The 72,089-nt window shown below is 37.6% G+C and overlaps 1 protein-coding gene and 1 pseudogene across 1 annotated transcript; one reads left to right on the top strand and one right to left on the bottom strand.

Annotated features, from left to right (window-relative positions):
* Nucleotides 1-24,321: 24,321 nt before the first annotated feature.
* Nucleotides 24,322-32,723, top strand: LOC132628520 (uncharacterized). Its single transcript, XM_060344300.1, has 6 exons — nucleotides 24,322-24,348; nucleotides 30,343-30,416; nucleotides 30,627-30,726; nucleotides 31,575-31,669; nucleotides 32,257-32,580; nucleotides 32,687-32,723. The coding sequence occupies exons 1-6, from the start codon at nucleotides 24,322-24,324 to the stop codon at nucleotides 32,721-32,723; spliced, it is 657 nt and encodes a 218-aa protein (XP_060200283.1).
* A 15,296-nt stretch (nucleotides 32,724-48,019) lies between these two features.
* LOC132628521 (uncharacterized) lies at nucleotides 48,020-48,832 on the bottom strand (annotated as a pseudogene).
* Between the last annotated feature and the right edge of the window lie 23,257 nt (nucleotides 48,833-72,089).

The following is a 72,089-nucleotide window of genomic DNA, read 5'->3' on the forward strand; positions in this document are numbered from 1 at the left end:
TTATAGCTAGCCGAGTGTATAGAGATTGTCTAGTCGTGATTTGTGACCGCCGTACTATAGCTGACTTGCATGAACTAAAGATGGTAGATTTTGATGTCATTATGGGCATGGATTGATTGTCTTCTTGCTACGCCAATGTCGATTGTAGAATGAAAATGGTTCGCTTCCAGTTTCCGGGAGAACCAGTTTTATAATGGAAAGGAAATACGTGTCACCAAAAGGTAGGTTTATTTCCTATCTGAAGGAAAGGAAGATGATCACGAAAGGGCGTATCTATCACTTAGTGCGAGTTCAAGATGTTGAAGCTGAGTCGCCGACTCTTTAGTCAGTTCCAGTAGCGAATGAATTTCCGGATGTGTTCCCGGAAGAGCTTCCAGGCCTTCCTCCCGAGCGGGAGATTGAATTTGTGATTGATGTGTTGCCAGACACTAAACCCATATCTATTCCTCCCTATAGAATGGCGCCCGCAGAACTGAAAGAGTTGAAGGATCAATTGAAAGACTTGCTTGATAAAGGCTTCATTAGGCCCAGTTCATCCCCGTGGAGAGCACCTGTATTGTTTGTCCGAAAGAAGGATGGCTCCTTGAGAATGTGCATTGATTATCGACAATTAAATAAGGTGACGATTAAGAACAAATATCCTCTTCCGAGGATTGATGATCTATTTGATAAATTGCAAGGTGCCAAGTGGTTTTCAAAGATCGATTTGAGGTCCGAGTATCACCAAGTAAGAGTTAGGGAGAAAGATATCCCTAAGACAGCTTTCAGAACAAGATACGGTCATTTTGAGTTCCGAGTGATGTCGTTTGGGTTAACTAATGCACCGGCAGTGTTTATGGACTTAATGAACAATGTATTCAGGCCTTTTCTGGATCTATTCGTGATTTTATTCATCGATGATATCCTAGTGTATTCTAGATCCGAGGCAGAACATGCGGATCACTTGCGTATTGTCCTTGGAGTTCTTCGAACTCGAGAGTTATTCGCGAAGTTTTCCAAATGCAAGTTTTGGTTGAACTCAGTGGCATTTCTGGGCCACATTGTTGCAGCTGACGGTATTCGAGTGGATAGCAAAAAGATTGAGGCAGTGAAGACTTGGCCAAGGCCCACGACCCCTACGGAGATTCGTAGCTTTTTGGGCTTAGCAGGTTATTACAGAAGATTTATTGAGGGTTTCTCTTCTATTTCTGCACCGCTTACAAAGTTGACTCAGAAGTCAGCCAAGTTTCAATGGACAGATGCTTGCGAACGTAGTTTCCAAGAGTTAAAGGGTCGATTGACTTCTGCCCCAGTTCTGACACTTCCAGAGGGATTGGAAGGATACATTGTTTATTGCGATGCTTCAGGTGTTGGGCTAGGCTGTGTATTGATGCAACATGGCAAGGTGGTTGCGTATGCTTCCAGGCAGTTACGGAAACATGAGCAGAATTATCCTACCCATGACTTAGAGTTGGCCGCGGTGGTCCATGCATTAAGGATATGGAGACATTACTTATATGGTGTCCACGTGGATATTTATACAGATCATAAGAGTCTCCAGTACATCTTCAAGCAGAAAGAGTTGAATTTGCGGCAACGACGATGGCTAGAGTTGCTAAAAGACTATGATGTTGAAATCCAGTACCACCCCGGAAAGGCAAATGTTGTGGTTGATGCTCTTAGCCGTAGGTCGATGGGAAGTCTAAGTGATGTACGACCAGAAAAGAAAGAGATGGCCCGTGATCTTCAGCAGTTAGCTAGCCTAGGAGTCCGAGTGGTGGACTCAGGTAGCAGCGGAGCTACTATTCATAATTCAGCAGTTTCATCGCTAGTAGCGGAAGTAAAAGAGCGACAGTATGAGGATCCCACGCTAATGCAGTACAGAGATGCACTCCCTCAGAAAGAGGAGTCATCGTTTGATATTTCAGGAGACGGAGTTCTCCGATGCCGGTGCAGATTATGTGTTCCCGATATGGCAGGTGTACGCCACCAGATTTTGAGAGAAGCTCATTGTTCCCGTTACTACATTCACCCTGGAGCGACGAAAATGTATCATGATCTTAAGTACGTATATTGGTGGAATGGTATGAAGAAAGATATAGCGGAATTCGTGGCTCAATGTCCTAATTGTCAACAGGTGAAAATCGAGCACCAAAAGCCGGGTGGATTATTGCAAGCTATAGAAATCCCGACGTGGAAGTGGGAAGTGATTAATATGGATTTCATTTCAGGCTTACCCGTTCTCGACATAAATATGATTCCATATGGGTGATCGTGGATAGACTCACTAAATCAGCTCATTTCTTACCGGTCAGGACGACCTATGTGGCTGAAGATTACGCAAAGCTTTATCTTAAAGAGATAGTGAGACTCCACGGTGTTCCAGTATCTATTATCTCCGATAGAGGAACTCAGTTTACAGCCAAGTTTTGGAGGTCTTTCCAAGAGGGTTTAGGGACCCAAGTGCGCCTTAGCGCGACATTTCACCCCCAGACCGATGGGCAAGCTGAACGTACTATTCAGACTGTTGAAGATATGTTACGGGCATGTATGATAGATTTTGGAGGAAATTGGGATGACCATTTGCCACTCATTGAGTTTTGTTACAATAACAGTTATCATTCTAGCATTCAAATGGCACCGTATGAGGCTTTATATGGGCGAAAGTGTAGATCCCCGATTGGGTGGTTTGAAATTGGAGAGGCCAAGTTGATAGGGCCAGATTTGGTCCAGCAAGCTATAGAGAAAGTCAAGCTCATACAAGATCGGTTGTTAACGGCTCAAAGTCGCCAGAAGTCCTATGCGGATAATCGTCGAAGGGACATAGAGTTCCAAGTTAAGGATTTGGTATTCTTGAAAGTGTCGCCAATGAAAGGCGTTATGAGATTTGGCAAAAAGGGGAAGCTCAGTCCCCGGTATATCGGACCCTATGAGATTGTGCGCAAAATAGGAAAAGTGGCCTATGAGCAAGATCTACCTCCAGATTTGGAGTCAGTCCATCCAGTATTTCATGTTTCGATGCTTCGGAAGTGTGTTGGAGATCCTACGAGGATCATCCCAGTGAATGATATTCAAGTGACAGAAAAGTTAACTTATGATGAAATACCCATTGCCATATTAGATAGGCAAGTACGGAGGCTTAGAAACAAAGAAGTGGCCTCAATTAAAGTTCTGTGGAGAAATAACAATCGAGAGGAAATGACATGGGAAGCGGAAGAGAATATGCGATCCAAATACCCACATTTATTTCAACCATTGGGAGAAGTCCAAGATGAGACGTCAAGATCATGAGGTATGTATGATTCCCTTTTATACATTCAGGTCGTGTGTGGCCAAATTTCTAGTGCTGTTGTATTATTGCCCTGTGAGGCATTGTTATTGTGGGTTGCTGTGACAGGGTGGTAGTGCCACATTGCAGAGGAAACTCTGGCGAGATTTTTATAGAATTCCCCAAGCCTTTAACATTCGAGGACGAATGTTCCTAAGGGGGTAGAATGTTACACCTCGGAAAATTTCCCATTGATACGCAAGTGAACGAACTAGTGACGTGTGCGAGGAGTGCGAGTGTATAATGTTTCATGAGCAATGTGCATAAATGGACGAGAATGATTAGAATGAAAAGTCGAGAAATTTGAAAAGTTGAAAGTTGGCAAAAGTGCCCAGTGGTCGTAAAGTGCAAAATACGGACCGTAAACTGATATACGGTCCATAAACTGGAAGGTCGTAAACTGCCATGCAAGGCTTCGACTTTCTGCCCAGCGGAGAAATGGTAAAATACGACCAGGAGGACGGACTGTAAAGTGATTTACGGCCCGTAAACCATGGTCGTAAATCACCATACATGCAGCCTAATGTTTCTGGCGCTGCTTAAGGTTAAAGACGACCATGAGGGACGGTCCGTAAACTGAAATACGGACCGTAAACCTCCATGGACGACCACTGTTCACCCCAGCACAGATTTTCAGTTCATTAAATATAAGACCAGGACTTGTTTTATTTCATTTCTACACTACACCACTTCTTTCTAGAATCATCTCTCTACATTTATTTCATAAGTTTTCAAGGACTATAAGCCACCAACAACATAAACAAGTGAATCAAGTGTAAGCAAGCCATTAAATACCATTCAAGTCAAGAAATGCAAATGGAGAAAAACTAGGGTTTTGCTCAAAGTGGAGTATTATTAACCAAAGCTTGTTCCTACAACTTCTAAGGTAAGATTCATGATTTTTACATGATGTTTAAGGTATTGAAGAGTTGAAATACATGGATTGTATAAAATATGGTCAAGTAGGTCATGAAAGATGAATAGTGGCATTTTGAGGAATAGTTTGAATTGAATCATGAATGTTGTTGTGTTGTGATATGAATGCATTATAAATGTTACTAAGATCATGAACTAGATACTTTAGATGAATTGACGAAGTTGGATGTTATGACCATGAATATGGGTGAATTAGAGGCAAATTAAGGAGTCTAAATAATGTGGATAACGTGAATGACTAATGGCCATTGTTATGATACTAATGAAGGTATAGACGCTAGCATTGGAAGGAAGCGTGCAAGTGTAGAATAGTCCGACGAAAAGGTATGTAAGGCTAACCCTTCTTTCATAAGGCATGGTTCCTTGGTCAAACTCTTAAATCCTCTATATGAGTATGTTGTATTCAAGTGACTGACACTCTGAGCTCATAAGCTCACGACCCTCGATACGTGCTACGAATGTACTACGCACCCCATTGAGGAGTAAGCATAAGATAGAGATATAGCGAAAACGATGATGATAGTGATGACGATGATAATAATAATGATGCTAAAGGTGCCTACGGGCTATTGTATTCACATGTGCCTATGAAGGGCTATAATGACACCCCGAGCTTATGATGCCGGGTAGAATATATGTATATGGATGTATATATATATGTATGTATATGATTACGTAACGCGCGCACACATCTGCAGATGGTACGGATAACCCTGAAGCCTTGGTAGGGCCAGGTAGAAATAACATTGAGCCTTGGTTGGCCAAGTACGTATGAAACACCAAACCTTATGGTCGGGTACGCTATGTATGTATATAAGTTTATGGCTATGTATATAATATGAATATGAATATAAAAAGACTATGTATACGAATACGAGCCCTATTATGAAATACGCATGAGAAATGGAAAGTTCCTATGAAAGGCAGGTAAGTGCCATGATGATGATATTATTGTCTTCCCTCCTATGCCACTTCATATATTGTCTATGATGCTTCTACATTGATGTTGATCATGTTTTACATACTCAGTACATTCTTCGTACTGACATCCTTTTGTTTGTGGACGCTGCGTCATGCCCGCAGGTGCACAGGGAGACAGACTTGATCCATAGCTGCTTATTCAGAGATTACATAGCGGAGCTCCATTTCCTTCGGAGCCATAGCTTTTGGGTACTTATTGTTTTGTGTATATAATTGTGGGCATAGCGGGGTCCTGTCCCGCTCATGTGATGTGTTATACTCTTCCTAGAGGCTCGTAGTCATGTGTATATGGTTAGACATGTCCGGTCTTGTCGGCCTATGTTTTGTATATCATTTTGTCGGCCACGTTGGCCCACGTACATTGATGTGGCATAGATGTCTATGGTGATATAGATGTACCGTTGTCCAATTGGGACTAGTTGACGAATGAATGGAAATGTATGTATCATTATGTGGCTCACCTAGATGTAAGTATAAGAGTAAGCTAAGAGGGTGCTTGGGTGGGTTAGCACCGGGTGCTCGTCGCGGCCCCGAGTCGGGTCGTGACATAATATTAGAACCAAAATAAGTCGTTTCTATGCCTTAATTAAATGAAAATTTCAATTGAAACCTGAATGTAATAAACTAAAACAAAAGTAGTATCCTAAAAATTTTAAGGAGCAATTAAAGTTTTATGTAGGACAAAGTCTCGATTTTCACATAAACTAATTCACATGATATGATCCTTTTAACTACCTTAGCGTTGTTTCCTACATATATCCTATTGCACATGTGGGACCCATTGAAAGTCCATGAATGCTTCACGTCCTTCACTATATGGTACATGGCTCCTAAGTTAATTGCAGCAATAGATTTATCTTAGAAAGAAAATTCACAGATAGCAACACATATGTTATTAACATAAGGAACACAAAGTACCTTTTTAGACTCATTATAAGGTGCTTTCCTAGGCTTAGTACAATCATTAACATAGTGACCCTTTAGATCACAATTGAATCTTTTCACCTTAGTAAAAAAAAATAAAAAAATTCACGCTTTCTATTGGTCTTGTTGGTTATCATTTTAGGATTCTTATTTGATTGAACCTTAACTTTCCAATTCGCTTTGGCTTTACATCAATACCATCCCTTGAGCTACAAGTTATAGACATATGCACTTATGTACCATATTTGTACAACCGATCTTCTTCTAACTCAAGCTATCGCCTCACATCCTCGAACATCACAATACGCTGATTATGAATTAGGTGCATTCTTATATGCTCCTAACTTTGAGGCATGAAATGAATAATCGCTTAAACTCAATAGTAAATGTATGAGCTTAAATTTTGGTAATCGTAGTGCTACCACATCTAGGTTCAAGAGTATCCCACATATTTTTTATAATCATTTGAGTAATATTTCTTGTGATACCTTCAATGCTTAGCAACGTAGTGCGAGCTACGAAAATTTTCAAGCGTCATAGGCTTCATCCATCAAATTATTTACAATTCCAAAAAAAATTGTTCTTCCAGCACATATTACAGTTTAATATGTTAAAATTTTATAATTACTATTAGCTTTTCTCTTTTGATAAGCTCTGGAACAATATCCTTTAAACAATAGCCATGGTATTTGTGGAACACAAAAGTTCTATGTGTTTGTAAAACACCAAGTTTCACAAGTAGCATAAAAGCACACTTATTTAATATTTTTACATACACATACATGTAACTTTAGCAAATGGACAGGGCTACTAAACATATATAAGAACTATAGAGTCGAAAGGTTACTACCTCCCCAATCATCGCCTAGGTATGGATGTAAAATATACAGACAAAGAGAAAAATTCAAATCTTATTCTAGATACACTTATAGATCAAAAAATAATTTAATTATATCTGAAAAATTAATTTTCAAACTTTCCACCAATAAATCGAAGAGAAAATCAACATTTATACCTATTTCACTTAGAAAATAAGATTTTTATTTTTTGTAGATTTCTTGGGAGAGTGAGTCACACAGAAATATTATAGGTATCATTTAATGATTTTTTGTACTTTTTATTTACAAGTACCACATAAACCAATTAATATGCAATTAATATTTTCTTAACAGTATTAAATACAGAAAAATAATATCAGTAATCAAAAATTATTTTAAAAATAATTTCGAGCATAACCAAAAGAGAACCATCGAAAATGGAGCTGGAGTGGCTCTCACTAGGCCAAAATCTTCTGCTGCCACGACTTGGATTGGATCCATGCATTGGAGCTTCATCTTCTTCAACTAGCGGGTCAGCTTGATCCAGTTACAGAAATTCGAGTCTGAACGTGACCAAAATCTATTTTTTTTTCTCAATTTTGAGCCTTTTGATTCATTTGAAACACTAGATTCTTTCCCAAACGCATTTTAAAAGTGATTTCAAGCATATATTGCCCAAGAAATACTAAAAAAAAGTATCAAAAATTGACCAAAAATACTGGTTATTTTGGCGACAGGCTGGTGGGGTTTCTTCGACCAAAAAATGTGTTTTTTAGCCAAATTAGTTTATTTCATACACTGATTAAAGTCCTAAACATGGTTAGGACTAATTTGAATAACTCATCTCAGGAAAAATAATCCCTGATTTGATCCATATGATCAATAATCAAATCTTAATTGTTTTTCAATCAAACAAACACTAATGGATTTTTCTTAAATTTTGACCCTATTTTTTATGAGGTTTGTTATTCAAATTTGTCCTAAACATGTTTACTTTGCATAAAATCAGGATTATTGAATTACTTTTTTGGGGTTAAATTCGTAATAATGAAGCCCTAAATCTTTAAAATTAAATATCTCACACACACACAAAAAAAATGATCTACGTAACGTTGGAAAGCTCTCGATGAGATCTAAGCCTGTCGAACCGGATGGGATGGGCTTGTTTTGGTGGGATGGGATGAGACTAAAAAAAAGTGGGCCCGAGGGTGGACCTGAACTGGGGGCTCGAGCCTGAGGGACGATTTTTGGTTGGGGGTAGGGTGGTGGGGCGACCCGTCCCACTATATAGAGGGACGGGTAGAGATGGGTCGGGGGCTTGTTTTTTTATTTATTTAAAAATTAAAATCCTAAATGGACACAAATTTTATATAAAACTTCAAACTTAAATTGATAACATTGAAATTCTTTAGTATGTATATGTACATACATATATATATATATATATATATATATATATATGTATATATATATATATACATATATATATATATACATATATATATATATATATATATATATATATATAGTTATAACTTTTTTTAAGCAAATTTATCATGAGACATGGTCCCTGATGTTTTATTAATAAGAATCAAGTTCAACAGCAAAAGCAGAAAAGAAAAAAAAGATGCTAACCATCTTTGAGTAAGCACGCTCAAAGATAGTTTTACACTTTGCAACCAGAAAATAACTAGCAAACTGCTCTATATCTTGAATCAAGCTGGCTGAATCTTTCTTGTTTTGATCCTCAGTGATGGATTTGTGCCTTGTCAATATTTAGTATATTCCTTCCCAACACTGGCAGTGATTCAAAGTTATTGTACTCAAGCTGATCCTCTACTTCAAATGCTGCATTTGCTAGGAAATCTGCCAGTTGATTTCCTTCTCTAAATGTATGCACTACTTGCACATGCAACTATTCCATTATATGCTATACTTGCTCCACTTTTTCCACAATGTGCCAAGGGACTTTCCAAATCTCTTGCAGTAAGTTCTTCAGGACCAATGAGTCAATTCCAGTGTAATATGTTGTATGTTATCAGCTAAATAGTACTTCATAGCTTCCTGGATAGCTATTGTTTCTGCCATCATATTTGAGCCCATACCCATCTGCTTAGCCTGAGCATAAACAAGATTTGATCTGTCATTTTGATGCAAAATCCATATGAGCTGATTCCTGGATTACCTTGAGATGCTCCATCAGTGTTACACTTTAATTCATGTAGTGGCATTTTCCATAAAACCTTGCAGTAATGCAGTTTTGGCTTGTATTTTCTCAACAGATCTACAACAACAGGCCAGTCTGGTGGAATTCTGCAGAACCAAGGGTACTTCACTCTGATCAGTTGATGTACTGTTTGTTGAACCTGGTATACCATTCTACTACATAATGTATTTTTTCCATGTTTGATTGAGTTTCTTCTTTTCCAGATCTCCCATATAATGATAGCTGGCATGGCTTGAAATATCCCTTGTAACTTGGATGGTACATTGGCTTGCCACCATAGAATAATGATATGTTGCAAATGAAGACCTTCTATATTGAAACCTGCAAAAGAAGAAAATTGTTTCCACAGCTTGAAAACTATTGGAGAGGTTAGAAAAAGATGGGACATGGTTTCCTGCTTATTCTCTTGACAGCACCAGCATCTTAAGACAATATTGATCTGCATTTTCTAAAGGTTGTCATCAGTTGCTATGCACCTCTTCCAAACTCTCCATAAAAAGAAGCTTATTTTAATAGGCAATCCCTTCAACCATATATATTTGTAAGCTTCAAGACTGTCTTGCCTCAGTCTAGTTTCCTCCCATGCACTTTTGACTGTAAATTTTCCATTTGTTTCACCCATCCACCGAGCTTTGTCAATATCAACTTGAAGCAGCTTTAGACTGATGGTATCTTTAAATGTATTCCACAGTTTCTCCAGTAAGAAATTCCTATAATTTTAGCAAATTCCACTCCCCATCAGATATAAATTCCTTCACCTCTATCTCTTCTTCAATGGCCAGATCATTGTCAACAAAGTACAAAGCACCTTGTTTGGTCCAACTATCAAACCAGAAGCTAGAAGTACCTCTTTTCAATTGCCACCATATCTGATGTTCTACATCATCTCTCACTGCCACCAGTTTCTTCCAGCTATTTGATGCTCCTTTGGCCTATGCTATAACTGGATGCAACTTCTTGCAATACTTGTTTCCCATGAAAGCTCCCAATAAAGAAATGTTAGTTCAAAAATTCCACCAAAGTATTGCAAAAAGGGCTTTTGATATATCATGTAGTGATCTAAAGCCAAGACCACCTTCACCCTTTGGCAAACACATCTTATCTCAAGCTACCCAGTGCTTGCCTTTAACACCTGCAGTATTACTCCAAAAGAACTTGGCAAGGATCTTATGTAATTGCTCTATAACACCTTTCAATGGATTCATTACAGACAATAAATAAACGGGCATTGTCTGTAGAACATGTGCAATCAATATGTACCTTCCACCAAATGACAGTAGTCTGTTTTTCCAAGACATTACTCTATTCATCACCTTTTTTTATCAAGTTTTCATAATAGACAATTTTCCTTCTACCATAGAATACAGGACATCCCAGATATGTAAAAGGAAAAAAGCCTTTCCTCATACCAGTTTTCCTTCTAATTCTGCCAACCACAACAGCTGGATCCTTCTCATGCACATAGAAGGAGCTCTTATCATTGTTAACCAGCTGACCAGATGTCTTCTCATAGTCCCTCAAAATCTTCATCATCTTCTTCAAAAACACAGGATCACCTGAGGAAAAATGTATGGTATCATCAGCATATAATAAATGGTTAATCTGATGGCTCCATTTTGGCATTCCATATCCTTTAAAAGCAGTATCTTCAAGTAGACTATTCATGTTTCTGGCCAAGACTTCAGCTGCTATGATAAAGAGAGTTGGTGACAAGGGATCACCCTGCTTCAAGCCTCTAGTAGAGTGAAAAAAACCATGAGATTGACCATTTACTAGAATTGAGTACCAATTATTTGAGATCAATCTCCATACCATGTCTACAATCACCCCTGAGAAGCCAAATTTCCTCAAAACCTTTGTTAGAAAGATCCATGATACCCTATCATAAGCCTTAGCCATGTCAAGCTTCACAACCACATTGTACAATTTGTTTCTCTTGTTTATGTCTCTAATAATCTCTTGTTCTGACAAAGCATTCTCAACAATGCTTCTACCTTTTACAAAGCCAGTTTGAGTGTTAGAAATAATACCAGGCAGTACTGTCACAATCCTCTCATGCAAGACTCTGGATATGATGTTGTTAGCAAAAGTGCTAAGGCTTATTGGTCTCAAATCTATAAATGTGTTGACCACTTCCATCTTAGGAATTAAGACAAGATTGGTGTGAGTTATGAATCTAGGAAGCTCTTGCCCACAGACGAATACTCTAACTATTTTAGTTACATCTTCCCCTATAATATGCCAACAGACCTGGAAAAAATGGCCTGAAAAACCATCAAGACCACTTGTACTGTCACCATTCAGACCATAAACTGCTAGCTTGACCTCTTCATTACTAGGGAGAACAATAAGTGACTCATTTTGTTCTTGAGTGATTAGAGCAGGAATCTTCTTCAACTTCTCATAATCATTGCATGTAGCCTACTCTCTAAACTGATCCTGATAAAATGTAACTGCTTCCTCCCCTATATCATCATTAGAAGAAATCCAATCCCCTTGACTGTTTTAGATCCTTTGCAATGCCAGTTTCTTCCTCCTTCCTTTGACATAGGAGTGAAAGAACTTAATATTTCTATCACCATCCTTGAACCATCTCATACCAAACTTCTACTTCCAAAATTCTTCTTCAAGATGCAAGTAGTTATTTAACTCAGCCTGAGCTTTATGTAAATCTGTTCTAATCAACATGGAAGGATTTAATTCAAAATGCAGCTCCATTACCTTGATAACATCTTCTATGGTTGAGATTTGCTGAAAAATATTGCCATATGTGTCCTTACTCCACTTTGCCAAAGCCATTTTCACCTATTTCATTTTAGCCTGAAACTCAGAGAAAGGATTTGCTGCAAAATCCAAGCACCAGTTATCTTGAACTAATTCCAAAACTTTTGGATGATGAGTCCAAAAGTTTAGGAACTTAAAAGGCTTAGGAACCACCTTTTCTTGACTATCACACACACAACATGGAGAGGGGCATGATCTGAGCCATGCCTTATAAGATGTGAGACATCAAATGATAGGAAAAGATCCATGAACTCCTGATTTCCAAAAACTCTATCAAGTCTTTTGAAAATGCAATTGTCTTCAGTTCTGCAATTCCACCAAGTGTATCTACTACCAGAGAATTTCAATTCCATCAGACCACAGTTAATAACAAAATTGAGAAAAGTCAGCAGTTTCAGGCAAATGAATAGGAAGACCCCCTAGTTTCTCATCAGCTTTCAGAATTACATTAAAGTCTGCCCTTACTATTCATGGCCCTTGAATATTCAGTGCAATTTAAGTAATTGAATCCCACAATTCCAACCTTTCAGTACATTTGGCATAGACAATTGTGACAAAAGCTTCTTGCTGCAAGTTGACATGAGTCATTTTAAGAGTCACCTGCTACACTAAATCCATAATAACCTGAGCTTGCTAATCATCAGTCCAGAAAATCCAAATCTTCTCTGACACATTAACCATTGAATTATGGATTTCTAACCTTCTTCTATAACTTTCAACTTCATGAGGCCCATGGAAAGGTTGCATAAGTGCCATGATTGAATAGTGATGTCTCCTATTAATCTCAGTTAACCTCTCAAAAGAATTTTGAGTGTTGACTGATCTTATATTCCAAATAGTAATTTATCAATCATTCATTATTGGGGGGGGGGGGGGGGGGGGGGGGTTTGATTTATTACTCCTTGTTGTTACCTGAAGTGGCACCACGTTGTTTTGCCTAGCTTTCTTTCCACCAGTCTTTAATGTATGAATGTGTTTGGGTGATAAGTTCCTATCTCTAGCAATTTGATTAATGTTCTGATCCATAGTTTCTTCCTCCTGCAAATCTGTCACGACCCAGCTAGGGGCCGCAACGGGTACCCGGGGCTAACCACCGAGCACCACTCGTTCTGCTACTCATCTTACTCATTTAATGCTCTTTTATCAAATTTATACTCAAAGCATAAGGAAGTTCATCTTTCATTTCAAAGCATAAATACTTTTATATGCACAAGCCTTTTGGTCATTGAAATAATATATACATATATTTATACATGGTGGCAACCTCGTGAGACCATACCACCCACACTGCGTATCTACGAGCCTCTACTAGAGTACTAGACATATGGATGGGACAGGACCCCATCGTGCCCAAAACATACATGTACATAAAAGAATAACCACAAGCACCTCCGAAACAATGGAGTGCTCTCAAACAGCTAACAGCTCCTACGAGTCTGGATCAAGATCACCTACCTGTCTACCTGTGGGCATGAACACAACGTCCAAAGAAAACGGACGTCAGTACGAACATTGTACTGAGTATGAGAGGCATAAACAATAATATCACATCAATGAAATAAAGGGAGCAGCAATATGGAACATCTGTATCTGACTGTCAAATATAAAGAAAATGATGCATGCTGGCTTACTCAAAATCATCATCATATCATATATGCATAAATGTACAAACTGCCCGTCCATATCGGATCGGTGTGATAATCATTAGCCTGCGTCCAGGCTTCCCGCGTCCGGGGTATCATCTCATGCCGCCGACTAATGGTGTCTGCCCATGCCATCTGGCCATGGTGTATAGTTGCCTGCCTTAGCGGTGACTGCCCGACCAAGTAGGCGCGGTGTTATATCATCATCATAATATGCTCGTCATAGTGCATGCATAAAGACTCAAGGTTAACTATGCTTTACCGGGGTGACGTAAGGTCGTGATCTCCTGATTTCCTTATGGAGCACTCATTAACATCCTGCCTCACCTTGAAGGGAATAGTATATGAGGTGAGTGTAAACAATAATGACATCATTGGCGTTTTAGGAATATCATACCATGAACATCTAGAACTTCTATACTTTAACTCATTACCTTGTGTAGCTAATTAGGGATATAGGCTCATATCTTTCCGGAACTTAAGAGATTCATGGAGAAGAAATAAAGTCATGCCATAGGATTCATGCCATTGGAAAGAAAGGACTAGCCTCACATACCTTTGTCGTTTAACTATCTTATCGCTTGATCGTCCTCCTTCGATGCTCGCGTTTCTACCTTCGAGAGGAATCGCATTAACATTAGTTACTCGGCTATAAGAACATTCTATCATTTTAGGGAAAATTGGGCAGCACTTCGTTTGTTTATTCTACTTTTCCCACATCCTATATCAACTCCCAACATTAATAACAACATTCACAATATAGCGACAACAATCATCATTTATCTACACTTACCACAATTCACCATTTCTCTTTGATTTCACCACAATTATGACTATAACTCGTTATAGCGTTTTCTCATATATAATACTTATTCCATGGTCTAAATGTCACTTATAACATATTCACAATCACAGCATACCAACATTCATGATTCATCCCAATCACTATTCAACAATGACACTATTCACACATTTATGACCTAATTTCTATGTTTTTCCACAACCCAAGTGTTTCAACTTTCAACCACTCAAACCATATAAAAGGGTCATAAAAAATCACCTTAGATGATGGATGAACAATACTCAAGTGGAGCTCCTCTTCTTGCACCAAAGCCCTAACTCACTTCTCTTGAGTTTTCTTACCTTAGATGAACTTTTAATGGGTTTCATAAACTTGACTTCATGGATTCGGTGTAGTTGACCATGGTTTTCCTTTGATTTCTTGTGGATGAATGATGGAGAAGGTTATAGAGAGTTCTTGGAGAGAGGAGAATGGAAGATGAAATGAAATAAAATGAAGGAGGGGTCCTTATATTGATTCATGAAATCAGTCCCGACCGGGATGTACGATGCGATCGACAGAGCGTCGATTGGATCGACGGAGCGTCGATCTAGGCGTCGAAGTCGTTAAATTTCCAGTGAGCAATCTGTCATTTCCTTTCATTCGACGGTGAGAAGGACGGTTTGTCGAACTGATCGACGGAGCGTCGACCTGTTCGTTGAATGGTCTTCGCTCCAGCTAAAATTTAAGACACAATCGACGGAGCGTCGACTCGTTCGATGGTACAAAGAACGACCGTCGAACCCCCCTTTCGCAAAACTACGGTGAAGTTTCATTTAACGGACCTTCCTCCCTTGCCTTTAACTTCTTTGGAATCTTAATTTGGATTATTAAGTATCCCTTCTTACTTGTAGGGACATCATGTTCACCTTAAATTTCGTTAGTCCCTTCGCCGCTCAGCAACCCAAAGTTTCGAGGTATAACATTCTTCCCCCCTTTTGGAACATTCGTCCTCGAATGTTAAGTACTAGGGAATTCTACAAAAATTTCGCCAGAGCTTCCCCTGTAATATGGCATTACCATCCTGTCACAACAACCCCTAATAATCTGCCTCACAGGGCTACAACACAATAAAACTCTAAGAAAGACTTACGAAAGCTCCCGAAGATAGGGGACATAATATCTTAGTAATGATGGGAATAGGGGTGTTCAGATACTCTAATTATTACACTTCATTTACTGCATACATACCTTATATTGTCGGCGTTTCATCTTGAACCTCTCCTGGGGGTTGGAATAAGTGTGGATGCTTGGATTTCATTTTCTCTTCCGCTTCCCAAGTTATCTCTTCTCGACCGTTATTCCACCATAAGACCTTAACTGAAGCAACTTCTTTGTTTCGAAGTCTTCGTACTTGCTTGTCTAAGATGGCAATGGGTACTTCTTCATATGCTAATTCCTCTGTCACTTGCACATCATGAACAATTCTCTTGGGATCTCCAACACACTTGCGGAGCATTGAGACATGAAAAATTGGGTGAACTGATTCAAGCTCTGAAGGCAAGTCCAATTCATAGGCTACTTGGCCCACCTTACGGATAATTTTATAGGGTCCAATGTAGCGGGACTCAATTTCCCTTTCTTGCCTAATCTCATCACTCCCTTCATTGGCGATACCTTCAAAAACACTCAATCATCAACCTGAAATTCCAAGTCTCGCCGGTGATTATCCGCATAAGATTTTTGGCGGCTTTGATCTGTCAACAATCAATCAATCCCGGATCACTTTGACTTTTTCTACCGCTTGCTGAATCAATTCCAGGCCTATTAGTTGTACCTCTCCTATTTCAAACCATCCAATTGGGGACCTATATTTCCTTCCATATAGGGCTTCATACGGAGCCATTTGGATACTGGAATGATAGCTATTGTTATAAGCGAACTCAATAAGGGGCAGGTGATCATCCCAACTACAACCTAAATCCAGCACACATGCTCGGAGCATATCTTCCAAAGTCTGAATAGTACGTTCAGCTTGTCCATCGGTCTGTCGATGAAATGTCATGCTAAGCTCCACCTGGGTACCTAGACCTTCTTGAAAAGATTTCCATAATTTGGCTGTAAACTGCGCTCCTCTATCCGTAATAATGGATAATGGAACACCATGGAGTCGCACAATTTCCTTGAGATACAACCTCGCATAATCTTCTGTGGAGTATGTGGTCTTGACTGGAATAAAATGAGATGCCTTGGTTACTTTATCCACAATTACCCATATAGAATCATTCTTGCCTCGGGAACGGGGCAATCCTATAATAAAATCCATATTGATAATTTCCCATTTCCACGTAGGAATTTTCATCGCTTGCAATAGCCCTCCTGGCTTCTGATGTTAGATCTTTACTTGCTGGCAATTTGGACATTGGGCTACAAATTCTGCTATGTCTCTCTTTATTCCATCCCACCAATATATCAATTTGAGATCGTGGTATATTTTTGTTGCACCCGGGTGAATAGAATACCAAGAGTAATGGGCTTCTTCCAGAATTCATCGGCGCAATTCTGCAACATTCGGAACACATAGCCTGCCATGGTATCTGAGGATTTCCTCCATCTAAGTTTTAAATGGAGATCTCTCTTTTTCATGAAATGTGTCTCTGTAGTGGCTCAACTGCGGATCTTCATACTGACGCCCTTTCACTTCCACATTCAGAGACAAAACCGTGGGATCCTTAATACAAATCCCTGTACTACCCGAATCAACTACACGCACTCCAAGATTAGCTAGCTGGTAAAGCTCACGAATCATTTCTTTCCTTTCTGGGGGAACTTCACATAAACTACCCATTGATCAGCGGCTAAGTGCATCGGCTACTACATTTGCTTTTCCCGGATGGTATAAAATATTCATATCATAATCTTTCAGCAATTCTAACTACCGCCTCTGCCGCAGATTTAACTCTTTCTGCTTGAAAATGTATTGGAGACTTTTGTGGTCTGTATAGATATCAACATGTACGCTATACAAGTAATGTCTCCATATCTTCAATGCATGAACAACTGCAGCCAATTCAAGATCATGAGTTGGATAGTTCTTTTCATGCTTCCGCAGCTGTCTCGAGGCATAAGCAATAACTCTACCGTGCTGCATTAATATACATCCTAACCCAACACCGGAAACATCACAATATACCACATAACCATTGGACCCTTCTGGAAGTGTTAAAATCGGAGCTGAGGTTAATCTGTCCTTCAACTCTTGAAAATTGCGTTCACAAGCGTCATTCAATTGAAATTTAGCTGACTTCTGGGTTAGCTTCGTCAATGGGGCTGAAATAGATGAGAATCCCTCTACGAATCTTCTATAATAACCTGCCAATCCTAGAAAACTACGAACTTCGGTAGAATTCCAAGTACGATACGCAAGTGATCGGCATGTTCTGATTCTGTGCGAGAATACACCAGAATATCATCAATGAATACTATCACAAACAAGTCCAAGAGTGGCCTGAACACATTATTCATCAAATTCATAAACACGGCTGGAGCATTAGTCAACCCGAACGACATCACCCGGAATTAATAGTGGCCATATCTTGTTCTGAAAGCTATTTTGGGAATGTCTTCTTCTCTAACCCTCACTTGATGATAGCCCGACCTCAGGTCTACTTTAGAAAACCACTTGGCACCCTGTAGCTGATCAAATAAATCGTCCATTCTTGGGAGAGGATATTTGTTCTTTATCGTCACCTTGTTCAACTGCCTATAATTGATTCACGTTCATAGGGAACTGTCTTTCTTTCTCACGAACAAGACTGGTGCTCCCCACGGCGATGAGTTGGGTCTAATAAACCCCTTTTCAAGCAAATCTTTTAATTGCGCCTTTAGCTCTTTCAATTATGCCGGAGCCATTCGATAAGGAGGAATAGAAATAGGCTTGGTGTCCGGCAACACATCAATGGCGAAGTCAATTTCTCTTTCTGGAGGAAGGCCTGGAAGTTCATCTGGAAATACATCCGGAAATTCATTTATTACCGGAACAGATTGGAAAGTTGGAGACTTTGCTTCCGTATCATGAACTTGGACTAGATGATAAATGTAGCCTTTGGCTATCATCTTTCTTGCCTTGAGATAGGAAACAAAACCTACCTCTTGGAGACGCTGTATTACCCTTCCATACAAGCACGGGTTCTCCCGAAAATTGAAATCGAACTACTTTCATCCGGCAATCAACATTAGCATAGCATGAGACCAACCAGTCCATACCCATAATCACATCGAATTTTAACATTTCAAGCTCAAATAAATCAGCTTTAGTTTGGCGATCACATATCACTATCACACAATTTTTATACACTTGTCTAACTATCACGGGATCACCAACCGGAGTAGATACCTCGAAAGGTTTGATTGGCTTAGGTTTCACCCCAATGCGACCAGCAACATACGGGGTAATATAGGAAAAAGTATAACCCGGATCTATCAAGGCATATACATCATGGGAAAATATGCATAATGTACCTGTAACCACATCTGGGGAGGACTCAAGATCCTGTCGTCCGGCTAAAGCATATATTCAGGCTGAGTGGCACCTGAAGTAGATAATCCCCCTCTGCCTCTACCTCGACCTGCTGGGATCTGAGGAGTCTGCCCTGTCGGGCGCATTGAAGAAGAACCAGCTGCTGATCCTGTGGGCTGAATCCCCACTCTACCGCTCGTCGACGGGAAATCTCGCATCATATGCCCAACCTGGCCACAGGCATAGCAAGCATCAGAACCTTGGCGACATTGTCCGGAATGTAGTCTACCGCATTGGCTGCATCGCGGTACTGAGCGTCTCCTCTGACTATAATCTTCCCTAAACTGAGAATCTGAGGCCCTCAAACTCTGACCCGGTCCTGAATGAAAGGAGCGATCAAATCTCCTACCCATGAATCGGGGAGGTGCACTAGTCACCGACTGGCCTGAATGTTGGGAATAAGTCTACCTCAATCCCCCTCTATAATCATTGCCTGCCCCCATAGATCTGGCCCTCTTGCTTTGCCTTTTATCAACATCACGATCACCTCTTTGTTGTGGCTGTCGTCCCTCTATGTTCTGGGCATGGTCTTGTATTCGGGAAATATCCATCCCTTTTTGCAACGAAGCCGTTAAGCAATCCTTGAACAAATGTGGCCCCAAGCCACTCACAAACCTGTACACCTTATCTCCCATGTCGGCCACCATAGTCGGGGCATATCTAGCCAACGAATTAAATTGCAGGTTATACTCCCGGGCACTCATACTTCCTTGCTTCAAATTTAGAAATCTATCCGATATAGCTCGGCGGACCTCGAGTGGCAAATAATGACGAATGAAAGCATCTACGAATTCTTGCCAAACCGGAGGAGGAGCATTCTCTCCTCTTGATAAGACCCAGTTGTTATACCATAAGACTGCCACATCTCGGATTCTATAAGATGCCATCTCCACGGATTCAATCTCGGAGGCATGAATAATTTTCAATGTTCTCAACATCTCATCAATAAAACCTTGCGGGTCTTTATTCGGCTTTGACCCGAAAAACTCTGGGGGATTCAAACTCATAAAACGCGGGCTCGGGTACTAACTGACCGATCACTTGAGCCCGCATTTTGCCGTTGTGCCTGGGCGGCAACCAACTGGGTTAATAAGTGGATGGCCTCGATCACTTGTTGACCCGAAGCAACCGGTGGCAGAACTGGAGCTGAAGCTCCTCCTGGTTCTTCTACATTGGGCGGGGTGGAGGAAGTATTAGATAGGCCCTCATTATCTGACTCTCCTTCTTCTACATCCGTTGGCGGCTCTCTTACTACTCGCCTGTTTGTCGTAGTCTTGCCCTTCTGGACGGCTGTAGCTTTTCCCTTTGGCGGCATTTCTGAAATAACAACACACTGTTTGGGAAATCTTATACACGGCTCTATCGCACGATCTCATAAGAAGAAAGATGGTCATTTTCCTAAATTCCCTGTAGCCTCTTGTTTATTAGCGTGGCGTGCAACACACCATAAACAAGACTCTACTAGACACGGCTCGTAGACACTTTCTAGGACTGAACTGCTCTGATACCACTTTTGTCACGACCCAGCTAGGGGCCGCAACGGGTACCCGGGGTTAACCACCGAGCACCACTCCTTCTGCTACTCATCTTACTCATTTAATGCTCTTTTATCAATTTTATACTCAAAGCATAAGGAAGTTCATCTTTCATTTCAAAGCATAAATACTTTTATATGCACAAGCCTTTTGGTCATTGAAATAATATATACATATATTTATACATGGTGGCAACCTCATGAGACCATACCACCCACACTGCGTATCTACGAGCCTCTACTAGAGTACTAGGCATATAGACGGGACGAGACCCCATCGTGCCCAAAACATACATATACATAAAAGAATAACCACAAGCACCTCCGAAACAATGGAGTGCTCTCAAACAGCTAACAGCTAACAGCTCCTACGAGTCTGGATCAAGATCACCTCCCTGTCTACCTGTGGACATGAACACAGCGTCCAAAGAAAATGGACGTCAGTACAAACATTGTACTGAGTATGAGAGGCATAAACAATAATATCACATCAATGAAATAAAGGGATCAGCAATATGGAACATTTGTATCTGACTGTCAAATATAAAGGAAATGATGCATGCTGGCTTACTCAAAATCATCATCATAACATATATGCGTAAATGTACAAAATGCCCGTCCATATCGGATCGGTGTGATAATCATTAGCCTGCGTCTAGGCCTCCCGCGTCCGGGGTGTAATCTCATGCTGCCCACTAGTGGTGTCAGGCCATGCCATCTGGCCATGGTGTATAGCTGCCGGCCTTAGCGGTGACTGCCCAGCCAAGTAGGCGCGGTGTTATATCATCATCATAATATGCTCGTCATAGTGCATGCATAAAGACTCAAGGTTAACTATGCTTTACCGGGGTGACGTAAAGTCGTGATCACCTGATTTCCTTATGGAGCACTCATTAACATCCTGCCTCACCTTGAAGGGAATAGTATATGAGGTGAGTGTAAACAATAATGACATCATTGACGTTTTAGGAACATCATACCATGAACATCTATAACTTCTATACTTTAACTCATTACCTTGTGTAGCTAATTAGGGATATAGGCTCATATCTTTCCGGAACTTAAGAGATTCATGGAGAAGAAAGAAAGTCATGCCATAGGATTCATGCCATCTGAAAGAAAGGACTAGCCTCACATACCTTTTTCATTTAACTATCTTATCGTTTGATTGTCCTCCTTCGATGCTCGCGTTTCTACCTTCGAGAGGAATCGCATTAACATTAGTTACTCGGCTATAAGAACATTCTATCATTTTAGGGAAAATTGGGCAGCACTTCCTTTTTTATACTACTTTTTCCACATCCTATATCAACTCCCAACATTAATAACAACATTCACAATATAGCGACAACAATCATCATTTATCTACACTTACCACAATTCACTATTTCTCTTTGATTTCACCACAATTATGATTATAACTCGTTATCGCGTTTTCTCATATATAATACTTATTCCATGGTCTAAATGTCACTTATAACATATTCACAATCACAGCATACCAACATTCATGATTCATCCCAATCACTATTCAACAATGACACTATTCACACATTCATGACCCAATTTCTATGCCTTTCAACCACTCAAACCATATAAAAGGGTCATAAAACTCACCTTAGATGATGGAAGAACAATACTCAAGTGGAGCTCCTCTTCTTGCACCAAAACCCTAACTCACTTCTCTTGAGTTTTCTTGGATTAGATGAACTTTTAATGGGTTTCATAACGTGACTTCATGGATTTGGTGTAGTTGACCATGGTTTTCCTTTGATTTCTTGTGGATGAATGCTGGAAAAGGTTCTAGGGAGTTCTTGGAGAGTGGAGAGTGGAAGATGAAATGAAATAAAATGAAGGAGGGGTCCTTATATTAATTCATGAAATCAGTCCCGACCGAGATGTACGGTGCGATTGACGGAGCGTCGATTGGATCGACAGAGCGTCGATCTAGGCGTCGAAGTCGTTAAATTTCCAGTGAGCAATCTGTCATTTCCTTTCATTCAACGGTGAGAAGGACGGTTCGTCGAACTGATCGACGGAGTGTCAACCTGTTCGTTGAATGGTCTTCGCTCCTGCTAAAATTTACGACATAATCGACGGAGCGTCGACTCGTTCGACGGTACAAAGAACGACTGTCGAACCCCCCTTTCGCAAAACTGCGGTGAAGGTTCATTTAACGGACCTTCCTCCCTTGCCTTTAACTTCTTTGGAATCTTAATTAGGATTATTAAGTATCCCTTCTTACTTGTATGGACATCATGTTCACCTTAACTTTCATTTGTCCCTTCGCCGCTCAGCAACCCAAAGTTCCGAGGTATAACAAAATCCCTGAGCTGAGATAAAGTTGTATCTCGCTCTACTGCATCTGATCCTGGATTTACAACTTGTAAACTTTGGATTCCTGGATCCATGATAGCATACTCATCTTTTTTATCTGGATCCTTCTCTTTGTCTGGACCTTTTCTATTACTTAGAACTTCTGCGTCACCTTTCTCAACATTTGCAGGCTCAACAATAATTAAAGGATTGTCAGGTGCCATATTAGTAGAAACTGAACAATTTGGTTCAGTGCATCTTTCTACATCTTCCTCAATTGTTCCTTTCTTACATGTCGAATTCTAAAAAATTATCATCTCTGAACCACCAACTGCTTCAAATTCTTGAGCAATGCTAGTATTGAGAGCATTATCTTGAGAGTCATCTACTTGCAGCTGCTCCAATGATTTTCATGTACTGACAATATCTTTACCATTGGTTGATATCTTTCCAAAGGAAGCTTCCACCCATGCTTTTGCAGATTCATTTGCCTTCTCCTGTGATGATGCCTGTACTTGTTGATTGTTACTTTTATTAGAAATCTCTGTTGAATCAGCTTCTACCTCTATTGATTTCTTTGTTGCTTGTTCACCAAGTAGCTTCTCAACTTGACATGCATCACCCTTGTCATCAATATTCTTCAAGCCATCAGCCTGCCCTTCCTCACTCTTATCCTCCTTGTTCATTAGAACATCAAACATATTAGCAGTAGCCACCTCCTTATTAGAGACTTTATCCTTACATTGAGAATTATCGACTTTATGTTGATCTTCCTTAGCTTTCCATCCTTGTACAGGCTTATTGTATCCACCCCTATATCTTCTCTTCTGATTCTTCTTCTCCTCATGTTTGCTTCTAGCAGCAACATTATCCTTTTCAGGACTAGGGATTTTGCTACTTTTCTCCACTTTTCCTTCAGCCTTAGCAGCAGAAACCTTTTTTGTTTGACTTTCTTTTGCAGTCACACCTTGTTCCTTCTCAGGTTCCTGTTCTTCTTCTTTGGGATACAGTTCAGGATGAATAATGAAACAATCATTCTTCATGCCAATATTAATTCTCTGAGGGAAATCACTAAGCAGATCAACTTCAACCTTTACCCTTGCACATCTTGGTCTGGTTTGATTTTTTGTGGCCATGTCAACTTGTAATGGCTTACCTACTACTAAAGCCAATGAAAAAACTGCTTCCTTAAAATAATAGTTTGGTGGCAGATAAGGAAAAGAAATCCACGCAATTGCTATTCTAGTTTCTTCATCAGGATCAAACCATGGATCCCACTTCAATGTTCGCATAGGATACCACCAGTTCATGTGATTAATATAGAATGCTGGCTTCGACAATAGGTTAACATAATCTTCTACCTAAGTTGTACTATTATATCCCGTATTTTATACGTTCGGATATTTCAAGGTAGTCGTGACGAAGTTAAGGGAATGACCATTTTCAAAATTTATTCTAATATATAAGCTGTTGTGAATAATATTTACGAACATGGGTAGTATGGAAATAGTGAGAAAGGTTAAGGGTAAAAAGAGGAATTCGCAAAATGGTTCATTGAAATAATGCGGAAGAACAGGGGCAAAACGGGAATTTCACACAAGGATCAGAGATAAAGATTATATTATTTGAGTATGAGAATGTATATACATGGCATTTGGAGAGCGTAGGAAGTAAATCGGTTAACGTGATCACTCGATGATAGCCCTCGTAACCATAAGCCAAGGTGGGTCCCACTCATCGGGACTTTATAAAAGACATATAAAGAGATATATGAGTAGTACATGTGAAGTTGAGCAAGTCCTAAGAAGGACCCATAAGCCAAAAATGAGTGTAAGCCCTCCAAAAGGACGATTTAAGAAAACGTTTCCGGATGACCTGACTTGGAGGGGCAAAAACGGCATTATACGTTTGGAATTTGGGAAAACCCCTAGAAATAAAAGTTGTAGATAATTGAATTAGCTTTCCAACGGTAGGTTGTGGACCCTCACACGGTGTCGGAATCATAAGTTATGGCCATTTTAAGAGAGATACCTTAAACTGCCAAAAAAATAATAAAGAGAACCGCGGGTCCCACGTGGGGAGGTCGGTGAAACCGACTTAGGGGTGCTATAAATACCCCATAAATCCCATTTTTTCAGCAAGATTAGTATTCCAAAAGTCCTAGAAGCCTCTCAAAATTTCTCCCAAATATTATAGTTTGAAAAATCAAGAATTTAACAAGATTTCGCCAAACTAGTCCGTGAAAGGTGATTGTTCTTCCTTCTACTCAAGTGTGGCGTTGAAGAAAATTTATGTGGTTGAGTTTCTTCAAGTATAAGGTATTTTATTCATCCCATATCTTGTGTTGAGTTTATTTTAAGGTCTAGCAAGCTTTAAAAACGAAAATAGTTATGGAGAAGGGTCATAAAGTGTTGTGTTGAAGCTATTGTGTTTATGGGCTGATTTGGTATGACAAGGAAAGAGTTGATTTTACTTAGTGTTCTAGTTGTTGTTGTTGTTGTTATGAATTATGTGACGATTGAAATGGATGAAACTTATGAAGTTGTGTGTGTGCTTGGTGTAGTGGCCGAATAGTGGCCATTTGTGTAGAAGAGATGAACAAACTTTATTTAGTACTTTCCTTGTGGTTGTTGTAAAATTTATGGTAAAGAATGAAGGTTTAATGACGTATGTTGAAGTTGTAATGGTTGCGGGCTGTTTTGAAAATTAATATGACTTTAACATAGACTCTTATGAAAATGATGTTGTTAATGGGTGAAAGGTATGGTTATTGTTGAAATGTAAAGGGATGGATGAAAATGCGCGAAAATATGTAAGAAGTGGTTATGGTCAAATAATAGACGTTTTGGTAAGTTAATGTAAATTGATGTCATTTGACATTCTAGTAGTCGTCGTTACGGATTATGCGATGAAGAATGAAGGTTGTTGTCGAGGTTAGCATACATGAATGATGAAGATATGCATGGTTGTTGTTGAATTGGAAGGTTTTGGGTAAAGTAATATGTTGATTAAGTCGTTGAAAGATTATGTGAATCGAATTGAATTGAATTGAATTGAATTGAATCGGATTGAAATGAATATTGAAATGTGGCTACAAAAATTGTTGGTATCGTTGTTGGTTTGGCCGAGTTCCATTCTCGGATTGTTGTTGCTAAATTTGGCCGAGTTAGAATCTCGGGGGTGGTGTATTTATAGGGGAAATGCTGCCGAAATTCCGGCAGAATATAAATGAATATGCTTGAAAGGTTAAGGCAAGTATATGACAAAAGATCTAATGAATGTGTGAACTCTCTTGAATGTAGATTAACAAGTTGGACGAATAAGCGTAGCTAGTAAGGCGCGACGCAGGTATGTTAAGGCTAAGCCCTTTCTTTCTATGGCATGAATCCTATGATGTAGTCTTATAAATGTTCCCCATAACGTCCTTGTTTTCAAAAGCTAGAAGTTATGAATTCAAAACATGATTTCCTTTCCAAAAGTTATAAATGTTTTCCAAAATATATATTTTTCTCCAAAATCCAAGTTTTACGATTTTGAAAGTTTTTATAACTAAAACAACGTCTACGAAGTTATGATGACAATAATGAAGCCAGACATGAGAAAGTGTCTATGACGAATATGCCAAGGATATGTTCTTACCATGAATACGACGATATGAAATGTTAAGCTACTTTTGGATAATGACTACTTTGAAGGTTTTAAAGTATATGAAGTAATATGTTATGATCCTGTTTTATGTTTTCCCGAGATAATGTTCTTCATTGATAGTCTCGCCTTATAATTATTCCTTCAAGGCGTGACATGACGACCATGATGATTCCATAATACAAGCGGAGGTTACCGACCTTACGTCACTCCGATAGACACATGACTTTCCTTGGGCTCTCATGCATGCTATATATGTATATGGGAGGGGGGAAGGGATACATGTATATGGGGATATGGGGAAGGGACACATGTTTCATCGCCACCTGGTCAGCTAGCATTATCATCCCGGACGCAGGATGCCCGGACGCGGGATATATGGGCGAGCCGACATATTTCGGCGCAATGTGAGCGAGCCGACTTGTTCGGTGCTATGATATGATATGACCCGATAAGCATGCATGGTTTCCGCCCTAAGTGGCATTCATTTGTACAGGTATCTCAATCAGCCTATGATACGCTATATGACTCCCTATGATATGATATGATATGATACGACAGGATACGATATAATATGATATGACATGATATGATATGATACGACAGGATACGATATGATATGATATAACATGATATGATATGATACGACATGATATGCTATGATATGACACGATATGATACGATATGACATGATATGATATGACACGATATGATATGACATGATATGTTCCATACGAGATGCCATATGATTCTTTTGTGATTATCTCCACTGGTACCTCTCCTGGTATTGTCGTTCATGCCTTACATACTCAGTACATTGCTCGTACTGACCCCTTTTCTTCGGGGGCTGCGTTTCATGCCGCGCAGGTACACCCAGATGAGCTGAAGCCATTATAGAAGATGTTCCAGCGAAGTTGGCGAGCTCCACTTGGCCCTGGAGTGTAGCCGAATCAGCGTGCTATACTATGATGTTTTGTTCTATGTTAGAGACTTTGCAGACAGAGTCGTGGGTATAGAGTGTCAGCTTTGTAGACGGCTTCGCCCGTCGATATGTTATTATGTTTCACGTCACGGGTCCCATATGATGATAGACTTTACTTATAAAAAGAAAAAAAAATATTGAGATCTTACTATGTATTTTATTCTGAATTGATTCTAGAGTTTATATATGTAATACGAGTCAGCGGGTTCGCTCGGCTCCAAGTATGGGATCGGGTGCCCATCACACCCTAGTAAGATCGGGGTGTGACATGTACGAAGTAAAACATATATATTCCTCAATAAACTAATAGGACATTCTCCTTTCAATTCACATTGCTTTGGAATAAGTTTTCTAAGTTCTTTAATATCAGGCCAACTGTAGGAAAACTTTCCAACGATAGCATATTTTAGATTTTCACGTAAAATCATCTGCTCTATCTCTTCTTCATCCCACAAAACCCTAGTCTCTCCATGCAAATATGTAACAGGTTTTTGAGGTATGGTAGGCATAGTAGTTTTATGTTGCGGGGGTTTAGGGTATTAGCATAATTTAGTTATAACTTAACATTATAATTTATAGCTTTAAAGCATTTAAGTTTATTTAGAAATGACTAGTTTTTTAACTTGCAGCCACCATAGATAGGTTGTTTTCGATAGAACCTCGACTCAAAGGCGTGAAATCAAAGTAGGATAAAAAAGCAAATAACGACAGCATAATAGTAAGATGAACAAAGAAAATGAAGAATAATATACTTCGTAAATACTAACTAATACTACTAAATATGTAGAAGATAAATAGAGGAGACTAGCCCCATACCTCTTCCAAATAAAAATATAGCAACAGTCAGCTGCATGTTACACTTCTACCATAATCCTAGACCTTCATACCTTCCTATCTAGGGTCATGTCCTCAGTAAGCTGAAGTTGTGCTCTGTCATTCTAACCACCTCCCTCTAGTTCTTCTTTGGCCTACCTCTACCTTTCCTAAAACTTGTTATAGCGAAACAATCACACCTCCTTACTAGTGCATCTGTACTTCCCTATTCATATGCCCAAGCCATCTCAGCATCACTTCTCTCATATTTTCTACAATGGAGACCACTCCCACCTTTTCCAATATAACTTGTTTCTTAAACTCATCTCTCTTAGTGTGCCCACGCATCCATCTGAGCATCCTCATCTCTGCTACCTTTATCTTCTATACGTGAGCATTCTTGACTGGCCAGCACTCTGCCCTCCCATACAATAAAGTAGGTCTAACTCCCACTTTGTGGAATTTACCTTCAAGCCTCAGTGACACATTCTTATCACATGGCACCACAGATGCGAGCCTCCATTTCACCCAACCCCCTCCAACACGATGTGCAACATCATCGTCAATCTTCATGCTTCCTTGGATTATAGACCCAAGATACTTGAAACTTCCTTTCTTAGGTATGAATTGTGCATCGATATTCACCTCTACCTTTGTTTCAAGCGTTACGTCACTAAACTTACACGCTATGTTCTCTGGTTTAATCTTACTAAACCTAAGACCTTTAGATACTAGGGTCTATTTGCAAACATCCATACTATCGTTAACTCCACAGCGCGTCTCGTCGATCAATACTATGTCATGTGAAAATACCACCGCACCTCCCCTTGAATATGTCGCACCAATTCATCCATCACTGAGGAAAACAAAAATGGACTAAGGGTTGATCCCTAGTGCAACCCCATCATGACTAAAAAGTGTTCAAAGTCACCTTCTACTCTTCTTATCCGGCTCCCTCATACATGTCCTTCATTACCCAAATGTAAGCTACATTTACACCTCTAGACTCTAAACATTTCCATAGGACTTCCCTAAGTACTTTATCATATGCCCTTTCAAGGTCGATGAACACCATGTGTAAGTCGGTCTTTCTATGCCTGCACTGCTCCAACAATCTCCTTACAAGATGAATGTCTTATGTAGTCAATCACTCTGGTGTGAATCCTAATTGGTTCTCAGAGATAGACAGACTCTTCCTCAGCCTCACGTCAACCACAAGCTCTAAAGCATTCATAATGTGGTTTAGTAGCTTTTTACCCCTATAGTTGGTGCAATTTTAAATAACACTCTTGTTCTTGTACTACAGAATCATTGCAACATCCATAATGAATAATAAAAATTACTCCCTCCGTTTGAATTTGTGTGAACCTTTTCGCAGTACGAGTGTCAAACTTTATAACTTTGACCTTAAATTATGGCGTAGACTTTCAAGTTTGTAAACATAAAATTTATATATTTAGGAACTACATTAAAAGTACTATAAGTCATGATAATTTATAATTCAAATAATTTAGAAAAAATGTAAGGAAACGTGATCAAAGAACCATCTCGTAGACTCTCCAAATAATAAAGGGTTCACATAAATTGAAACAAAGGAATAATAAGTTTGGTCCAAAATTAACTTTCAGTCAACAGAGTAACGGTGAACCGCATAACATGTGACCTACTTATACACAAAGCTTCGACCCATGAAACACAATACCTTTGATTCTCCCAAGTTTCACGAAGCATGCTACTTTTCCTTCAATTCCATGCTCAACTTTTCTAATCTTTTTTTTTTCATCTTCTCAATCAATGTTAACATATGATTACAAAACCAGTTGGTTGCAGAAAATGTGGCCAATCTTATGAGATAGATTCGGTCTAGTTCAATAACAAAGATGGAGAATCAGACTTATCTGAAGAATTTTACTGGAAATGGAGAATGAGAACACTTCATAAAAAGGCCTAATTTGAAGAAGAAGACACTGATTGTGGTAGGCCTAATTTTGGAAGCCCTGTTTTCCAGAATCAAAATTAGTGAGTCTGATAGGGATGACAGTGTTCTTTTTTCCTTTTCTTTTCTGTTTCAGATTAAAAATTCACGTGCTATGCATCCTGGTTTTTCTGCACCGTTAGTTTCACAAGGAAAATCTAACTTTTCCTGGTCATTTTAGAAAGCATCAAGAATGTGCTTTGTTAACCGAAATACATTAAAGTATGCTTTCCGTTAAAAATTGGTCCACCTCTACATATTTTTCTTTTTTACTAGATTAATGATAACTTGAATATAGCTAATATACTTTTTTTCTTCAAAAATACCTCGTATACTTCATCGTCTATAGTCTGTACTGCTTTATTTGATGTGTCCTCCTAGTATGCAGCTACATTCAGAAGATAGCAATGGTCAGTTTGAAATTGTCTTGGGATACACTGAAACTGGTAGAGCAGCAAATAACCTAACAATTACACATGAAGTAATCAAAGGAGTTGCAAGGAAACATGGGCTACTAACAAGTTTTATACCAAAGTAGGTAGCACAATATTTTCCCGCGCATTTTCCTGTCTTATAAAATAAAAGCATTTTTTTTTTTTAAAAAAAAGGCCTTTAAAAAGATGGTTGAAAACCCAAATGCCCATCTTTGACTATTTAATAATATAGCCAAACTTTTTATCTTCCTCTAAATCTTTCCTCAAATTATTGAAACCAAATAAGGCAAGAAGTGTTTAAAAATGTTTCCTTCTCAATGAAGGACATATTTGCTTCTCTCAAATATTTCTTTCAAACACTAACTATTCTAACATGTTCTACTTGCCAAGCATGAACATCACACTCGAGACTTTTCGCAAGTAGAAGATACACTTATGCTATTACGTGTTGTGTGTGCAAGCAAGCACAACTCCAACATGGTCAGCACAACGCCGACATGGTCTTCCTGTAGACATCCTTCAGTAAAATGAATAAAACTATTTTTTGGAATGTACAAAAAAACAAAATCCTTAAACCATTGGAAACTAGGGTTTCTGACTATAATTTCACTCCAGAAATCATTGACTATAATATTTTTAATTTTAGGCCATGTTCACTAGCCATAATCCCTAACCCCTTGTATTATCTTCCATCTTTTCTTTTTCCAAAGTTCCCATTTGACTCTTAAACACTTCCATTTCATTCTGAATTTATTTGTAACACATATTTCAACCTTCCAGCACATAAAACTAATTGTTCCTCATCAATTTGGAAGACGTGGAACATATAACAGAAGTAAAACTTAGCAAAGATCATACAGATGTAACAACTTTATCGTCTGGCCTTGTTTTGTAGGTATTATTACGACATGTTGGGTCTGGATCGCATGTACACATCAGTTTGTCTAAGAATGGAGAAAATGTTTTTATTGCATCTGGTGAACCGAATAGGTATGGGATGTCCATAATCGGAGAACCATTCATGCTGGGGTGTTAGATCATCTTCGTTCCATATGTGTATTTACGATGCCTATCTCTAATAGGTAAAGATATTATTTATAACTCTTAATGTACTGCCTCGGTTGTTTCACTAGTTTATGCTTTCTCCGGAGTACTGTTAATTCTTCCAAATGAGCACCATCTTCTTTATTGAACAATGGCATAGATTTAACTAATTGCAACTACAAGCTGGAGACTAGTTAGTTATGAATAAACTTCTAGTGATTAAAGAATTCTTTATGAAAATTTAGTAGTTTTATCTTTTAACCCTATGTTTTAAATTGTGAACGGTTTTTTATTCCTCAATATTTGGTTTATCTAAGCACATTGTATATATTCATGTCTTTTCTGTTCCCATGAAATTAATTTCAAACGAACTTCTATATCCTTTGAGGTGAGGTAAAATATGTTATTTTCATATATTTGGTTAAGCATCAATTCGCTACATTTCATTCCGGGATCTACTGACACACCTATTTTATTAAAGATTAAAGTCTCTTATTTTAATTCTATTCTTATTAAGACTGCAAGATGTACAGTTGCGAGCGGTTAATGTCTAAGTCACGGAATTCATCATTCATTTGTTGGGGGGTAGAATGCAAAGAGTTAACTGTAAGAGCTTGTTGCCCTCCTGGAGCTCCAGATGGTGTAGTAACCAATTTTGAAATTAAAACACTTGATGGATCTACAAACCCACACCTGGGTCTTGCTTCTATAATTATTGCTGGCATCGATGGATTGCGAAGAAAATTACCAATTCAGAAACCAGTAGGTGAGCTACATCGTCTGATTCTTACACTTTCACGAATAAGTTTTGCTCTGCCGTTTTTTGTGTTCTCGGATCACCAAAATATGTCTATCAGGTATTTGGCTACTTTTTTTTTCTTGCTATACCTTCTTACTCATTATCCTCTTTTATAGCTGAGACATGCATTTGTTGACTTTTACCTTTATTTGCTTCTTAAACAGAGCTAGAGTCTTATGTCTTCGATTGGAACAACGATAATATAAAAGTACCAGGGTCCCTTAGATGCTCTATTATCCATATGGATTCAAATGAATAGTTTAAAGACATGTTGGGTGAGAAATATATGCTCACGAGAGAAGGAGTTGTCGGCGTACGTTTGCTTTCTTTATGCTATCAGTTTGATAGAGTTTCTACCGTAGGTAATGTTCCACCAATACTTGAAATATTCTAAGAATGATTTCTTGCAGGATGAGATCGGACACAACCTATGTGGTGGAGAGGAAAAATATGCGCACATTGTATTCAATTATTAGGTTTTGGCGTATGTATCTATCTATATGATCACGGGTATTTATTGGTTTGATTTTCTTTGTTGTATCCTTTTTCTCGCCTACTCATCTCATGGACTAGTTTGATTAAGCATGACAGTAATTTTACAGTCTGTGATTGTTCCCTCGGTAATTTTAGTCTCTCACTTCTATTTAACTTTGTTTCATGTTTCTTATCGATATTTGTTGGTAAGATATTAATCTTATATATATATATATATATATATATATATATATATATATATATCATGATTACAAGAGATGGACTAATCTTTCTAAAAAATATTACTCATACTCCAGTACAAGCTCATAAAACTGAAACTCGAATCAGACGTAAGAAGATCTCTACTCCAGACCAAATAAACCTGCAAAAGAAAGAAGAGAATTGTTGTAAGGATTGTCAAGACAACAATACATGCTGTAAAAGCAAAAGAGAAATAAAGAATTTAATTCTAGAAAAAAAAAATACTAGACGACGATAATCTAATAGGACAAAATTATACTTTAATAGACATAGAAACAGAATTATATAATTTTAAAATAGGGATAGAAAGGATAGGAGTAATAAAAAACCAAAACTATTTAGATAATATAATAAGAATACTAGATGAGATAGAAATTATAGGAGAAAAACCTTTAAAACATTGGAAAAATAATAAAATTGTATGTAAATTAGACATTTTTTTATGTGTTTAAATTATGCAGTGCAATAGAATCAAAACTCATTCCCGAATCGTCGTCATTTGGGTCTTGTGGATCTTGAAATGCACTATTATGGAAATTTACCATATCTCCTTCTTCTGAACTATGGACTGGATACATCCTTGGATTTGGAGATAATTCTGGACTAGGGTTCTTGATTATATGCTTGTCTTGTTCTGCCTTTGTTTGGAAAAAACTTTCCAAAGTCTCTTTAACTATACTTTCTATGTTGTCATTTTTTTTTTTTCATTTTTGCAAGTATGCTTTTCTTGGTAGAAGTAGCTCCTTGCGTCAGTGTCTTTAGTAGTCTTCGTCTTGTCTGGAGAGATGGACATCCCTCATCTTCACTTTTTGGCAAAGTGACAGCCATCAACGGATTTGATGAGTTTTTACCGGCTAACGTTTGAACCGGACTAGCTGTATCTTTATCCGATACAGTGGATCTATTTGCATTCATTGGGGAATGCACACTCGTCTCATCCATTTTTGTCTGAGATGGAGAACTATGGGATTGTACTAATTCGAACTTAACTGCTTGTAGTCTTTGTTCCAACAGTCTTGCTTGTTCCAAGAGTTTCATTTTTTCTTGGATGTGTATCTCTTTCTGCTGGTTAAGTCTTCTGACGGTCTCAGTCATAGTAGAGCAGTGATCGCAAAAAATCACCTTGTCTGTGTCTTTTTGTATATTGTACTGAGGGGTTCTATCTGGATTTTGTCTGAGTGCTGGAGAAATATAATAGTTTGGACTCAACACTCCTCTAGCATAGTCTAATGCCTCAGTGAAATCATTAAAGCCTTTAAAAAGAGGTTTTCTTATATCTTTAATGATACCAAACTTAAGAGGGGGTAGTAAATTTTTCAAAAAGTTCTTTCAATAAGAAAAGTTCAAAGGACAAAGCAGGAAATTAATGTTGTTTTCAAATAAATTTTTAACAATCCTACTCGGTACTTCCTCACTCCTATATTTCTTCTTATCATGTAGTTATATTTATTAATTTTCTGTCTATCTCCCAAATTTTTCATTTTTTTTTATGAACATTAAAAAATAAACATTAACTTTTTATTTTTAATTTTTTTTTATCTTAATCTGGACTTTGTCCAGTCACGAATCTTGTTATACTGTTCATCTCTTTCTCTTAACCTTTGTTCTTAATAACAATCTTCTTTAACCACACCCGGTAATCACGGCCAACATCGTCCTTTATCATTTGGACATTAAAACGGCCTCTTTAAAACCTAGGAATTACAGGTTAATCCATCGAGGTTATTAAGAAGTTAAGGGAATAACCATATACTAAGAATAACAAATTCATGATGATAAGGAAGTAATTACTTAAACATAATAATCACAAAATAATTTACATAATAGGGAGATTAGTACAGAAAACATAGTAAATAAACTTACATGGTTTGAAGAAGGAGAGAGGTTTCCCTTTCGGGGAACCTCAAAAAACTACTTTACACTAGGGGGTAGTTATTAAAAACATAATACTAATTTACAATAGGAGTTTATATTACACAAGTTTTTGACTGGGCAAGGGATTGGAGTATTTGATGAAAGAGAAGGGGAATATGGAAGTTTTCTAGAGAGAAGTGGTTGGTGCTCTTGTTGGTGATGATTTTGCTTCTCCACAAATGCTGCTATTTATAGGCGTCTAGCGGACTTTAACTCCAAATTTCAAAATGCTGAAGAATCTTTTGAATTCAGCTGGGTGCTATTTTGGGCCCCATCATCACATGAACCTTTTCAAAAGAAAACTTTATTTACTTGTCTGTTAGCTGATCTGTCCATTTACTGTGGCTGCTTTATTTAAAGTTACTTTTAATAAAGCTCTCTTTTTCTGCAAATCTCTTCTAGTCGTTGCTTTTGTTCAACGAATCTTTCAGCCGTTTGTCTTATCATAACTATTTCCTCCACTACTCTTGTCTGGTTATTTCCCTTACACACACACACACACACACATATATATATATGTGTGTGTGTGTGTGTGTGTGTGTGTATATATATATATATATATAGAGAGAGAGAGAGAGAGAGATCTATATATCTATCTATCTATCTATCTATCTATCTATCTATCTATCTATCTATCTATCTATATATATATATATATATATATATATTTATGTGTCTAAATTATGCAGTGCAATAGAATCAAAACTCATTCCCGAATCGTCGTCGTTTGGGTCTTGTGAATCTTGAAATGCACTATTCTGAAAATTTACCATATCTCCTTCTTCTGAACTATGGACTGGAGACATCCTTGGACTTGGAGATAATTCTGGACTAGGGTTCTTGATTATATGCTTGTCTTGTTCGGCCTTTGTTTGGAAAAAATCTTTCCAAAGTCTCTTTAACTATACTTTCTATGTTGTCATTTTTTTTCTTTTTTGCAAGTATTCTTTTCTTGGTAGAAGTAGCTCCTTGCGTCAGTGTCTTTGGTAGTCTTCGTCTTGTCTGGAGAGATGGACATCCCTCATCTTCACTTTTTGGCAAAGTGACAGCTATCAACGGATTTGATGAGTCTTTACCGGCTACCATTTGAACCGGACTAGCTGTATCTTTATCCGATACAGTGGATCTATTTGCATTCATTGGGGAATGCACACCCGTCTCATCCATTTTTTTTCTGAGATGGAGAACTATGGGATTGTACTAATTCGAACTTAACTGCTTGTAGTCTTTGTTCCAACAGTCTTGCTTGTTCCAAGATTTTCATTTTTTCTTGGATGAGTGTCTCTTTCTGCTGGTTAAGTCTTCTACCGGTCTCAGTCATAGTAGAGCAGTGATCGCAAAAAATCACCTTGTCTGTGTCTTTTTGTATATTGTACTGAGGGGTTCTATCTGGATTTTGTCTGAGTGCTGGAGAAATATAATAGTTTGGACCCAACACTCCTCTAGCATAGTCTAATGCCTCAGTGAAATCATTAAAGCCTTTAAAAAGAGGTTTTCTTATATCTTTAATAGAATCTAAAACTTCTATCTAGGTCTGGAAAATACCATTAGTTCTACCATGGATTACAACATAAAATTTAAATTTCTTATCTAGATTTTTGTCTGCATAATACTGACAAAGTGCATTTAGAGTGGCTACGAAATGACTAGAGTCTTTTTTGTTATGTGATATCCATAAATTGTCTACTAAACATGTTTGTTGTTTGTCTATTACATATTCTGGTAATACTTTAAAAGTTAAATTAGATGGCGGAAAAAATACTAAATTATTGGTTCCAAAATGTATTTTTTCTAAGGCGTTTTTGTGTAATGCATATGTAGGTCTAAAATGAAGATTACCTAGTACCTTTTGTCTATAATTGTCTCGGGTTGAGGCTATGCCTTTTCCCTTGTCTATTGTTTGAGAACTTGATGGTCTCATGCTGTTCAAATAGAAAATCAGTTAGATGTGATTTTTAACCTACTTAATTGGTCTGCTAGGTTATTATCTTTTCCTTTTATATGTTCGAATGTTAAATTATAAATTGAAATATATCCATAAAGTTTAACCATCTTTGTCTACTACTACTTTTATCATTAATTTTTTGATATAATTTTACTATCGCTTCACAGTCTGTTCTTACCAATATTTCTTGTTTATTTAGAATATATAGTCTAAAACTATTTAAGCCATATATTACAGCTAAAATTTCGGCGTCTATACTACTCATATGTCCTTTTTCTCGGTACTTACCACTTTGATAAGCACATATCTTTTCTTCACTTTTATTGCTATATTTATTTAGTTTTGCCTTTAATACTGCTCCCCATCCCTCGAAGCTTCCATCTGTTTCTATAATTAAATAGTCTATTTCTAGGGGCATATTTAAGTCTGAAATATTTTTTTTCTTTAATTTTTTGTACTAATCTGATATCTTCTGTGTTAAAGTGTTTTTGACCATTTAATCCCGTTTTTGAATACAATGGCCCTGCTATTTTTCCTAAGTCTTTTATAAAACTTCTAGCATAATTTACTATTCCTAAGAATTTTTGTAATTCTTTAACATTATCTAGTTTATCTGGCATTTCTAAGGCCTTTTTAGCTATATGAGGTTGCAATTTTACTTTGCCATCTCCTAGCACTACTCCTAAAAAGTTTATATGGTTTTTACATAATTCCATCTTTTTCTTGCTAATTGTTATTCAAATTAAAACAGACTCATCAGACTCAGAAGCAGAAGAATTAGTTAATGAGATAGGATTAGAAAAACTAGATCTAGAACTAATTCAAATGGATAATTTAGCAAATATATCAGAAGACTGTAGTCACGACTTCGAAAGAAATAAAGGTTTAGATAGTAATGCATGTTTCTCTTGTAAATGGTTTCCTAGTAGAGATAAAAGAGCAAAATGCAAAAATTGTTTTATAGAAGGATGTATCATGTGTATAGAAAAAGAATTTAAGACAAATATACACAAAGAAGGAAGACGTAAAAAAATAGAAGACCCTACTATTAGTATAAGAATAATGACATTAGAAACTAGAATGAACGAATTAGAAACCAAGTTATATAAATTAGAAAAAAGGAAAAGAAAAAGAAGCAGATAGCGAAGATGAAAAAATACATTTATCTAATATACAACCACTAAGAACAATACCGGAAGATTCAACAGCTGAACTAATGAGTATAGAAGACCATTGAGCCCTAGTATGTAATGAAGATAAAAAATTAGGAACGATAAATATACTTGCAAGAATTAAAATAGATGACTATAAAATAGAGACATTAGCATTAGTAGATTCGGGATGTACTAAATGTATAATAAATAAACGAATAGTTCCACCAAATTTAATAAAAGTTCTAGACAAACCAGTTGCAGCCATGCAAATGGATGGAACTCATAATACATATAAACATTATGTTCATAAGGCATACATTAGCTTTATCAACACTTGTTCAGAATTTTATAAACCTAGTTATAAAATGGATAAAATATGGGTAAGAGACTTGAATATAAATATAGACTTTGTCATTGGGTTAGACTTTATGTTACATAACAATGGAAGTTGCATGACTACAAGAGATGGAGTAATCTTTCTAAAAAATATTACTCATACTCCAGTACAAGCTCATAAAACTGAAACGAGAATCAGACATAAGAAGATCTCTACTCCAGACCAAATAAACCTGCAAAATAAAGAAGAGAGTTGTTGTAAGGATTTTCAAGACAACAATACAGGTTGTAAAAGCAAAAGAGAAATAAAGAATTTGATTCTAGAAGAAGAAGAAATACTAGACGACGATAATCTAATAGGAAAAAATTATACTTTAATAGACATAGAAACAGAATTATATAATTTTAAAACAGGGATAGAAAGGATAGGAGTAATAAAAAACCAAAACGATTTAGATAATATAATAAGAATACAAGATGAGATAGAAATTATAGGATAAAAACCTTTAAAACATTGAAAAAATAATAAAATTGTATGTGAATTAGACATAATAAATCCAGAATATATAATTAAAACAACCTCAATAGAAGCAACTAACCAAGATGTGAAAGACTTTAAAGTACAAATAAAAGAATTATTAAATTTAGGAGTAATAAGAAGATGTACTTCTAAACATAGATCTGCCACATTTATGGTAAGAAATCATAGTGAAATAGTAAGAGGAAAAGCTAGAATGGTAATAAATTACAAAAGACTTAATGATAACACCAGAACAGATGGATATAAATTACCAGACAAAACAGAACTAATAAATAGAATACAAAGTAAAAAGATCTTTAGTAAATTTGATTGTAAATCAGGATATTGGTAGGTACGAATGCATGAAGAAAGTATAGAATGGACTGCTTTTACCTGTCCTGAAGGACATTCGAATGGTTAGTAATGTCAATCGGATTAAAGACAGCTCCACCAATTTTTCAAAGAAAAATGGATAGTATATTTGGAGACTATAAAAGATTTGTCCTAGTATATGTAGATGATATATTAGTATTTAGTAAAGACATGAAAGAACATTTAGGACACCTACAGACAGTATTTAGATTATTCGTAGAAAATGGAATAATAATTAGCAAGAAAAAGATGAAATTATGTAAAAACTATATAAACGTTTTAGGAGTAGTGCTAGGAGATGGCAAAGTAAAATTGCAACCTCATATAGCTAAAAAGGCCTTAGAAATGCCAGATAAACTAGATAATGTTAAAGAATTACAAAAATTCTTAGGAATAGTAAATTATGCTAGAAGTTTTATAAAAGATGTAGGAAAAATAGCAGGGCCATTGTATTAAAAAACGGGATCAAATGGTCAAAAACACTTTAACACAGAAGATACTAGGACAAATCTTTTATAGTCTCCAAATATACTATCCGCTTTTATCCCTCATCTTCACTTTCTTTTATGTGTCTAAATTATGCAGTACAATAGAATCAAAACTCATTCCCGAATCGTCGTCGTTTGGGTCTTGTGAATCTTGAAATGCACTATTCTAGAAATTTACCATATCTCCTTCTCCTGAACTATGGACTGGAGATATTCTTTTCTTGATCTAATTGGAAGAAGGTCCATTTTTGTGTTTTTTTAGTTATTTTGACTTTTTCGTTTTGAGGTGTTATTTCTACCTCTTTTAATTGGTCTATTAATTCTTCAACTTCTTTATTTTTAGAGGTCTCTTTATTTTTCTCTTGTTGTTGTTCACTTAACAACCGAACGCGCTCACTTATTAATTCTAACCTTGGTACTATTATTTCTATTTTCTTTATTATTTATAATATTAATGAAATTATAGTAATATTTTGTTGTAGTGTTATTTGATTTGATTTAGCGTTAGGTATATAATATTTATAGTCTGTTGGTAAAGGTATAAACTTTTCTATTAATTTTGAGGCTTCTTCTTGAGCTAAGGTTGGTCTACTCATGAAAGAGTGATTTCTTTTAGTTCTTCTACTGTCTTTTTTAATTCTTTGATATCACTAGTTAGAACTTCTACCTGTTGCGTTATTTTAGAGACTATCTGGGTTGTCTTTAGTTCTATCCACTTTGTCAGTATTTTACAGACAAAAATATAGATAAGAAATTTAAATTTTATGTTGTAATTCATGGTAGAATTAATGGTATTTTCCAGAACTGGATAGAAGTTTCAGATTCTATTAAAGATATAAGAAAACCTCTTTTTAAAGGCTTTAATGATTTCACTGAGGCATTAGACTATGCTAGAGGAGTATTGGGTCCAAACTATTATATTTCACCAGCTCTCAGAAAAAATCCAGATAGAACCCCTCAGTACAATATACAAAAAGACACAGACAAGGTGATTTTTTGCGATCACTGCTCTACTATGACTGAGACCGGTAGAAGACTTAACCAGCAGAAAGAGACACTCATCCAAGAAAAAATGAAACTCTTGGAACAAGCAAGACTGTTGGAACAAAGACTACAAGCAGTTAAGTTCGAATTAGTACAATCCCAGAGTTCTCCATCTTAGACAAAAATGGATGAGATGGGTGTGCATTCCCCAATGAATGCAAATAGATCCACTGTATCGGATAAAGATACAGCTAGTCCGGTTCAAACGGTAGCCGATAAAGACTCATCAAATCCGTTGATGGCTGTCACTTTGCCAAAAAGTGAAGATGAGGGATGTCCATCTCTCCAGATAAGATGAAGACTACCAAAGACACTGACGCAAGGAGCTACTTCTACCCAGAAAAGCATACTTGCAAAAAAGAAAAAAAATGACAACATAGAAAGTATAGTTAAAGAGACTTTGGAAAGATTTTTCCAAACAAAGGCAGAACAAGACAAGCATATAATCAAGAACCCTAGTCCAGAATTATCTCCAAGTCCAAGGATGTCTCCAGTCCATAGTTCAGAAGAAGGAGATATGGTAAATTTCTAGAATAGTGCATTTCAAGATTCACAAGACCCAAACGACGACGATTCAGGAATGAGTTTTGATTCTATTGCAATGCATAATTTAGACATATATATATATATATATATATATATATATATATATATATATATATATATATATATATATATATATATATATATATATGTGTGTGTGTGTGTGTGTGTGTGTGTGTGTTTGTGTGTGGGCGCGTAAAGGAAATAATCAGACAAGAGTAGTGGAGGAAATAGTTATGATAAGACAAAAGGATGAAAGATTCGTTGAACAAAAGCAACGGCTAGAAGACATTTGCAAAAAAAAAGAGCTTTATTAAAAGTAACTTTAAATAAAGCAGCCACAGTAAATGGCAGTTAACAGACAAGTAAATAAAGTTTTCTTTTGAAAAAGTTCACGTGATGATGGGGCCAAAAGAGCACCCAGCTGAACTCAAAAGATTCTTCAGCATTTTGAAATCCGGAGTTAAAGTCCGCCAGACACCTATAAATAGCAGCATTTGTGGAGAAGCAAAATCATCACCAATAAGAGCACCAACCACCTCTCTCTAGAAAACTTCCATATTCCCCTTCTCTTTCATCAAATACTCTAATCCCTTGCCCAGTCAAAAACCTGTGTAATATAAACTCCTATTGTAAATTAGTATTAAGTTTTTAATAACTACCCCCTAGTGTGAAGTAGTTTTTTGGGGTTCCCCGAAAGGGAAACCTCTCTCCTTCTTCAAACCATGTAAGTTTATTTACTATATTTTCTGTACTAATCTCCCTATTATGTAAATTATTTTGTGATTATTATGTTTAAGTAATTACTTCCTTATCATCATGAATTTGTTATTCTTAGTATATGGTTATTCTCTTAACTTCTTAATAACCTCGATGGATTAACCTGTAAATTCCTAGGTTTTAAAGAGGCCGTTTTAATGTCCAAATGATAAAGGACGATGTTGGCCGTGGTTACCGAGGTGTGGTTAAAGAAGACTGTTATTAAGAACAAAGGTTAAGAGAAGGAGATGAGCAGTATAAAAAGATTCGTGACTGGACAAAGTTCAGATTAAGATAAAAAAAATTAAAAATAAAAAGTTACTGTTCATTTTTTACTGTTCATAAAAAAAACAAAAAATTTGGGAGATAGAAAGAAAATTAATAAATATAACTACATGATAAGAAGAAATATAGGAGTGAGGAAGTACCGAGTAGGATTGTTAAAAATTTATTTGAAAACAACATTAATTTCCTGCTTTGTCCTTTGAACTTTTCTTGTTGAAAGAACTTTTTGAAAAATTTACTACCCCCTCTTAAGTTTGGTATCAGAGCGAGAAGATTTTTGGAACCTAAGACTCATCTAAGACTATATGAGAAGACCTTTATCTGCTAGAAGAAGAAAGGAAGCACCTGTACCTACTATTAGCCCAGAGTTAATGAGACAACACCATTTTGCTAAACATATAAGTTTTCACTATCGCATGATCTACATTACTCAAAAAAGACTAGTAAACCCTAGAAGCTCAAGAAAGTTCCTTATCGAACACATTAACTATTTAGACACAACTTATAGAGAAAAACTGAATAATAATACAACAATATTAAGTTTTCGAAATAATCTCATTTGGGAAATCCATTTTACCAACGACGCAATATTTAGAACTGAAGATTATATTAGACAGCTAGAACAAAAAGTAAACTTTATGCCTTTAGGTTAATAGATGCAAGATCATTATTTAGAAGTCAAACAAGAATTAAATAACCTATACCCAGAATATATTAAATTAAGTAGTACCAAAGAAAACTAGTTAAGATTACAAGAACTAATAGATATAATATCAGGATTAAAATATAAGTTATTAGGATATATAAAATCTAGAAAGACCGCAAAGAACTAAAAGCGATTTACACCATATTAATTGTATGAGAACACTACCCTTTGTTAGACAAATAGCCATCAATCATTGGTATTTATATAGAGATATAGAAAAAAGAAGAGAATATAGACAAGTAGAAAAAGCCTTAAGTTCATATTTAGAAATAATAAATTCAGAAACATTATCATCACTAATAAACAATAGACTCTTACAAAGTCAGATTAACGAAGAGAAAATCTCTGCTATAACGTGAGAATTACAAGGTATAAGAGAAGATATAGAAAGAGTTACAACTAGTATAGAGTACCAGAAGAAAGTTTGTAAAATAAAGATTCTGTTAGGGTAATAAATAAAGCTAGAAAAATAGATACATTAAAAAATCAAGAATACTTAGACTTAAGAATATACCCAGAAAAGAAATATAGAGCATTAAAAGATCATAGTATTATAAAGTGTAATTTCAGTAATGGAGATCATATATTATATAGTGAAGACAAACAGTTAAACACATTAATAGATTTAGTCATAAAGTTTAGTGAAAAAATACCAGAAAATAATAAAGACATTACTAGAATATTAGAGGTGGTAGAAGCATCCCAGACTAAGTAAAAGAAAACTTTCGAAAAATTAGAACAAAATCTCGATTACTTAAAAACTCAAGAATTAGAATTAGAAAAGAAAGTCCAGACTCTAGGTAACAAATTTAATCTAGAAAAATTACCTACAAAGACGGAAATAGAAAAGTTAGTTAGAGTAATTACAGAAAATCAAAAGAGATAGAACTAAAGACAACCCAGATAGTCTCTAAAATAACGCAATAGGTAGAAGTTCTAACTAGTGATATCAAAGAATTGAAAAAGACAGTAGAAGAACTAAAAGAAATCAATCTTTCATGAGTAGACCAACCTTAGCTCAAGAAGAAGCCTCAAAATTAATAGAAAAGTCTATACCTTTACCAACAGACTATAAAGATTATATACCTAACGCTAAATCGGATCAAATAACACTACAACAAAATATTACTATAATTTCATTAATATTAGAAATAATAAAGAAAATAGAAATAATAGTACCAAGGCTAGAATTAATAAGTGAGTGTGTTCGGTTGTTAAGTGAACAACAAAAAGAGAAAAATAAAGAGACCTCTAAAAATAAAGGAGTTGAAGAATTAATAGACCAATTAAAAAAGGTAGAAATAACACCTCAAAACGAAAAAGTCAAAATAACTAGAAAAGCACAATAATGGACCTTCTTCCAATTAGATCAAGAAAAGAAGGAGGATCAGAATGGCAAGAAAGACCAAGAGTAAGTTTTTCAGATACTAGAATAGGTAATAATTTCTTATCAAGAATTTTAAGTAGAAGAACACCAGAGGCCGATTCTGGAAATATTGGGGTTTCTGTTCGAGAAGTTGTTGAATCGTCTATTATGGAAGAAGTAAAACGACGTCAGTTCGAGGATCCTATTCTGGTACAGTACAGAGATGCGTCCCTTGATAAGGAAAAGACCCATTTGAAATTTCACCTGACGGGGTATTATTATATGGAGGCCGGATATGTGTACCTGACGTTGCAGGGCTGCGGCGACAGATTATGGGAGAGGCACATTATGCTCGGTATTCTGTTCATCCCGGATCAACAAAAATGTACCATGATCTTAAATTTTTATATTGGTGGGATGATATGAAAAGAGATATTGCAGAGTTCGTTGCTCAGTGCCCAAATTGCCAACAGGTTAAAATTGAGCATCAGAAGCCCGGTGGATTGTTACAGGAAATGGAAATTCCAGCTTGGAAATGGGAAATAATTAATATGGATTTCATTACAGGTTTTCCGCGCACTTCTCGGAAGTATGATTATATATGGGTTATTGTTGATAGGCTGACAAAGTCAGCCCATTTTCTTCCGGTCAGGACCACTTATTCGGCTGAGGATTATGCCCGTTTATATATTAAAGAGATAGTAAGACTTCACGGAGTTCCTATATCTATTATAACCGACAGGGGTGCCCAGTTTACGGCTAACTTCTGGAGGTCGTTTCAGGACGGGTTAGGGACTCAGGTGAGTATTAGTACAACATTCCATCCTCAGTCTGACGGACAGGCCGAGCGTCCTATTCAGACGCTGGAAGATATGCTACGGGCCTGTGTTATTGATTTCAGAGGTAGTTGGGATGATCATTTGCCGCTTATTGAATTTTCTTATAATAATAGTTATCATTCCAGCATTCAGATGGCGCCTTATGAAGCCTTATATGGCAGAAAATACAGATCTCTGATTGGTTGGTTCGATGTGGGTGAAACAAAATTGGTTGGTCCAGATATGATTCAGCAAGCAGTCGATAAGGTGAAACTCATTCGGGAGCGGTTGTTAGCAGCCCAGAGTCGACATAAATCATATGCAGATAAACGACGTCGACCGTTAGAGTTCCAGATTGGTGACTGGGTATTTCTAAAAGTGTCACCTATGAAAGGTATAATGAGATTCGGCAGAAAAGGAAAGCTCAGTCCGCTGTATATTGGGCCTTATCAGATTGTTCGAAAAATAGGCGAGGTCGCCTACGAGTTAGACTTACCATCTGATCTGGAGTGAATCTTCGGACATCGGCCTTTTCACAATATCTTAAGTAAAAGAGTTTATTAAATATCAGTTTCGCTCAGTCAAAGATACCGGATCATCACTAGGTATCGGCCATGCATGAATATGAGAGAATGCGTGCAATGCATATGTCAACAATCAACAATCAGGTTTAATATCACAAGTACCACAACAAGGTATGCCAACAACGCATCACATCACAATCAGCAATGGTTATGCTAACATATATCAAGTCAAGTACCAACAGTGGGTACGCCAACATATATCTATAACTCAAGTACCAACGGTGGGTACGCCAACATATATCTATAACTCAAGTACCAACGGTGGATACGCTATCATATATTGAGCACAAATACAAAAAACGATATATCAATTCTATTCCAATCAAAACGACACAAGAATTTGGTATCTACCAACTACATATGGCGTCAAGCCAACATAGTTAACAACCAATCACACATAACGGGGTGGCTAGTCCCAGCACACATTAGGGCCCAACCTAAGGCAATATCCATCCCAACTTCATACCCAAAGATTTACATGTTGTCTCTGACATTATTATCTAAATATGTGATTCACTATACGAAGTGTCACTAAAAGTAAACCATAACCTACCTGGACTGCCGAACCGCAACACCAACAAGTCACTCTTTTTCTTGGCCCTTCCTCTGAAGCTCAGAACCAAAGTAGTCTAAGCATAATCAAATTCTATATTAGAAATCATGAAGAATGACACTATGATTGCTATGATGCCAACTAGGTCCATTTTAACCCTAGAAATTGGAGAAACCGGCCCACAAGGGCAAAACGGGAAATTCGCGGGCAAAATACCAAATTAAGTACTAGGTGATCATAACCCAATAACTAATTGTTGATTTAACTCAAGAATTGGCCCAAATCTAATTTCAAGTAAAACCCCCAAAATTGGGTATAAACCCTAAGTCTCCAAATCTGAAATTCGATGTTAAAGTGGAAGATACATGATTACTAAGCTTAGATTCATCAAACTTTAGCATCAACATCATTAATTTATCATATATGAATCTAAGTAAAAGTCTCCCAAAACCTTCTTCCAAATTCCATATCTAATGGAATGTTAAAGGAAAGGGATGAATCTAAAATGATTGTGATTAAGGGAGAGTAAGGGATTAGGCAAGGTTTACCTCCAGGAGTTTCTTCAATTTATCTCCAAGAACAGTTTATCTAACCTCCAATATATGAAATAATAAGGTTCTAAGACTTATTTAAGACACATTTAATGAAATACCACTGCCCGTCACCGCCACAGCGGTACAGATGCCGCTGCAGCAGCGCCGCCTCGGTGGCTGGGGGACCGCCATGGTGGTTAGACCCACCTAACACATGGTCGCCCCAGCGGTCATCACACCGCCATGGTGGTGCCGTTGGCGCGATTCTGGAGCTGCCCTTGCGATCACCAGACACCAGGTTTCCTCCCCTTTTCTAAGTCCTCAATCGAAATTCCAGGTTATTTCGAGGTCATCTACTCACAAACCAAACGCACAGACCCACACAAAATTACGCTGCGAATGCGCTCGCAGTCTCGAAATTCCTAACGGAGGCCTCGTTGACTGAGTCAATCCCCGACGCCTAATTCTCATTCGATGTCCCGAAATGCATCCGAATGCATTGGGAACTGAACCAAATACCCATATAGGTTCTAAATTACCATCCGGACCTCTCAAAATTGACAAAATTCCAGAAAAGGTTCGTTTGCCCAAAAGTCAACTTTGGGTCAACTATTTTTCACTTTAAGCCTATATTTTCACCAAAGTTGCCCAAATTCGGTCTAGGCAGCCCGAGAAGCATATTAGCGGTCCCCTCGGGTCAAAAACGAGCAAACCAATGCTTGGGAATAGGAGAAAACGCCAAAAAAACTATAACGACCAAACGGGTCGTTACATTTTTCCTCTTCTTCTTCTTTAAAAATTTGGTCACTACATCTGCATGTGTTGTATTTCGTTTTAAATTTTTAAGTGACTTTTTGGAAATCATTATTGAAATTTTTTCTTTCTTCCTCTACCTCATCCTCTTCTTCTTCCTCTCCCTCCTTCTCTTCTCCTTCCTTTTCCTCTTCCTCTTCCTCTTCTTCTTTCTCCTCCTCTTCTTCTTCCTCTTCTTCTTCTTCCTTTTCTTCCTCTTCTTCCTCTTCCTTTTCTTCCTCTCCCTCCTCCTCTCCCTCTTCTTCTTCCTCTTCCTCTTCTTGTTCCTCTTCTTCCTCCTCCTCATCTTCCTCTTATTCCTCCTCCTCTTCTTTCGTTTTAAATTTTTAAGTGACTTTTTGGAAATCATTATTGAAAATGTTTCTTTCTTCCTCTTCCTCATCCTCTTCTTCTTCCTCCCCCTCCTTCTCTTCTTCCTCCTTTTCCTCTTCCTCTTCTTCCGCTTCCTCTTCTTCCTCTCCCTCCTCCTCCTCTTCCCCCTCTTTTTCTTCCTCTTCTTCTTCCTCCTCTTCCTCTTCCTCTTCTTGTTCCTTTTCTTCCTCCTCCTCTTCTTTCTCTTATTCATCCTCCTCTTCCTCCTCCTCTTCCTCTTCCTCTTCCTCTTCTTCTTCCTCTTCCTCTTCTTCCTCCTCATCTTCCTCTTCCTCCTCATTCTCTTCCTCTTCTTCCTCCTCCTCATTCTCTTCCTCTTCTTCCTCATCTTCCTCTTCCTCGTCTTCCTCATCTTCCTCTTCTTCTTCTTCTTCTTCTTCTTCTTCTTCTTCCTCTTCTTCTTCTTCTTCCTCTTCTTCTTCTTCTTCTTCTTCTTCTTCTTCTTCTTCTTCTTCTTCTTCTTCTTCTTCTTCTTCTTCTTCTTCTTCTTCTTCTTCTTCTTCCTCCTCTCCCTTCACCACTTCTTCTTCTTCTTTATTGAAATTTTTACTGATGCCACCGCCTTTTTCTTCTTCTTCTTCTTCTTCTTCCTCCTCCTCCTCCTCCTCCTCCTCCTCCTCCTCATCTTCCTCCACCACCTCCTCCTCCTCCTCCTCTTCCTCCTCCACCTCCTCCTCCGTCTTTACAGATTTGATCGTTGCGTTCTTGTTGGGTCTTTATTTTTCTCAGCAGTCTTTGGAAATCCTTTTTGACAATAAGCACAGCAGTCTTTGGAAATCCTTTTTGACAATAAGCATAGAGAACGGATAAAAGTGATATACTTGTATATTGTCATGACCCAATTCACGGGCCATAATGGAACCTACACTGTCACATCGGTAGGCGAATCACCCCTAATTTTTCAAGTCATTTGGAAAGTAAAGTGAGAATGCTACATCCCATACTTTTGTACGTTGGAGTGCATCATAAGTGAGTTGACGTAGTGTTTTATAGCACATGTTGAACGGTTTAGAAGTTAAAAGAATCAACGAAAATAAGTTTCGTCAAAAGTTAGCTAGTTCAAAATGTTATAACCCATACTTTTGGGGTAAGCCTAGGAGTGCTTAACACGCTAAGAAGGTAATGTTATAAGGTATTTGAATCATATATCGTCATACGTTAAGTTTTGAAGTCAAGTGAGTTGTAAAACAAAAGTCGGCAAAGGTTATCGCAATTTACGTTCATAAGTTTACTGAAATTTGGGTCTAATGTCACTGAGTTTTTCTACCAATATACTTGGAGTTGCGGGCTCATCCACCCACCAAATTGAAGGTCTACGAGTCTAGTTTGCAATGTGTTAAATCGTTCGGCGATACGATGTCAAAGTAAAGAGATATTCTCATTTACGTGAGACTCCACAGGCAGCTCCCTTTGGGACCCACTTGAGGCGGTGGAATTTTCTAACTTTCTATTTAAGCGGTGCTAGGCTTGTTTTAGTCCATTTTTCGACTAGACCACATTCCTAACACCTCCTAAACTCTCTCTAAGTGTCCTCCCATAGTTCAAGCGTAAATCCAAAGTTAAACTACCCAAATCCAACATCAAAAGTCTTGTGAGACTAGAGGAAAGTGCTTCTATTGCGTTATTGCCATGTTGAGGGTTGTTATAAGTTGAAGGAAGTACTTGTTGAAGGCGGTTCTTTTTATCTAAGGTATGTTTTCCCCCTTTTCTACTTGTAACATTTCGTAAATACGGGTTAAGTGTGAATGAGTAGAAAGAGTATCAATGTCATATTTTAACTATATGAATCCCTTCGGGATGAATTTGGGTGAAAGATAGTCGTTGTGAAGTGAAACCAAATAGTGAAGTTCATAAGAGGTCTTAAATTCGTCCAAGTCTGAGGTAGTCCTCACTTATACCTAGTTTTTGGGTAGTTACACTAGGAATCTAAGCAAACTCAGAAATTGTAGATCTTTGAAATACCTTTCAAACATATATGGTGCAGCTCAAACGGAGCTATGTGATAGGATTTATGCCCATTTTACTGAACGTTGTCAGTGCAGTGGAAAATGAAGGCTTGCGCATCGCCATGAGCATCTCGGGGTGCGACGAAGGCTAAATTTCCAAAAATCTCAAAATTTTGACAGCACCAAGCCATTTTATGCCTGCAGAGACTTTTCTCGAATAATATAAAATCCTAACTTCGTAAAACCTTTTCCCACTTCTTTTTGGCCGACTTTTTGAGAGAAAAAAACCCTAAGGGTCGTTTGGTAGATGGGACTAAGTTATCCCAATAGATGGGATAACTTATCCCATGCTCTACAAGGGATAACTTATCCCACGTTTTATCCCATATAGATAGGATTGGGTGGGATAAGATGGAAGTTATCCCACCAACCAAACATGGGATAACTCTAATCCTATGGGACTAATAATCCCATCCCATCTTATCTACCTACCAAACGACCACTAAGGCATTCCCAAAGCATCTAAGGTAAGTTCTTGATCAATTCTCACCATTGCAACACTAATTTAACGTCAAATTAACACTAGTTCATTCTTCAAACCATAGATTGTTGAAAACAGAAGAAAGAGAAATAGAAGGAGACCTGGGGAAACTTCTTAAAAGTATGTTCTATAACTCTCACTGAGATTATTGATAAGGGTGGGACTAGTTTAAGGTATTAGAAAAAATAACAATCCATGGGTGATTCATGGGGGATTCAAGTTTTTGGGCATAAAAAGCCTTAGTTTTTTGATAAAGCTCGGAACTCTTAGAATTTGGTTAAAGTTCTAATCTTTATCATCTAAATCAATTGTAGAGCAATTGTTGAATCTCAAAAAATCCATTTGGTAGCGTTTTAATGGGAATTGAGGTATGTCGCTTTTAAAATCCTTTTTGACTATAAAGGTGATTTGTATATCTCTTATGAAAACCTTCTTTGGACGTATGTCTTTTTTTTTTAACATACTTTTCAAACGTTTTAAGTGGTTCTTTGGCAAGGTTTGTATGCGTAAGGTACAAGCCCGTATTAAATCTTTATGTGTATTATATTATATATAAGTCTACATGATTTTATCTTATCAAAGGATTATTGAAATTGAAGTATAAAGCTTTGATCCTTGAACGTGGATTACCCCCATAAGGGATGCTTAATCTTTTTTTCGGAAACCTTGGATATTTCGTGTGTTTTGGTCAATGAACGGATTGTGGTTCAATTTGAAACTCATTTAATGAGTTGAATTTGGTTTCTAAACCAATAAATGATTTGAGGTACCCCTAATAACGTAACAATGAACATAATCCCGAATGAGTGATTTGGCTTCTATGTTGTGATTGTGATTCAACAATTTGCCATGACTTATATTGTTTGTGTTGTCCTAGCTACTCGGGAGGAAGGGTAGTTACTATGGATCTTAGTGGGGTTTGCCTAGCCATTTGGGAGGAAGAGTGGCCATCAAGGGTAGATAGTCCCGATGTGGTTCATGCCTAGACATTTGGGAGAAAGAGCGGTCATGGAGGCTAGATAGTCCCAGTGTGGTTCATGACTAGACATTGGTGAGAAAGAGTGGTTATCGACGATGGATATCCCCGGTGTGGTCTTTGCCTAGCTATTTCGGAGGAAGGGTAGCCATCGTGGGTGATAGCCCCGATATGGTCTTTGCCTAGCTATTCATGAAGAAGGGTAGCCTTCATGGGTTCATAACCCCAATGTGATTTTACCTAGCTATTCAGGAAGAAGGATAGCCATCGTGGGTGACAAACTCGATGTGGTGCTTCTATACAGTTTTAGGGACCTTAAGTGGTCATCCCTTCATTATATTGATTTGGGCATGTACTGGCATGTGTTATACTTTGATTGCATATGAGTGGCTTGTTGATGATCTTGAGTTCATGATTGAAAGGACTTAACGTGATAAACGATACAATAAGTTGAAATCAATTTATTAATATGTTATTAGCTTTTACTTGTGATTTTAATAAGGTTACTGGCTTTCTCTATCCTTGGATTTCAAACGATTTTGAACGAACTTAAGCTATTGAGAATGACTTGAGGATTCAAAGTGATTATTTCTTCAGCATTGACGTATACTGGATATTCATGAGATGTTATCATTCGCTTTGAACTATTTCTAAATATTGTTTTCAAGTACACTTATTACTTTCATATTTTGCTATTAACCATTGTCCTAGAGACAGTCACTGAGTACCCAGTATTCAGGCATACCATTGTTGTTTTGATGGTATGTTAGGTTATGAAGAAGCGCAGGTTCGTGATGGGCGTATGGAGTAGGAGAAGTTCTTGCTGCTTTCCAGACTTATTGGTGAGCCCACACCCTTGTTCGTGAGACACCCCGTCTATCTAGTTTAATTGTTTAAGTTTTCAGGCTGCGCCGAGATGTGTTAGACTCTGTTTATATTCTTAGAAGTTCCATAGTTAGACGTTGTGTTGTGGGTAGATTGTTGAAGTCTCGTATGACTTGTTGCTATTTTCCATAGTTTAAGATACGTATTCCTAGTAAACTTTCGCTGATTTTTGTAAGTGCAAATATCCTTTCAGTTTGCCATAAATGATTGTTTTAAGTAAATATTTAAGGACTATTGACAGAGAATAGGTGTTTGTTGATTTTATAAGGTTCTTCCTATGTTGTCCATAGCATCGGATACTTGTTGTGTCCAGGGTGCGTTTTGGAGAATGACAAGCTTGGTATCCGAGCCTAGGTTTAGAAGTGTCCTAGGATCTATCTATGTCTGTAGAGGTGTGTCTAGTGGATTGTTCCTCGTGCAGCCTGATCACCTGCATGTTTGAAAGACTACTAGGACATTTATAGGTGTTTCTCATTCTTTTTTATTCTAGATTGTGCTATAGAGCTTGAACTTCCTTTAGGATCATTCTAATGTGTTCATTAATTCGTGCCTCGTAGAAATTGCTTCAACTTGTGTTGTAGTTCTAACCTAGTGAATAATGGTGCTATGAGGTGCATATTTCATATGATGTATAATTTGATGGATGATAAGAAGTTTCTTGGAATTCTATGGTAGGCATTTTGTGGTTTGGCTCGTAGAGAGGCAGCTGAAATGTCAGACGCTGTGGTCACATGTATCCTAACTACTTGTTCTCTTGATGCGCATTCATAAATCGATCCAAGTTTGAACCTTTCATATGTGACTTGGTAGCTTGCCCTCGATTTTGGTGTGGAACGCAAATAATTGTTAGAACCCTTTTCTATGAATACCCCTGCTAGTGTCCTCGTTATTGCTTCCAAAGTCTATAGCAATTATGTAGCCATAGTTAAGGGCTGTGAGAATACTGATGATTTGTTTGGATTAGAAATGGTGAACTTTGATGTGATTGAGATAGATTAGCTTACAAGTGTTGTGAAACTCTTTATTGTCAATCAAAAATAGTTAGGCTTGAATTTCCTGTAAACCTATTATAGAGTGAGAGATTAATATTGTTAAAACTCGAGATAGACTTATTTTGTATTTTAAGACTCACAAATGAACTCGAAGGAGTGAAGTTACCATCTAGTTGTCGTTAACGACACTCAGTCTGTAATACCCTCACTTATTCCCTATTCCAGGTATGTGTTAAACCTTCCAGTTATTGAAATTCCTACGAAGGTGTAGGCTAGGGTTATGAATCCCTCCTTTTGTGTTTAGGCTTGAATGATCTAGCTGCGGGGAATCCTTGTGAGGACCATGCCATTTTATTTGGGTGGTTAGTTGTTAAGTTGTCATCGGGGGTAGATCGTCTTGCAAAAGAACTCTAGAAATTCTGAAAGTTTGAGGTTTAGTGAAAATCTTAGGCCCTGACTTTCACTCGGGGACGAATGATTCTGAGACGGGGATAATGTAACACTCCGTAAATTTGGGTTAGGTGTGAATGAGTACTAATGTGATGTTTTAACTATATGAATCCCTTCGGGTTGAATTTGGGTGAAAGATAGTCGTTGTGAAGTGAGACCAAATCGTGAAGTTCGTAAGAGTTCTTAAATTCGTCTAAGTCTGAGGTAGTCCTCACTTATGCCCAGTTTTCAGGTAGTTACACTAGGAATCTGAGAAAACTCAAAGTATGAAAGTCATAGATCTTTGAAATACCTTTTCAACCATATATGGTGGAGCTCAAACGGAGCTTTGCACTAGGGGTGATACCCATTTTACTGTACATCGTTAATGCAGTGGAAAATTAAGGCATGCGCGACGCGGTAGGCCAAATTTCTAGAAATTTCAAAATTTGACACCGTCGAAAAATACACTGTGCGCGACGTGAGCCGCGACACCCCATGCACCACGCCAGGCCATTTTATGCCTGCAGCAATTTCCCGAATCTTATAAAAGCCTAACTTCACAAAACCTTTTCCACTTCGTTTTGGCCGAAATTTTTAGAGAAACAATCTTAACGCTTCCCCAAAACATATAAGTTAAGTTATTGATCAATTCCCATTATTGCAACATCAATCTAACATCAAGTTAACATTACTTCATCCTTCAAACCATATATTGTTGAAAACCGAAGAAAGAGAAGTTGAAGAAGACTTTAGGAAACTTCATAAAGGTATGTTCTATGATTCTCACTAAGATTATTGAGAGGGAGTGGACTAGTTTAAGGTATTAGAAACAATAACAATCCATGGGTCACTCATGGGGGATTCAAGAGCACATTTTTTGGCATGAAAAGCCCTAGTTTTTTTAATAAGGGTAGGAACTCTTGTAATTTAGTTAAAGTTATAATCTTTATCATCTAAATAAATTGTAGAGAAATTATTGAATATTGGAAAATATGTTTTGGTAGAGTTTTAGTGGGAATTGAGGTATGTCTCTTTTGAACATCTTTTTTGACTATAAAAGTGATTTGTATGTCTCTTTTGAAAACGTTCTTTGGACGTATATCTCTTTTTCGAACATATTTTTCAAACATTTTAAGCGGTTCTTTGGAGAGGTTTGTGGGCGTGAGGGACAAGCCCGCATTAAACCTTTATACATACATATATATATAACGTGATTTTCCCTTATCAAAGGATGATTGAAATTGAAATATAAAGCTTTGATCTTTGAACATGAATTACCCCACAAGGGATGCTTAAATTTGATTTCGGGGAGCTTGGATATTTCATGTGTTTTTATATATGAACGAATTGTGTTGGAATTTGAAACTAATTTAATGACTTGAATTTGGTTTTTAAAACCATTAATGATTTGAGGTACCCCTACTAACGGGATGATGAACATAATCCAAAATGAGTGATTTGACTTCTATGCTGTGATTGTAATTCGGCTATTTACCATGACTTGTATTGTCTGTGTTGGCCGAGAAACTCGGGAGGAAGGTTAGTGTTACACCTCAGAAATTTCATGTCATTGTGTCGTAAGTAGACGAATGCGAGCTTAAGGTTAACATGAAGCTCTTATGACCATAAGAGGGGTACTTGGTAATTTTAGACTGCATATGATAAGATTTCGAAGTTACGTGAATTGGTGAAATAAAGTTAGATAAGGGCAGGTGAAGTACAAGTGGTGTTTAGGAAAGGTTTCGCAAACTATCGAGCTCAGGATTGATTAGTAATGTCTTGGGAAGAAGTTATAAGGATACTTAGGTGGTTAATGAAGTGTTAAACAAGTGCTAAGAAGGTTCCATAAGGGTTGGAGATCACGAAACAACAAGAACCAGTTCGAAAAAAGGGTGACTTATATGACCCATTATACGGTCCGTATAACTTTATATGGTCAGTATTGTTACACCTCAAAAATTTCCCCGTGAACGTACAATGAATATACCAACGAAGAGTATGAGTGTACGATGTTTTACTAAGAAGGGGATGATTACTTGTGAGTTTTGAAAATGCGAAAGTTGCAGATTTGCACTTCGGCCCAGTTGGTCGTAAAATAGAATACGGCCCGTAAAGTGGTTTACGGACCGTAAACTGCTATCGTCTTTTAACATTCCAAAATTTTAACTTTCTGCCAAATGTCTAAATGGTTAAATACGACTCAGAATACGGACCGTAAATCGAAATACGACCCGTAAACTGTGACCGTAAACCACCATGACTCCGACAAACCTTTCTGGTTCTATTATGCTTAAATACGGTCGTGAAAGACAGACCGTAAACCAGAATACGGCCCGTAAACTGGGTTTACGGCCACTGTGCACTTCGACTACTGTTCATAAAAATAAGATTTTAAGTTAAGTATAAGGGACCCTTTTTCATTCCATTCAATTCATTTTCACTCCACACTTCAAGAAACATCTAGAATGCTCTCTAATATTCATCCACAAGAGAAGCAAAGGAAAATAAAGATCAACAACACTAAATCCATGAAATCAAGAGTGTGAAACTCATGAAAGTTCATTTACACCAAGAAATTGCAAAGGAAGTGAAGTAGGGTTTTTGGTATAGAAGAGTATTGCTACTCAAGGCTCGTTCCTACCACATCTAAGGTAAGTTTTATGACTTTCTCATGATGATTGAAGTATTTATACGTTGAAACACTTGGATTATAGAAGAGTGTAGTAAATGGATCATAAAATGTGAATAGTGCCATAGTTGAATGTTGATGAGTTAGGAGTATAAATATGTTATAGGCACTGGTGACTAGTTGAAGGTGTGCTCATTCCCCGAGAAAGGAAAGGGATAGAAAGGAAAGAAAGAAGAGGATTATTGGGTGACGTGTAGACCATGAAATAGGTGTGATGTATGAGAAAATGTGATGATGAGCTAAACCCATAAATGTAGAGAAATTGGAGAAAAATGGTGGAATGTGGTAAGTGTAGATAAATGTCGATTGTTGATACGATATTGTGAGTGTTGTTGTGAATGTTTGGTAGTTGAAATGAAACGTGGGAAAAGTAGTAGAAACAGAGGGAATGTTGCCCAATTTTCCCTAGAAATAGTCACGCGTTCTTATATTCGATTAACTGACGTTGATGCGAATTCTCTTGAAGGTAAAGACGCGAATATTGAAGAGGAAAAATCAAGCGGTAGAATAGCTAAAGGAAGAGGTATGTAAGGCTAGTCCCTTCTTTCTAAGGCATGACAATATTGATGATAAATCTAAGTATAGAAGTCCTCAAGCTCATGAATGACATTCCTACGGAGATGATAATCCTTATATGATTCCTATGATATTATTTCCCCTACCTCTCCATGACTTTCTTACATTCCGGGAACTATGAGTCAACATTGATAAAGATCTTCTTATGAGATAAAGATGAGAAATATGTCATGAATGTGATAATAATGATGATAAGTTTAAGCCTAGAAATTCTAAATCAAGGAATGATGTCTATGAATTTAATGATCCTATTTACGATCTATTGATGTTGTTTGTTGTATACACTTACCTTATATGCTAATTCCTTCAAGGTGAGGCAGAATGCTTATGAATGCTCCATAATATAATCAGGGGTTCTCGACCTTATGTCACCCCGACATTGTTATAGATTGTCTATAAGCCTCAATGCATGTCCTATGACCAATGTTTCGAGAAACTACAAGTCTATGTTCATAAAGGATTTCATGTGAGATAAAGGTAAGAGATACGCTATAGAAATGATAATGGGAATGATGAGCTTAAGCCTGAAGATTATAAAGACTATCATACGATACTTATACGAAATTCGTGCTACGAATATGATGTGATTTTCATAGATTGTCTTTAAATTTAAATGTGTGCATTAATGAAAGGTTACGATAATCTTATGAGATGTATGTGATGACAATGATAATGATGATATCCAGGTGACAGAGAAGCTGTCCTACGAAGAACAGCCAATAGCCATCCTAGATCGTCAGGTGAGGAGACTGCGTACCAAAGATGTGCCTTCCGTTAAGGTCTTGTGGCGGAACAATAACCGAGAGGAAATGACTTGGGAAGCGGAGAATGAGATGAAGAAGAAGTATCCCCATTTGTTTCCTATGCCTCCAGGTAATCTAAATTCCTTAATTGGTTATATTTATTGGTGAATGAATTATATGTGCTGTCCATAAAAGGAAACTCCCCCGAAATGCTTGCAAGACCCTATAAGACTAGTTTAACATTCGAGGACGAATGTTCTAAAGGGGGGAGGATGTTATATCCCGTATTTTGCACATTCGGATAATTTGAGATAATTGTGACTAGTAAGAGATAAGGCAATATTTTTGATCTTATTTAATACATATGTTGTTCATGAAAATATTGATGCAGAAATATTGAGGAAGGCTAAGGGAAAAATTGAAAATTTGGAAAATAGTTTGATGAATTACAAAAATTAGACATGAAATGGTTGGGCTTGGAAAAAAAAAAGAGTCCCAAGTGTGGTCGGCCAAGGTATGGGCCAAGGCCCACTTGGGAATTTAACTCTAGTAAATAAAAAGGGTGACTCATTATTTATCACCTCATTTCAAGAACATTCAAGAAAAAGAAAGTGAGAGCAAGAGAGAAAGGGCCTTTCGGCCAAGAGAAAAAGAAAGAAGAAAATTTTTGAAGCCACCAATCTTGATCCAAAAAATATATTTTTCTAGTATTCCTACTAATTCAAAGGTCCTCTTCAACGTGGTATAATTGTTGAAGCAAGAAAGCTACTCTTTGTTGCAAGTTCAAATTCTAGTCATGTGGGAAATTAAGGAAAAAGGTAAGAATTCATAATGTTTTATATGTTATGGAAGGTTTATGTATGTTGTAGTATGTAGAAAAGATTGAAAATCATGGAAATAATGTGTGTGGTGTGTGGCCGTGTGGGTGTGTGTGTGTAATTGTGGCCGTGTGGTTGTGGTAGGGCGGAGAAGAAATGAATTAATTTTACTTAGTATGTTAGTAGTGTTGTTGTGGACTTTATGATGCAAATGAAGGTTTAATGGTTCAAGTCGGCATTGAAATTGGTTGTGGGTTGTTGTAGGAATTAATGTGATTTTAATATGGTTCTATGTAGTTAAGAGAATGAAGTTACTAAAGCATGAATTGTTGTTGTAGTTTATGAATTTGAAAGAAGAAAATGTGTTGTTGTAGCTTTTGTTGCATTTGTAGAGTTTCGGGTGGAATAGAGTTTGGTTGGATTGTTTTGAATGTTGTGCAGGTTACTAATGTTAGAATATGTTCCAAATTGATTGTTGGTATTGTTGAAATGATTGTTGGTATGGTTGTCGATAAATTTGGCCGAGTTGAATTCTCGGGTTGTTGTATTTACAGGGGAGATGCTGCCGAAATTTCTGTAGACAAGTACTAGTTAGAATTGAATTTCTAAGTACTTGTAGCTAACATTTGGTAATTAATGACGTTATTGTAGATCTTGGGGAGCCCGAGACTTGAGTTGGGATTAGCTTAGGAGGCGAGCGAGGTATGTAAGGCCTAACCTTTTTCTTCTTTGGCATGATCCTTACGAAACAAATATATGATGTATATGTATGATTTCGGAAAGATTCTTATTCTTAGAGCCATTAGGATAGCTAACGTTCTTGATTTCCATAAGTTGATTCGTATGATTTTAATACATGTGTATAATGTCTGAAGTTTGGCCAATATGTTTCCGAATGGCATTCGAGAAATGAATGATTTGACCAAAGTCTTGAACATTCAAATGCTAGCACGATCGATTATTCCATCGAGTCTTTGACATACTTTGCTACGTACATATGATTCTAAAATTTCTATTTGATATGATCGATAACGATATCCGAAAGGTACTTGACATGATTATGGCTTGATTTTCCAAAAATGGCTTCTGAAATGCTTATAGAACGTTATGTACTTCAAACGCTCGTAACTTTCTCATACTAAGTCGGATTGACCTGAAACTTGTTTCTGAGCCTTCAGGGGTCGGTAAGTATACATATCCATCGAGTCTTGATTTATGTGCATATGGTTTCTCACTACTCTGCTCGTGCATACTACTATTATATCGTTCGCCGGGTCACGTGCCGGTTTTGTTATCGTGCGCACTATGTTATATTCAGCAGTATGATGTGTTACAGTTCCCGAGTCCCTCGCCATGGGGCCGGGTACCTCCTATATACAACGTTATGATGTGTTATGGCATATGATATGTTATGATGTTGTGATATGTTACGATGATACGATATGTTCAGGACTGTACGGAGATTTGAAACCTTCTACAGTATGATGTGTTGTGGCGCCAGCGTCGGAGTGGCGACCACGTTCCTGAGCCCTATGCATGATTCTTATATATGCATCATTTGTGTTTTAAAACGAGCTTCTTGGTATATTGATTTCTATACTCATTTTCCATACCTTGCATTTCCGTTATGATTTTGGATAGTGTATTTCATGCTTTACATACTCAGTACATATTTCGTACTGACCCCCTTTCTTCGGGGGCTGCGTTTCATGCCCGCAGGTGCAGACGTTCGTTCTGGTGACCCGCCAGTGTAGGATACATACTCTTCTACTTTGGAGTGCTCCTTTGATCCGGAGCCCATACTTTTGGTACAGATCTTTCGTTGCACACGTTTCTGTATATATATATATATATATATGGCTATTTGGGGTACGGCGGGGCCCTGTACCATCATATGTTTCTGTTGTGGTTTGTAGAGGCCTGTAGACATATATGTGGGTCATGGGTCGTTATTGTTCGTTTATGTCTGTGATTTGTGCCTTAAGCGGTCCCTTTTGCTGTGATGGCCGAAACGGCCCATATGTATGTGTATGGATGTATATATTTGGGCGATATGTTTTCCGCCAGCCTCGTCGGCTTCTGTATGATATTTTGCTATATATAACCGCTTAAGACGACCTCTGATTCCAGTATCTGTATAGCTTAATGTATGTTGAATATGGATAAGTCCTTGATATATCGATTTGATAAGTGAGTATGTATGGGTGTCCAGTTCGGGCACCAGTCGCGGCCCACGGGGTTGTGTCGTGACACGTAGTGGCTCGACAATATCACATACCTGTCTTCCGTACCCGGCATTAACAAGGCTCGGTATATCTCATCACCATCATTGCCATCACATACATCTCATAAGCTCATCGTAACCTTTCATTTAAGCATGCATTTGAATTTAAAGACAATCTATGAAAATCATATCATATTCGTAGCATGAACTTCGTACAAATATCGTATGATAGACTTTATAATCTCTAAACTTAGGCTCATCATTACCATCCTCGCATCTATGGCATATCTATTACCTTTATCTCATATGAAATCCTCTATGAACATAGACTCGTAATCTTTTGGAACATTGGTCATAAGACATGCATTAGAGCTTATAGACAATCTATAACAATATCGGGGTGACAGAAGGTCGAGAACCCCCAATTACATTATGGAGCATTCATAAACATTCTGCCTCACCTTGAAGGAATTAGCATATAAGGTGAGTGTATACTACAAACAACATCAATAGATCATGGTTAACATCGTTAGCTTTGTAGAAACATTATACCATGAACTCTAGAATCTTTATACTTAAGCTCATCATCTTCATTATCGTGCTCATAATGTGTCTCTTATCTTTATCTCATGTGGCTATTTATGAATATAGACTCTTAGTTCCGGAATATAAGAAAGTCATGGAGGTGTAGGGAAAATAATATCATAGAAATTACATAAGGATCATTAGCTTCGTGAGAATGTCATATCCTGAGCTTTAGGACTTCTAGACTTATATTCATCATCGGTATCGTCATGCTCGTAACGTATATCTTTTCTTTATCTCGTATAAAGCCCTTTATACTCATAGATTCATAATTCCCGATATGTAGGAAGACCATGGAAAGATGGGAGGATTCATACCATAAGAGTCGTGCCTTAGAAAGAAAGGATTGGCCTTACATACCTCTTTCGTTTAACAATTTCCACCGCTTGATTGTTCTCCTTCAATGCTCACGTTTCTACCTTCAAGAGAATTCGCATTCACATTAGCTAATTGATTATATGAATGTGCTTACTAAAACTAGAGAAAATTGGGTTGCATTTCCTTTATTTATATAACCTTCCCCATATTGTATATCAAATCCCAAACATTTATAATAACGTTCACAATATCATGACCATCAATCGTCATTCATCTACATTACCCTCATTTCACAATTCCACTTCAATTCATCCATAATCATGGTCATAGTATAATAGTACGTTTTCTCACATATAATGCTTACCCCATGTCCTTAATATCATTTTTAACATAACCATAATCATATAACATCAAGAATCATGACTCACCCAAGCTATTACTCAAAAGTGACATTATTCCCACATTCATGACCCATTTTCTATATTCTTCTACAATCCAAGTGTTTCAACTTTTCAATAACTTAAACAACATGGAAATACCATAAATCTTACCTTAGATGGTGTAGGAATGAACCTTGAGTGCAAACACTTCACTTGAGCAAAACCCTAGTTTCACCTTCACTTGGATTCCTTGTCTTGGATGAACTTTAATGAGCTTCTTACACATGATTCACTTGGTTTGATGAAGTTGATCACTAATATCTCTTGAATTCTTGTGGGAGAAGTGTTCTATAGAATTTTAGAGAGAAGGGGAGTGAAAAGGGAAATGAAATGAAATGACCTTGGTCCCTTATTAAATACAGAAAATCTGTCCCGACACGAACATACGGACCAACATACGGTCCGTATCTTTTATACGGGCCATATGTCTGGCCGTATGTTTGGTCAGTGAAGGTTTCCCATATGGGATAAATATACGGCCTAACATACGGCCAGTATAATTTATACGGCCAGTATGTTGGACCGTAGAATGCCCAGGTATTCCGATTTCGTTCTCGGTGACTCGTTTGATCTCCAATCTTTATGGAACCTCCTTAGCACTTGTTTATCACCTTATTAACAATCTAAGGGACGTTATAACTCTTCTTCAAAGCATCATTAAATCATCATTAACTCGTTACTCATAAATCCATTCTAATACATCTCGTATGCCTTGCCTCCTCTTGGCAAACTTTCTTCTCTTACTTCGAATGTCTTTGAAATCTTGATTAGGAGCATAAAATGCTACTTCTTACTTATCAAAACGTCATATCCCTCGTGCCCTTCGTCAGTCTATTCACTGTGCATGAACGAAAAAAATTTCGAGGTGTAACATTCTTCCCCCCTTAGGAACATTCGTCCTCGAATGTTAAACTATCCGGGATTCTACGAAAATTTCGCCATATATTTTCCTTCAACTGACCCGGAGTATCATGATCACACTTATTATTTCTTACCTCTTACTCCCCTTTTTAAGTACCCAATTGATTTCATTGGCGACGTATAAATACTTACAAGTTACATAATCGTTCTTGCGTGATTCGTGTACATACACATCTATACATATACATGTATCCATATCCGTATCAGTATTCATAATCGTACTCTTTTACATATCGTATCCATATTCATATTCATATACATATCATTTACATAACATATCCGACCACGAAGGTTCGCTGTTTCGCGTACCCGACCATAGCTAGGCTTGGTGATTATATATACCTAAACTCTTTTGTCTATCTGTAGTAACTTATCTCGTCATGCTCTCTTCCTTCCTTTATTATTATTATTTTTTCCTTGATTATCGTATCTTTGGTTCTAGTATAGAAAACCATAGGTCCCTTTCCTAATTGTCGCTTTCAAATCGCAATATCATTAACTACGACTTTACCGTTAGTGCCTTTGCCTCTATTCTAGTATAACATCGCCATCCTTTACAATACCCCTTGAGTTATTCGCCCTCAATGTCACGTGGTTCAAGGTCTCCATGAATGATTTCACGTACAGTCTCAGATGCTTGCTCAATTCGTGTTCGTTTATTTACTAGGTATTAAACTCATTCCTGCATACTCTCACTCTTTGTTTTTGAGTCCATATCTGTCTCCTCTTAGCGTCCATCACTTCAATCTCTACACTTGTATTCCCTTTTCTCGCTTCCCCCCTTTAAGGGTTTTACTTGTACCATTCTCAATTTATCTTATTTCCTCCCGTTTTATAATCAATCCTTTATTCTTCACACGAGGAACCCTATTCTTAACTCAGTACCGCTTTGTCCTTTAGAATATACTACCTTTGTACAATCCATTCTTCGCTTCTAAAACTTATTCTGTTCATTCTAACTATCCCCTCTCATCCTTATTGTGTTAATCCTTTTTCTAACAATCGTCCTATTTCGTTATTCATCTTTCTATAGTCTTGGTCTTTTACATCCAGCTAAAGGTATCACTCGTGCTCTCAATTGTACAAATCACAAACTACTACTACTTTTCCATATCACATTTCTCTGATTCCTTTTTCAATCTTACTTCCCCTTTTTGCTTGCTATCATTTCTGTCATTGAGGAACCCCTATGCTGGACTTTCCCCTAACAAGGTCTTATAAGCATTTCTCATCTACTGCCCCATGGCTCGCTTGCCTTCACACTTGCATTCATATAGAACATGTCACATCATTAGTCATTTTCTCCCTATACTTTACTTACATTGTATTACAGTTCCTGCCACGCTCTCATTATATCTTGATCACAATCAACGCTGTAGGGTGCCACTTCTTTACCTCGTTCGTAAGCCTGCTCGTAAAGTAGAATAAACCTCGTGAAGTAAGCATACTTAACTTGTTACTCTTTCTGATTAACCCTATTACACTTACCATATAAGCTATCTCACCAATGTATTCACATTCATTATAACCCTTCATATTCGTACCTCTGTCTCCGTGACGCTGTTGATTTATTTTGCTAATAAACTTATCGTATCTTTCTCGAGCTTATCCCTCCAATCAATACTTCAGTATCACACTCTATTGTAGTTAACCTTTCTCTTCTATATCATGCTTTAGCACTACCAATCTCCCTAATTTACTATAGCATTTCTCTTTACCGTATCAATGTCGCTCTTATAACTGCCATTAATATCAATTCAATAGTGTTTAACTCACCTCGTGTAGTTGTTAGCAATACTCCTAACTTAATCTCATCCTGCCATTACTTTTTGCACAACATCTTTTCCCGTTAGGACATATCACAAGCTTATATCTTATCTCCTTTAGATTCTAGGAAAATTTTGGAAGAGTTTCCTCTATATTTCTTACCATCTCAAAACCTGCACGCAACAAATACCAACAATGCCTCACAGGGCCAATATATATACGACATATCTCAGCCACACAGGGCTCCCACTTTCAAGTAAAAGCACAAGGATGTCGAAACTTACCTCATATATCACACCTCGAGATGTACGTGATCCTTTAGCAATCCGCCCTGTTATCCCTTCCTTTTTACTTTCCCTTTCATCCTTCAACTTTACATTTCAATCATACCTCAATATTCTTACCTTACTCGACACACAGCTTTCGTACCAGCGCTTACCTTTGTTCTGATTCATTCAATTTGCTTAGTTCTCAACTTATAACTAAACTTATCTTCAAGAGACACATTTAATCAATTTATCTATCATACGAACACTGACTTACCTCTATGACAACCAATCCATTAACATATGAATACGTACCCTGATAACGTAGTCTCAGTGAAGTGACTTACCTCTGTAACTTCAACACCATCAATCACTTTCTTCGGTCAATACCGTTCTTCTGCTGCAATCAGGGGTTAGTATAATGAATCTCATTTCCTATGGCTTAGCTCTATCGCACGATCTTAGAGATGAAAGAAGAGTAACCATCCTAAATGCCCTGTAGCCTCCTGCTTATAGATGTGGCGCGCAACACACCATAAACAAGACTCTACTAGACACGGCTCGTAGACACTTCCTAGGACTGAACTGCTCTGATACCACTTTTGTCACGTCCCGCCTAGGGCCATGACGGGTACCCGGGACTAACCACCGAGCACCGCTCATTCTACTACTCATCATACTCGGTAAGCGTTTATTCATCAAATTCATACTCAAATCATAGGAAACCATTATTTATTTTGAAACGTAATTACATTTATATACCTAAGCCCTTCGGCTATCAAAATAATATATGTACAATAATGACATCGTGAGACCATGCTACCCACACATACGTATCTATGAGCCTCTATTAGAGAACTTGACATATGGACGGGACAGGATCCTGTCGTGCCCAAAACATATATGTACATAAAATAGTGAATCAATGGCACCTCCGGAATAATGGAGTGCTTTCAAAAGTCTGCTTATCGGCTTTTATAAATTTGGGTCGCCTCCCTGTCTACCTGTGGGCATGAACAGAGCGTCCAAAGAAAACGGACGTCAGTATGAATATTGTATTGAGTATGTAAGGCATGAATGAAATGAACATAATCGAGAAGTCATAAGACATAAGATGAAGATATAACCTGCGTAACTTTTAAGGGTGGATACCTTTCATGCCTTTATCATATATAATCATAGTACATGTATCGTCATAGCGCATACATCATCGTATCATATATATATATATATATATATATCGTAGTTCCATATCTGCTCATACACATAAAGCATCATCCGTATTCGGCCAGGTAGTGGCCCGACAATATCCGTATTCGGCCAGGTAGTGGCCCGACAATATCCGTATTCGGCCACGTAGTGGCTCGACAATATCCGTATGCGGCCATGTAGTGGCTCGACAATATCACATACATGTCTTCCGTACCTGGCCATAACAAGGATCGGTATATCTCATCATCATCATTGCCATCACATACATCTCATAAGCTAATCGTAACCTTTCATTTAAGCATGCATTTGAATTTAAAGACAATCTATGAAAATCATATCATATTCGTAGCATGAGCTTCGTATAAATATCGTATGATAGACTTTATAATCTCTAGACATAGGCTCATCATTACCATCCTCGCTTCTATGGCATATCTCTTACCTTTATCTCATATGAAATCCTATATGAACATAGACTCGTAAATTTTCGGAACATTGGTCATAAGACATGCATTAGAGCTTATAGACAATCTATAACAACATCGAGGTGACATAAGGTCGAGAACCCCAGATTACATTATGGAGCATTCATAAACATTCTGCCTCACCTTGAAGGAATTAGCATATAAGGTGAGTGTATACTACAAACAACATCAGTAGATCATAGTTAACATCGTTAGCTTGGTAGAAACATTATACCACGAACTCTAGAATCTTTAGACTTAAGCTCATCATCATCATTATCGTGCTCATAATGTGTCTCTTATCTTTATCTCATGTGGCTATTTCTGAATATAGACTCTTAGTTCCGGAATATAAGAAAGTCATGGAGGGGTAGGGAAAATAATATCATAGAAATTACATAAGGATCATTAGCTCTGTGAGAATGTCATTTCCTGAGCTTTAGGACTTCTAGACTTATATTCATCATCAGTATCGTCATGCTCATAACGTATCTCTTTTCTTTATCTCGTATAAAGCCCTTTATACTCGTAGATTCATAATTCCCAATATGTAGGAAGACCATGGAAAGATGGGAGGATTCATACCGTAAGAGTCATTCCTTAGAAAGAAAGGACTAGCCTTACATACCTCTTTCGCTTAACAATTTCCATTGCTTGATTGTTCTCCTTCAATGCTCACGTTTCTACCTTCAAGAGAATTAGCTTTCACATTACATAATCGATTATATGAACGTGCTTACTAAAACTAGAGAAAATTGGGTAGCATTTCCTTTGTTTGTATAAACTTCCCCATATTGTATATCAACTCCCAAACATTTATAATAACGTTCACAATATCATGACCATTAATCGTCATTCATCTACATTACCCTCATTTCACAATTCCACTTCAATTCATCCATAATCATGGTCATAGTATACTAGTACGTTTTCTCACATATAATGCTTACCCCATGTCCTTAATATCATTTTTAACATAACCATAATCATATAACATCAAGAATCATGACTCACCCAAGCTATTACTCAAAAGTGACATTATTCCCACATTCATGACCCATTTTCTATATTCTTCTACAATCCAAGTGTTTCAACTTTTCAATAACTTAAACAACATGGAAATACCATAAATCTTACCTTAGATGGTGTAGGAATGAACCTTGAGTGCAAACACTTCACTTGAGCAAAACCCTAGTTTCACCTTTGCTTGGATTCCTTGTCTTGGATGAACTTTAATGAGCTTCTTACACTTGATTCACTTGGTTTGATGAAGTTAATCACTAATATCTCTTGAATTCTTGTGGGAGAAGTGTTCTAGAGAATTTTAGAGAGAAGGGGAGTGAAAAGGGAAATGAAATGAAATGAACTTGGTCCCTTATTAAATACAGAAAATCTGTCCCGACACGAACATACGGACCAACATACGGTTCGTATCTTTTATACAGGCCGTATGTTTGGTCAGTGAAGGTTGCCCATATGGGCTAAATATACGGCCTAACATACGGCCAGTATAATGTATACGTCCAGTATGTTGGATCGTAGAATGCCCAGCTATTCCAATTTCGTTCTCGTTGACTCGTTTGATCTCCAATCCTTATGGAACCTGCTTAGCACTTGTTTATCACCTTATTAACAATCTAAGGGACGTTATAAATCTTCTTCAAAGCATCTTTAAATTATCATTAACTCGTTACTCATAAATCCATTCCGATACATCTCGTATGCCTTGCCTCCTCCTGGCAAACTTTCTTCTCTTACCTCGAATGTCTTTGAAATCTTGATTAAGAGCTTCAAATGCCACTTCTTACTTATTGAAACATCGTATACCTCGTGCCATTCGTCAGTCTATTCACTGTGCATGAACGAAATATTTTTCGAGGTGTAACAGAATATGAGTGCCCGAGAGTACAACCTTCACTTTAATTCATTGGCTAGGTATGCCCCGACTATGGTAGCGGATATGGGAGATAGAGTACATCGATATGTGAGTGGCTTAGGGCTACATTTGTTCATATATTTCTTGACTGCTTCACTACAAGAGGGGATGGACATTTCCCGTATTCAAGCTCATGCTCAGAACTTAAAGGAGAAATAGCAGTCGCACCGGGGCGAGCGTGATATGGATAGAGGGCCTAGTAAGAGAGCCAGATCTGCGAGTGATGGTAGCGGGTACAGAGGGGGCTAGAGGTAGCCATTTTCTGGATACTCAGGCCAGTCTGCAACTTGTGCATCTCCTTGATTTGTGGGCAGGAGGGTTGACCACCCCATTTATTCAGGACAGGGTCAGAGCTCGAGAGTTTTGGGTTCCCAGTTTGGAGGTGATTATAGTCAGAGGAGACCACCGGTTCTACGATGCAGCCAATGTAGGAGGTTACATTCGGGTCCATGTCGCCCGGGCTCAAATACTTGCTATGCCTGTGGTCAGGTTGGGCACATGATGTGTGATTGTCCGTCGATGGGTGATAGAGTTGGGGCCCAGTCCACAGGATAAATAGCTGGCTCTTCCTTGTCCGTGTGCCCAGTAGGGTAGACTCCCCAGATTTCAATAGGCCTTGGTAAGGGCATAGGGTGAGCATCCAGTTCAGGTGGCACCCAACCCCGTATTTATGCTTTAGCCGGATTCCAGGACCTTGAGTCCTCCCCAAATATGGTTACATGTATACTATCCATATTCTCCCATGATGTTTATGCATTGATTGATTTGGGTTCTACCTTATCGTATATTACTTCGTATATTGCTGATCGTATTGGGTTGAAACCCGAGCCAATAAAACCTTTTGAGGTATCCACTCCTGTTGGTGACCCAGTAATATCTAGGCAAGTATATAGAAATTGTGTGATTATGGTATGTAATAATCAGACTATAGTTGATTTAATTGAGCTGGAAATGTTAGATTTCGATGTGATCATGGGCATGGATTGGTTGGCTTCTTGTTATGCTAATGTGGATTGCAGGACAAAGATGGTTCGATTCCAATTTCCAGGAGAACCAGTGCTTAAATGGAAAGGTAACACAGCATCTCCTAGAGGTAAGTTTATTTCCTATCTCAAGGCGAGGAAAATGATCGCTAAAGGCTATATTTATCATCTAGTTCGAGTTCATGACACTGAATAAAAGCCGCCAACTCTTCAATCCATCACGGTAGTAAATGAGTTTCCGAATGTATTTCCAGATGAACTCCCAGGCCTTCCACCGGAGCGGGAGATCGATTTTGCCATTGATGTGCTACCGGATACAAAACCTATATCTATTTGTCCTTACAGAAAGGCTCCTGTAGAATTGAAAGAGTTGAAGGCACAACTGAAGGATTTGCTTGAGCAGCGGTTTATTAGACCCAGTTCATCGCCATGGGAAGCACTTGTCCAATTTGTAAGAAAGAAAGATGGTTCCCTACGAATGTGTATTGACTATAGATAGCTAAACAAGGTGACAATAAAGAACAAATATCCGCTCTCAAGAATCGATGAGTTGTTTGACCAATTACAGGGTGCCAGTGGTTTTTCAAGATTGACCTGAGTTCGGGGTATCATCAAGTGAGAGTTAAAGAAGAAGATATTCCGAAAACGACTTTCAGAACCAGATATGGCCATTATGAATTTTGGCTTATGTCGTTTGTCTTGACTAACGCACTGGCGGTGTTCATGAATTTGATGAATAATGTATTCAGGCCTTTCTTAGATATATTTGTGATCGCGTTCATCAATGATATTCAAGTATACTCTCAGACAGAAGCGGAGCATGTAGACCATTTGCGTACTGTCCTTGGGATTCTTCGGGCTCGTGAATTGTATGCTAAATTTTCGAAATATGAGTTCTGGCTGAATTCTGTAACTTTTCTAGGCCATATTATCTCAGCTGACGGCATTCAAGTAGATAGACAGAAAATTGAGGCTGTGAAAACTTGGCCAAGTCCTACAACCCCTACAGAGGTTCGATGCTTTCTGGGTTTAACAAGTTATTATAGGAGATTCGTGGAAGGATTTTCTTCTATTTCTGCACCATTGATGAAGTTAACTTAGAAATCAGTAAAATTTCAGTGGACTGATGCTTGTGAACGCAGTTATCAGGAATTGAAGGACAAATTAACTTCAGCCCCAGTCCTGACACTCCCAGAAGGACCAAATGGTTATGTTGTTTATTATGATGCCTCTGGTGTTGGGCTAGGTTGTGTATTGATGCAGCACGGCAGAGTTATTGCCTTTGCTTCCAGGCAGTTGCGAAAACATGAGAAGAACTATCCTACCCATGATCTTTAATTAGCTACGGTCATTCATTCACTAAAAATGTGGAGACATTACTTGTACGGTGTATATGTTGATATTTATACAGATCACAAGAGTCTCCAGTATATTTTCAAGCAGAAGGAGTTAAATCTACGACAGAAGTGGTGGTTAGAACTATTAAAAGATTATGATGTGAGTATTTTATATCATCCTGAAAAAGCAAATGTGGTGGGTGATGCATTTAGCCGAAAATCAATGGGTAGTCTATGTGATGTCCAGCCGGAGAAGAAAGATTTAGTCCATGAGCTCCACCAGCTAGCTAACCTAGGAGTTCGCTTAATGGACTCAGGCAATACAGAAGCCACCGTCCATAACTCTGCTGTCTCATCTCTAGATATGAATGTGAAAAAGCGCCAATGTGAAGATCACAAGTTCAACTTCTACAGAGATACACTTCCTCAGAAGGAGAAGCCACCATTTGAAATTTTTGCAGATGAGGTTCTCAGGACCGAGGCAGATTATGTGTCCCGGATGTTGCAGGATTACGTCATCAGATTTTGAAAGATGCTTATTGCTCCCGTTTTTCTATTCATCCAGGGGCAACCAAAATGTACCATGATCTCAAGTCAATGTATTGGTGGGATGGAATGAAAAAAAGGATATAGCAAAATTTTTAGCCAGTGTCCCAATTGTCAACAAGTGAAGATT

This window comes from Lycium barbarum, chromosome 2 (assembly GCF_019175385.1).
Source record: "Lycium barbarum isolate Lr01 chromosome 2, ASM1917538v2, whole genome shotgun sequence".
NCBI classification, from domain to species: Eukaryota; Viridiplantae; Streptophyta; class Magnoliopsida; order Solanales; family Solanaceae; genus Lycium; species Lycium barbarum.

Coding starts and splice junctions, on each gene's coding strand:
- LOC132628520 (XM_060344300.1), top strand. CDS start 24,322: ATGGGTAGTATGGAAATAGTGAGAAAG. Junction 24,349..30,342: donor GTATGGAAATAGTGAGAAAG/GTTAAGGGTAAA, acceptor TTTCTGTTTCAG/ATTAAAAATTCACGTGCTAT. Junction 31,670..32,256: donor GCATCTGGTGAACCGAATAG/GTATGGGATGTC, acceptor CAAGATGTACAG/TTGCGAGCGGTTAATGTCTA.